Source organism: Bufo bufo, chromosome 5 (assembly GCF_905171765.1).
Source record: "Bufo bufo chromosome 5, aBufBuf1.1, whole genome shotgun sequence".
Lineage (NCBI taxonomy): Eukaryota > Metazoa > Chordata > Amphibia > Anura > Bufonidae > Bufo > Bufo bufo.
This window is the reverse complement of record NC_053393.1, coordinates 452,612,404-452,684,492: the sequence shown is the minus strand read 5'-3', so window position 1 is coordinate 452,684,492 and position 72,089 is coordinate 452,612,404. Positions and strand designations below refer to the sequence as shown.

At 45.0% G+C, this 72,089-nt stretch overlaps 1 protein-coding gene and 1 long non-coding RNA gene across 2 annotated transcripts; one reads left to right on the top strand and one right to left on the bottom strand.

Moving 5' to 3' along the window:
* Positions 1-10,254: 10,254 nt before the first annotated feature.
* On the top strand, positions 10,255-16,492 carry LOC121002281. Its single transcript, XR_005779270.1, has 5 exons — positions 10,255-10,385; positions 12,509-12,600; positions 14,455-14,498; positions 15,489-15,578; positions 16,195-16,492. It is a non-coding gene; the product is annotated as an uncharacterized LOC121002281 (long non-coding RNA).
* A 12,711-nt stretch (positions 16,493-29,203) lies between these two features.
* LOC121002567 (solute carrier family 40 member 1-like) lies at positions 29,204-68,741 on the bottom strand. Its single transcript, XM_040434010.1, has 7 exons — positions 68,688-68,741; positions 67,000-67,159; positions 63,426-63,541; positions 50,985-51,111; positions 46,257-46,504; positions 42,268-42,907; positions 29,204-29,475 (listed from the first exon to the last, which is right to left on the bottom strand). The coding sequence occupies exons 1-7, from the start codon at positions 68,739-68,741 to the stop codon at positions 29,204-29,206; spliced, it is 1,617 nt and encodes a 538-aa protein (XP_040289944.1).
* Between the last annotated feature and the right edge of the window lie 3,348 nt (positions 68,742-72,089).

Sequence of the window (72,089 nt, the reverse complement as noted above, 5' to 3'; positions counted from 1 at the left end):
TAGACATCCTACACAAGATAACAAGTGCGGATGTCATAATTAATATAACAATATAACAAAACAATAACAAGGACAGGTGCACTCTGCAGTCTCACTAGACCCTCAAACTGATTTTAAAATTGAGAGATTAGTCAACATGTCCTACGGTGTAGAACATGTCTAAGCCCGGACACCACGCCAAGGTTTCTCAAGTAGCCCGGGACCTAACACTCTCCTACCTGAGCCGTATGGGCGATACCAGGAGCCAGTGGGCAAATTACAGGAGCATAAGGCCAACTCACAAACAGCTCACCAGTTACCTCCAGCATGTAGCCATGCTTCCAATGGGAGGAGGGAGGAGTCTGCGAGTCCCACTCAAGACTGGCTGATATGTCCCAGGCCTCACAGGTGCACCTAAATGTGGCCTGTAGATGGAAAACAGGCACATTTAAATTGGAGTTTATACACCTCCAGAAATCTATATATACAAACTAAGAAGACAGGTTGGCATTAGCAGGAGGTGCTCAAACCCACATGCAGTTGTGCATATATATATAGGGGAGCAAATCCTGCACTTGTGGCCCGTTGCTAATGGCAATCCCCAGCAAAATGCATACAATGGAGGATGCCCGCGGCGAACCACAAGTACCACAATAGACATCCTACACAAGATAACAAGTGCGGATGTCATAATTAATATAACAATATAACAAAACAATAACAAGGACAGGTGCACTCTGCCTTATGCTCCTGTAATTTGCCCACTGACTCCTGGTATCGCCCATACGGCTCAGGTAGGAGAGTGTTAGGTCCCGGGCTACTTGAGAAACCTTGGCGTGGTGTCCGGGCTTAGACATGTTCTACACCGTAGGACATGTTGACTAATCTCTCAATTTTAAAATCAGTTTGAGGGTCTAGTGAGACTGCAGAGTGCACCTGTCCTTGTTATTGTTTTGTTATATTTTTATATTAATTATGACATCCGCACTTGTTATCTTGTGTAGGATGTCTATTGTGGTACTTGTGGTTCGCCGCGGGCATCCTCCATTGTATGCATTTTGCTGGGGATTGCCATTAGCAACGGGCCACAAGTGCAGGATTTGCTCCCCTATATATATGCACAACTGCATGTGGGTTTGAGCACCTCCTGCTAATGCCAACCTGTCTTCTTAGTTTGTATATATAGATTTCTGGAGGTGTATAAACTCCAATTTAAATGTGCCTGTTTTCCATCTACAGGCCACATTTAGGTGCACCTGTGTGGCCTGGGACATATCAGCCAGTCTTGAGTGGGACTCGCAGACTCCTCCCTCCTCCCATTGGAAGCATGGCTACATGCTGGAGGTAACTGGTGAGCTGTTTGTGAGTCGGCCTTATGCTCCTGTAATTTGCCCACTGGCTCCTGGTATCGTCCATACGGCTCAGGTAGGAGAGTGTTAGGTCCCGGGCTACTTGAGAAACCTTGGCGTGGTGTCCGGGCTTAGACATGTTCTACACCGTAGGACATGTTGACTAATCTCTCAATTTTAAAATCAGTTTGAGGGTCTAGTGAGACTGCAGAGTGCACCTGTCCTTGTTATTGTTTTGTTATATTGCTCCTGTAAACAAGGCAGACATAGCAGAGCTGGAGAGGGTCCAGAGGAAGGCAACAAAAGTAATAACTGAAATGGGGCAACTACAGTACCCTGAAAGATTATCAAAATTAGGATTATTCACTTTAGAAAAAAGACGACTGAAGGGAGATTTAATTAATATGTATAAATATATCAGGGGTCAGTACAGAGATCTATCCCATCATCTATTGACTGTGACGAGGGGACATCCTCTGCGTCTGGAGGAAAGAAGGTTTGTACACAAGCATAGAAGAGGATTCTTTACGGTAAGAGCAGTGAGACTATGGAACTCTCTGCCTGAGGAGGTGGTGATGGTGAGTACAATAAAGGAATTCAAGAGGGGCCTGGATGTATTTCTGGAGTGTAATAATATTACAGGCTATAGCTACTAGAGAGGGGTCATTGATCCAGGGAGTTATCTGATTGCCTGATTGATAGTGTACCTGGACGATATACTGATCTACTCTCCAGATTTGACCACTCACCTGAAGCATGTACGTTTAGTTTTACAGCAGTTGAGAATGAATCGATTTTATGCCAAACTCGAGAAAGGCATTCTTGAAAAATCGACTGTACCATTCCTTGGATACATCATCTCGGATGCCGGGTTGCAGATGGATCCTAAAAAATTGAACGCAGTAATGGACTGGCCCCATCCGCAGGGACTTCGTGCTTTACCGCGCTTTCTGGATTCACTAATTTCTACCGTCAGTTCATCCCAAATTTTTCATCCCTTACTTCCCCGATCTCCGCTCTTATTAAGAAAGGGGTGAATGCCAAAGACTGGACTCCTGAGGCAGAGGCCACCTTCGTCCAATTAAAAAGGTCCTTTGCATCCCTTGCATGTCTCCCGACAATTCTTTTTAGAAGTGGACGCCTCATCCATAGGAGTCGGTGCTGTTTTGCTACAGAACGGTTCCAAGGGCAAGATGTTTACATGTGGATTCTCCTCCAAGCTCTTCTCCCCTGCTGAGAGGAATTACTGTATAGGAGACAGAGAACCTCTGGCTATAAAACTTGCCTTGGAGGAGTGGCGTTGTCTATTAGAGGGGGCCCAACATCCAGTGATAATCTTCACCGATCACAAGAACCTCACATATCTGCAGACTGCCCAGCGTCTAAACCCTCGTCAAGCCAGATGGGCTCTCTTCTCCCGTTTTGATTTTGAGCTGCACTTTCGCCCAGCTGAGAAGAACATCAAGGCAGATGCGCTGTCTAGGTCATTTGACTTCTCTGACCAGCAGGAGGAGCCTCAGTACATCGTGGATCCTGCCTGATTGATCACAGTGGCTCCTGCCTTGATAAAAGACATCCCTCCCGGGAAGACATTCGTGCCATCTGCCAAGAGGAGACGTATTTTAGCTTGGGGGCACAACTCCAAACTGGCCGCTCACCCAGGGATCCGCAGAACCACAGAACTTGTGTCTCGCCACTACTACATTGTCCAAGGATGTGCGTGATTATGTCTCTGCCTGCACCATCTGTGCTCTAAATAAAGTCTCCAGGATCAAACCACTCAGGCAGTTGCTACCTCTACCCGTTCCTGATGCTCCTTGGCAACACATTGCCATGGACTTCATTACAGCTCTGCCCTCTTCTGCCGGATGCACAGCTATTTGGGTGGTCGCTGACCGCTTCTCTAAGATGGAGCACTTCGTTCCCTTGACTGGATTGCCCTCGGCTGAGGAACTTGCTGAACTGTTAATGAAACATATATTCCGTTTGCATGGTTTACCTGGACATATTGTTTCTGACCGCGGAGTCCAGTTTACCTCTAAGCTCTGGAGAGCCCTCTGCTGACTGCTAGAGATCAACCTGGACTTCACTTCCGGGTAATCATCCCCAGACCAACGGGCAGGTTGAGCGGATCAATCAGATATTGGAGAACTATCCCTGGCATTTTATGTCAGCTCAACACGACAACTGGGTACAATTACTACCTTGGGCAAAGTTCTCCTATAATAATCACACTAGTGAGTCTACTGGATCTTCTGCTTTCTTTGTCGTTTTTGGACAACATCCTCGTACGCCTCTTCCTGGTCCTATATCTTCTGGGGTACCAGTGGCGGATTCTTCTTTTAGGGATTTTTTTGAAGATTTGTCGTGATACCAAGGTCTGCTTCAGTAAAGCGGTGACCCACGTGAAAATGAATGCAGACATGAAAAGAAGAAAACTGCTTCAGTACTTGTCTGGAGATAAGGTATGGCTATCCTCCAAAAACATCCATTTAAGGGTTCCTAGTTTCAAGTTTGCCCCTAGGTTCCTATCACGGTCGGCGTGACTATCACATACGTGACACAGAGGGAGGGAACAAGGAAGGCCCTGCCCAAGTGAGAGGGAAGGTGGTGACCCCTGACTCACCTAGCGGCTGGCACCTGGCTGCCCTGACGTCCCTAGACGGGTTCCTCACCCGTACGCCGATCACGTGCCTAAAGCCCTGGCTTTCCCTAAGCTGAGCCCTAGATAGTGAACAGGGCGGTGGGAACACTAGTCCGCACCACTAGCTCTAAAGGAAAACACCAAGGGAAGGACAGACAATACAAACTCAACATATAATCCCAGATGGGCGACAACAGGAGACAACAAGAAGCCCAACAGGGATCCGGAGGGTAGCACTCTGGAACGACAACCAGGATTCACAACTCCAGTGGGTCAGTATAGATGTCCAGGCAGGAAGCTCTATAACTGGCAACTAGAGAAGAGTGAGGGGAGAATATAAGGAGGTTGGGAGTGGCAGACAAGAAACAGCTGAGGAGGAGAAGCTACGGATCCCTGATTGAGACAAAAAGGATAGCAAGGCAAACACAGAAAACAATCACTAAGAAACAACATGATCTTTAGATATAGCGCTCGCAGCCACCCGCTGCGACCTCCTGACCCCAGGTATAACGGAGTCAGACGTGGCTCTTGATACCCTCGTGACAGTACCCCCCCTTTCACGAGGGGCCTCCGGACACTCAGGACCAGGTCTCTCCGGATGAGAGGCATGGAAAGCCTGAATTAACCTGTTGGCGTTTACCTCTGACGCTGGAACCCACATTCTTTCCTCGGGACCGTAACCCCTCCAATGCACCAGATACTGAAGAGAGCGGCGGACCCGACGAGAATCAACAATTCTGGCTATCTGAAACTCCAGATTACCATCCACAATAACAGGAGGAGGTGGCAGCGGTGATGGTTCTAGAGGTGGAACATACTTCTTGAGTAACGATTTATGGAAGACGTTATGGATCTTAAAAGTCTGAGGTAGCTCCAGGCGAAAAGCCACAGGGTTAATGACGGCTACTATTTTATAAGGACCAATGAACCTAGGGCCCAGTTTCCAAGAGGGAACCTTCAACTTAATATTCCTAGTAGACAACCACACAGTCATTCACCCCTAGGTCCGGACCTGGCGACCGTTTCTTATCGGCCATGCATTTATATTTACCACTCATCTTTTTCAAGTTAACTTGCACCTTCTGCCATACCGAAGAGAGAGATGAAGAAAACCTTTCCTCTTCGGGAACCCCAGAAGACCCCCCCTCTTTGAAAGTACAAAATTGGGGATGAAAACCGTATGCACCAAGGAATGGTGACTTGCCAGTGGACTCCTGATAATGATTATTTATGGCAAACTCAGCTAACGGTAAATATGATGACCACAACTCTTGGTTTTCAGACACAAAACACCTTAAATATGTTTCTAGGTTTTGGTTGGTACGCTCAGTCTGTCCATTCGACTGAGGATGGAAAGCTGAGGAAAAGGACAAGTGTACCCCCAAACGGGAACAAAAAGCTTTCCAAAACTTAGAAATAAACTGGGTTCCCCGATCCGAAACCACATCGGAAGGGACCCCGTGAAGCTTCACGATTTCACTGATAAACACCTGAGCAAGAGTTTTAGCATTAGGAAGTGCGGGTAGCGCAATAAAGTGTACCATTTTGCTAAACCTGTCTACTACTACCAAAATAACTGTTTTACCCGCCGACAACGGTAAGTCAGTGATGAAATCCATTGACAGATGTGTCCATGGCCTATTGGGGATAAAAAGAGGCAATAAAGACCCTGCTGGACGTGTATGAGAGACTTTCGCGCGTGCACAAGTAGAGCAAGTAGACACGAAATCCATTACATCCTGACGCAACCTTGGCCACCAAAAACGACGAGATAATAGCTCCAAGGTTGCTTTACTACCCGGGTGCCCAGCAAGTGCCGAATTATGATATTCTTTTAATAATTCAAGACGCAGGTTTAACGGTACAAACAATTTCTCTGAGGGGCAAGAGGCCGGGGCGTCCCCCTGGGCCTCTAACACCTTTCCCTCTAGAACAGAGTGTACAGCAGAGACAACCACTCCTCTTTGTAAAATAGGTACCGGATCACTAGCATTACCCCCTCCAGGGAAACTACGAGATAACGCGTCTGCCTTGGTATTTTTTGCCCCAGGACGATAGGTGATTACAAAGTTAAATCTGGTAAAGAATAGCGACCACCTAGCTTGTCTAGGGGTGAGACGCTTAGCCGATTCTAGGTACAGAAGGTTTTTGTGATCCGTAATCACCGTGACGGGGTGGATTGCTCCCTCTAAGAAGTGACGCCACTCTTCAAGCGCCAGCTTAATCGCCAACAGTTCCCTATTTCCAACATCATAGTTCTTCTCTGCAGAAGATAATTTTTTGGAAAAGAAAGCGCAAGGGCACCATTTGCCAGGAGACGGACCCTGAGACAATACAGCCCCCACTCCCACCTCTGACGCATCTACCTCAACAATAAAAGGCTGGGAGACATCAGGTTGAATTAGAACAGGTGCCGAGGTAAACCTCTCTTTTAGAGAGGAAAATGCATTTTTAGCGGCGTCAGACCATTTAGAAAAATCAGTCCCCTTCCTAGTCATGTCGGTAAGGGGTTTAACGATCACTGAATAATTTTTAATGAACTTTCTATAGAAATTTGCGAAACCCAAAAACCGTTGTAGGGCTTTAAGGTTCTCAGGAAGATCCCAATCTAAAATTGCCTGGACCTTCCCAGGATCCATACGGAAACCTGAAGCAGATAATAGATATCCCAGTAACTGTATTTCCTGAACGGCGAAGACACATTTTTCAATTTTCGCATATAATTTATTCGTCCGTAGGACCTGCAGTACTTGCCTGACATGCACCTCATGTGTTTTCAGATCAGCCGAATAAATTAAGATATCATCTAGGTATATGACTACAAACCTGCCGATGAGATGACTAAAAATATCATTAACGAAATGTTGGAAGACAGCGGGGGCATTGGTCAGACCGAAAGGCATAACTAGATTTTCATAATGCCCCTCAGGGGTGTTAAAAGCTGTCTTCCACTCATCCCCTTCCCTGATACGAATCAGATTGTAGGCCCCCCTAAGATCAAGTTTGGAGAACCACCTAGCACCCGCAATCTGATTAAAAAGGTCAGGAATGAGAGGAAGAGGGTATGGGTCTCGGATGGTTATCTGGTTTAGCTCACGGAAATCTAGGCAAGGACGCAGGCCCCCATCTTTCTTTTTAACAAAGAAAAACCCTGCAGCCACGGGTAAAGAAGAGGGTCTGATGTGTCCCTTAGCCAGACTCTCGGAGATATAATCTTTCATGGCTTGTCTCTCGGGACCCGAAAGATTATACAACCTGGACTTGGGTAATTTTGCACCGGGAATCAGGTTAACCGGGCAATCATAAGGACGATGAGGTGGTAGCTTCTGACAACCCTTTTCAGAAAAAACGTCCTCAAAGTCCGAAATAAATGTAGGAAGGGAAGCTATGGAGGCGATTAAGCAATTGTTATTTAAGCAATTCTCTCTGCAATGCTCACTCCAATATCTCCCTGGCCTGCCAATCCACCACTGGATTGTGCGCTACCAACCAGGGAAGACCCAATACCACAGGAGAGGGAAGGCCCTCCAGAACGTAACATGAAAGACACTCATTATGGTGGTCCCCTACCCGAAGGTGTAAATTATGAACAACGTGGGTGAGGTTTCTCTGAGACAGAGGAGCCGAATCTATAGCGAATACGGGAATAGGTCTCTGCAGCGTACAGAGAGACAAACCCATAGTGCGGGCAAAATGGGCATCTATCAAATTTACCCCTGCTCCACTGTGTAGAAAAAAAGAAATAGACTCCGTCTTAACACCAAAAACAATAACCGCTGGTAACACAAATTGAGATGTTCGTATTGTGGAAACTCTATACCCCCCGGCTGACATCCTCCGCACAGCCTGGGGTTAGTAGGGGGTCTCATACAGCGCCAGTGCATCCTTAACCCTTTCAGATAACCCAGAGCAGAACTGACTCCTGAGAGCCGGGTCGTTCCACTGAGTATCCGTAGCCCACCTACGGAACTCTGAGCAATATTCCTCTGCTGACCGATCTCCCTGTAGGAGTCTCCGTAACTTCGACTCAGCCAGGGCGACTCGGTCAGGGTCATCATATATGAGACCCAAAGCCCCAAAAAATCCCTCCACTGACCGGAGAGCCTGGGAACCAGGGGGTAACGAGAACGCCCAGGATTGTGGGTCCCCCTGAAGCAGGGAAATGACAATCCCAACCCGCTGTTCTTCATTACCTGAGGAGTAAGGGCGCAACTTAAAGTATAATTTGCAGGCCTCACGGAACGTCGCAAATTTGTCCCTTCCCCCAGAAAATCTGTCAGGAAGAACAACCTTGGGTTCTGTAACAACCTGGTTACCCATAGCAACCGCTGGGGGTGCGGTCTGCTGCATTTGCTGCTGTTGGAGGACAGACGCCTTTAATCCTGCCACCTCCAAAGTCAGGCCTTGAAGCTGTTTTGCCAAGGCAGCAATAGGATCCATATTGGATTCTAAGTAGAGAAAAAAAAACAACAAAAAGAAAATTTATTTTTTTTTTTTCTCAAAAAGTAATGGCCAGTTATAATATCACGGTCGGCGTGACTATCACATACGTGACACAGAGGGAGGGAACAAGGAAGGCCCTGCCCAAGTGAGAGGGAAGGTGGTGACCCCTGACTCACCTAGCGGCTGGCACCTGGCTGCCCTGATGTCCCTAGACGGGTTCCTCACCCGTACGCCGATCACGTGCCTAAAGCCCTGGCTTTCCCTAAGCTGAGCCCTAGATAGTGAACAGGGCGGTGGGAACACTAGTCCGCACCACTAGCTCTAAAGGAAAACACCAAGGGAAGGACAGACAATACAAACTCAACATATAATCCCAGGTGGGCGACAACAGGAGACAACAAGAAGCCCAACAGGGATCCGGAGGGTAGCACTCTGGAACAACAACCAGGATTCACAACTCCAGTGGGTCAGTATAGATGTCCAGGCAGGAAGCTCTATAACTGGCAACTAGAGAAGAGTGAGGGGAGAATATAAGGAGGTTGGGAGTGGCAGACAAGAAACAGCTGAGGAGGAGAAGCTACGGATCCCTGATTGAGACAAAAAGGATAGCAAGGCAAACACAGAAAACAATCACTAAGAAACAACGTGATCTTTAGATATAGAGCGCGCAGCCACCCGCTGCGACCTCCTGACCCCGGGTATAACGGAGTCAGACGTGGCTCTTGATACCCTCGTGACAGTTCCTTGGACCCTTTGTAGTTTTGATGAGGATCAATGAAATGACTTATAAGTTACGGCTACCGCTCTCTACGTATCCCTAATGCCTTCCACGTGTCCCTGCCTGAACCTGTAGTCCTTAACCGCTTCTCGACGGCTCCGTCCACTCCGATTACGATATCTGAAGATTCGTAGGGGACATTCGAGGTCAAGGACATCTTGGACTTCAAGAAGAGGGGCAAAAAGACCTACTATCTGTTGGACTGGAAGGGTTTTGGTCCTGAAGAGAGGTCTTGGCAGCCAGAAGAGAATATCTATGCGCCGGACTTGTTAAAGAGGTTTTTGTCCCGTCGTGGACTCAAGAAGAGTGGAGGGGGAAGTACTGTAACAGCGGCTGCTGTACGCCGATGATCCCCCGCTTACCGCCATGGTCCTAGAATGTATTGGCTCAGATGAGCCAAAGTTATTACTTTGCGAAGTCTCACGAGACTTTGTGTAATAACTGTGAATTATTAATACTGTAAAAAAAACTTGATACTTGAAGCATCCGAAGTAGATTTGCTCATCCCTATCTATAATAATAAACTGGGGAGTTTCTTAATAATAATAATAATCTATATGAACATAGGCTGGTGGAGGTGCTGTACACAGAATGTATGTAGTGCAGTAAGTCTCCTGTGTTATGTGTCACTTATGTGTCACTTGTGCAGGGAGTGGGAGACTAGGGGCCCACCTTGCTCAGGGGCCCACCAGGGGATTCACCTGTACCCCTGTGGGCCAGTCCAAGCCTGATTACCATGAAGCGTGAGGAAATTTGGATTCGTGTTGAATGTCATTTTTCCTAAACTTGATTTGATTCGCTCAGCACATACCATAAAAATAGTACAGCATTCATTTAATAACATTATAAACAGAGGAGTCGATCTTCTTTCTCTATACAAGCAGATGGGAAGCGGCAGCTCTCAGTACATTGTATTACTAATGCACTAGCGACCTCTGCTGGACACGAGCAGAAGAACAGCCACTGGACAACGTGACAAAAACTTTTCCAAGTTTCTTTAGACGCGACTTTTTCTCCAAGACGCGATGTTGTGAGTCGCATGGTGTGGATAATAAGTCGCCGGTGGAGTGTTTCTAAGTGATTACAAGCTTCCGGATATTGACCGACAGCCCCTGCGGGTGGGTGGGCCTATGGCTTCTAGGAGCCTTCTGGGGCTACACCCTGCCTCAGTCGGCGTGGTGACTATGGAGAGGTAGGTGCTGCGTGCGATTACCGGGTCATGTAATACTACAGAATGTAGATCTCGTGCTGTGTAATAATACAGAATGTAGAAGTAGTCATCTGTACCTACCGCTACTTCTGCCTTGTGCTGAGGGTTCCACTTCACCGCCAGTGACCACGTGTTGGGCCCAGTCATGGTGGTGGACTCTGCTATATCTCACGTGTCTAATGCTGTATTATATGGGGGGAGGGGCAGTAGATGGAATGCTAGAATATAGAGTACGTTTAGATAGAATGCTATGATGTGTGTGTGTTTTTATATATATATATAATTCTGATCAAATGCTATAATATGGGGGTTTTCTGTAATAAACAGCATAAGGGTATGTTCACATCTGCCACATTCTGAAGCCTCCACGGTTTCTGATGTGGTTTTTCACTTTGCCTCAGTCCTGCTCACAGCTCCACTGAATGGCGTAAACTGTGAACCAATCCTCTGCAGCTTCCGATGGTGTCTGTCTGGGCACCGCACCAAGAATGGCTTTAAACCGTCAAAATGAATTCCTTTGGCAAAATCCTGTGTGAACATACCCTAAAGGCTACTTTTACACCTGCGTTAGGCGCGGATCCGTCTGTCATCTGCACAGATGGATATGCAAACGCTTGTATCTGTTCAGAACGGATCCGTTTGCATTACCATGAACAAAAAAAAAATTTGTTCATGATAATGCAAACGGATCTGTTTTGACTTACACTGAAAGTCAATGGGAGGTGAATCCATTTTCAATTGCACCATATTGTGTCAGTGAAAACGGATTAGTCCCCATTGACTTACATTGTAAGTCAGGACGGATCTGTTTGGCTCTGCATCGGCAGGCGGACATCAAAACGCTGCAAGCAGCCTCCAGAGCAGAATGGAGGCTGAACGGAGGCAAACTGACATTCTGAGCGGATCCTTAGCCCCAATGCATTCTGAGTGGCTAAACTGATCTGTTTTGGGCCACTTGTGAGAGCCTTGAAACGGATCTCACAAGCGGACCTTGAAACGGCAGTGTGAAAGTAGCCTTGTTTTTTTTTTTTTTTGTCTTTTAGTAATGTCTCTAGAAAAACAAGTCGTTGCCCCCAAAAAAATAATGAAAAAAAAAACTTAGCCCAAAAATTTCTGCATAAAATAAAGCGCACCAGAACCACCCGGGTTGGCAGAGTTTGCATTGTAAAAGCCATGCAGCTGAAAACCAGGTGACTGGAAAATCGGGTGCAGGTTTGTGGGGTTTTTATTAGACCTTTTTCAACAAAAAGCCCATGTGAATTGCACCTTTATGCTAAAATATTGCCTCCGTGAAGTGGAAGAGATTTCAGAAATCTCATCCATCGGCTGCTGATGAACCTGCAGCTGACCCACCACGTTTGGCTGGACCCTTAAAGGGGTTTTCCATGATTTTCATAAAATCCCAGCATCTTCTATCCTGCATAAGAAAGACTTGTGAACATATCCGGTTAGGACTGAGCGGAGGTGCCTGCAGACCGGTGTGGTAAGTACTGATCAGACTATTTTTCCTACACAGGATAGAAGATGCCTGGGTTTTATTAAGAACCCGGAGAACCCTTTTAATGTTTCTTTTCTACTGCATACCAGTAGTATACTCCATAACCACTGACCTGCTGGGATCCCCACCAGTCGCTAAAGGTGACCATATCCATCATGGCCGAGGGAACCACATGTGGGTTTCCTTTAATTGGTAAGGTGAAAGCACAGCAAGTGCAGGGAATTAGTGCTGATCCGTGTGCAATTATCGCAGTTAGGCAGCATTTGTGGGCGCCCTCCAAAGAGGCGGCTTTAATTTTTAATGTATTGTCCAACTTGCTTTCAGCAAAGAACTGAGTGGTTTTCTTTTATGAAGCTCTGGTCCCGTGTTACCCTAAGTGCAGAAATGCAAAGATCTGAGTGGCTGATGGCTGCCACTAGAGGGGGCTTTTCTGTATTCATCTTCTATTGATTACAGTGGCAGTATTTCATAACCTGACATAGAGCATGTGTGTGATGTATTGCTAGGATGTATTCAGAGATTTTCATACCCTGCATAATTTTCATGACTTGTATTAGGTTTCCAGATCAGCATCCATATGTCTCATTCTGTATTTTTATTCTTTCAGCTTCCCAAACATGCCCGTTTCTCACCCATTCTCAGTGCTGCACGCTGGTACACGGACACTCTGGTCACCTCCTGAAGGTACCTGATGTGGAGGTAAAATAATCTATCAAGTGCAAACGTAAATGCAGATTGACCAAAACTTATGAAGTCTTGAATCGCGTTGGCACCACATACAGACTGCCCATATATTAGTAAGGCCTCTTTCATACCCCAATGAATCACTGACATGTGCTGTCTGGACTCCATGGAAAGCACATGTACCCATTGGCATTGTGTGTATTCACACATCAGTGGTCTTCTATGGACTATGGGTCTATGGTGACCACGCGGAAGCACACTCTATTTTGTCCATGATTACAGATCAATACGCCGTAATGAGAAAGTGAAAACAATGTTCAGAATTTGGGGATTTTCTTCCCTGTAGATCTCCTCAAGCTCTGTCAAGTTGGATGGGGACTCTTGGTGGATAGCAATTTTCAGGTTTCTCCAGAGATTATCTGTGGGGTTAAACCTAAATGGGCCACTCAAGGTCATTCAGAGTTGTCCCTAAGCCACTCCTGAGTTGTCTTGGCTGTGTACTTAGTGTCATTGTCTTGTTGGAAGGTACACCTTCAGCCTAGTCTGAGGTCCAGAACATTCTGGAGTAGGTTTTCATTAAGAATATCTCTGTACCTTGCTCGATTTAGCTTTCCTTCAACCATGACCAGTATCCCTGTCCCAGTCACCAGCATGCTTCGCTGTAGGGATGAGTGAATCGACTTCGATCCAAAGTCGATTTGCATAAAACTTCATTTGAATACTGTACGCTCTGTACTAGAATGTATTGGCTCAGATGAGCCGAAGTTATTTATTTGTTAAGTCTCACGAGACTTCGGGTAATTTTAAAAATTTTATTTCTACTGTTAAAAACCCTTTCCTGGAACCGAAACAGACTTTGGGAAAAGTCTTTTATTTTTTTGGTGGGGTGGGCAGCTCTAAGAAAAAGTTCTTCCATTTAAGAATTGTGGCAGCTACTGCGCTCTTGGTATAAATTTGCAAAAATTTCTGAAACCTTCTTTTTCACTTTCTCGTTATGGGGTATTGAGTGCAGAATGATGAGCAACATGACAAAAAGTGAAAGGGTCTGAAGACTTTCCGAATGCCTTTATATTGGCCAATCCTGAACAGGCAATCAGTATTGAACTCCAAGAAAATCCCTTTTGTTTCCAGTTATGTTTCACCTACACACAGATATAAGGCTTTTTCAGTTTTGTAGCGGGAGCAGCCCGATTGGAAGTGGTTGCATTTCTTGGTGTCCCTTTACAATATAACAGAAAAAAATCCAATATCTGTGTAAATAGAACTATCGGACTTTGGGTGGACTTCCTCAAAGGGGTTGTCCCATGACAACCTACTTGTTCCTTATCCACAGGATAGGAGAGGTGTCTGATCACTAGAATGGGGGCTTGTGTTCCCCTGGTTGAACCGCTCCGGCAGATGCACGTGTTCAATGCTCTATTCAACTCTATGGGGCCGCCAGAGATGGGAGAGTATGAGTCCAATACAGTGGACATGCGAGGGAACACAAGCCTCCATTCTAGTGATCGACGGGAGCCCTGCCAATCGGACACTGTGGGTAGGGGATATATTTTTGTCATGGGACAACCCCTTTAAGAAATAACTGAATGATGTTCCCTATAGACCAGTGAGAATTATTGTAGGATGCCCGTTTGTAGATGTGCGTAGTCGATGATGAGAGCTGTACTCCCTGATCATACTGTCCTTGATGTTCAAAAGGATTTACCTGAGACTATGCACATCACCTGAACGCCATGTTCACTGGGCAGATGGCGTTCTACTTGTAATATATTATACTTGATATTGTTAGAGCTTTTCCAGCACATGGTAAAGGGCAATGCGTTAGAAATATGCTCATGTGTTTTTTTTTTCTTTTTTCCACCACTCCAGTCCCCCATCAGGAATTGTGGGAAGCAATGACCACAAGAAGAAAGGTAAGTTACCCCTACACACATTTAAATCTAATTCTGCAGAGTGAACATGTAGCCAATGATGAGCCTTGTACTCCTGAATGGAAATTCTGTAACTGATGCGTTAAAGGATTTACCTGAGGCTACATAAAGGGATAAGGGTAACATTAAAGGGAAATGTCCTCACAAAATCAAGTCAAACATATTTTAAGAATCTTTGATCTTATTTTTAAAATTCAATTTCCTTTATGTATCGTTCAAAAGACCCTAAAGTTCAGCAGTTTTCACACTGGCCGCCGAACCTAGTCATATGCTGCCACTTCCTGTTCTGTAGAGATCAGTTCTTGGCAGTCAACTCATTATCGCAAATGGGATACAATAATGATGATGCCTCTGTATGGATAACACAGGATCCAACTTTCACAATAGGTGATGTTCACATTTTATCTACTCCCCATCCCTGTACAATGACCTCTGCACAGGTTGCAGAGCATGTCCAAAATCCTCTTCCATAGAAGTCATATCCTTTCTATTGTGGCCTGTGTTCCACGTGTCTGCTGTCCCCATAATGATGTACAGAAAAGTGCAAAAAATCTACGATCGGAAAATAAAAACATGTTACAAAAAAGAAATGTGGGTCACTATCTGGTTTTAATTGGGTGTTACATTCCCTAGAATTGAAACTCTGCGTCTCCAGAGTACCAGTGGATCCTCCGGTGTTCTCAGTTTTTGATACTATAGGGGGCCCCATAGGTCCAGGAGAAAAACAAATCGGGCGCTGCCTTTCAAGCCAATAACTTACACACTAGGGTCTATCTATATATTTTTTAACTCAAAATCTATTAGACTTTATTGATATAGGGTTGGGCCCAAGGAACCCCAGCCCGACCTTGCGCCTCAACAATAACACCTGGGGCATGAGTTGCCACATGTTCAGGATGGGGGTGGGGACACTTGTCGTATTTTTTTTTTTTTTTTTTTTTAATCTGTTTTAATTGTGTTTTTGTTTTTCAGCACATTATGCTCACTGCTAAAGTTTGATCTGGACCTGGCATAGGCTTAACATTGGCGTCCTGTATGAATACGTCCAAGTGTTTAATACCGGTAAGACTGCTGTGTAGTGCATGCTGTTACTCTGATGGCGAAGCAATAAATAAGTGGTCATTTTATGCTTGTTGTACTCCTGACAGGAGGAAATCTCCGGTTGATACGTTAAAGCAGGCATGCTCAACCTGCGGCCCTCCAACTGCAACTCCCATCATTCCCTGACATCTTACAGCTATCATCCTACAGAAGGGCATCGTGGGAGTTGTAGTTTTACAACAGCTGGAGGGCTGCAGGTTGGTCATCCCTGCGTTAAAGGATTCATCTGAGGCTAAATATATACTGTAGTGCAGGGATCAGCAGCCTTCAGCTGCTGTGAAACTACAACTCCCAGCATGCAAACATGCTCAGCTGTTCTCATAACTCCCATAGAAGTGAATGGAGCATTCTGGGAGTTGCCAGAGGTTGCCGATCCCTGCTATAGTGTTTCCTTGTGGGGAGAAGTCATGCAAAAAAATCAGTGGTTCCCTGTGACTTTATCCTCCACAGGTGAACATTAAGGACACGACTCTGACTTTACCAGATCAAGTCTTATTCCTACTAATATTACACAGAGTAATAATTACTAACCATATACAACAGACTATTTACTGTGGTTATTTTATTTTTTTGGTAGGCTGATCAGGAGAGGTCAAGGAAGTGGATGACCGCAGCATAATGGTCTGCCAGCCGCCTAGCTGTCCTGAAGCAGAATGATACTTAAGCTCTAATGTTTCAATTGTTTTTTGCCTTTTAAGAAATTATTGATTAAGAGCAGAAAATTTGTAGTCATTTTATGTTCAGCTAACATGGAATGGCTCCAGGTGCAGGACCACGACTTCTGCTTTTGGCTCTGGACGACAATGGGTATCGACTAAAATGATGGATGACCGTTGATTTCAAAGTTGACTGTGAAGTGATTTGTATATTGCAAGCCGCTGGAGCAAAAACGGATCTTTATAACTGTTCTAATAAACCTTATAAAACAAAATCCATATTTAGTATTGTTTTATTTCCCATATTAGTATTGTGTTTTGTATTTCATTTTAGAACCATTAAAAAAATTAAATTACATATCTGTGTAATGAGTGTTTGTTTCCATAATATGTTACCTGAATCTATCATTGGGAACAATTATGGACTTTAAAAAGGGAAAATCCTAAATAAATTACCTTAATAGTATTGGCCAGTTTCCTATATTGATGACCTACCCTCAGAATAGGTCATCAATATCAGATCGGCACCCCACCAATCAGCTGTTTGAAGAAAACACAGTGCTGTGCATCCTTTTCACGGTTTACCTGCTCAACATTGCAGTGGCAAGCAGATGTAATTACAGCCCCTCTGTCCCCATACACTCCATCTGCTCCTTCTCATCGAAGTGAATGGGACGGAAGCTATAATTACACCTGCTGATGGCGAGAAGGTAAACGGTGGGGAGAATGCAGTGCTTGCACGAGTGCTGAATTCTTCAAACAGCTGATCAGCCCCAATCTGATGTTGATGACCTACCCTGAGTATAGGTCATCAATATAAAAAACTGGCCAACCCCTTTAAACAGCAACTCTGGTCAAAATGCATCTCCAGCGTCAAGACTGGCCCACCAGAGTTACCAGTGGATCCTCCAGTGAGCTCAGGTTCTAATACTATAGGGGCACCAAAGGTCCAGGGGGAAAAAAGCCTAAATACACCAGTTAAAATAAAATGTGTAGCCCGTTTCATATTTCCCATAGACTTTCAGCTTACATCTGGAACTAGTGCTTTCCATTCCATCCACTGCCGGCCACAATGAGGGATGACCCTTGACCTCTGTAGGGGCAGGAATATATAGAGTTTAAATTGCCCTCACCCCTCCTCCCTCTGTTTTTTCCCTTCCCTATGGGGTTAGCATGCAGAGAATCCTCCCTGTGGGGAGGTGAAGATTAGCAGAAATTTAAGACTGGTCAGCAGGGGCAACGTGGACGCTCGTTACGGCTTATGCTGGGGTCTGTGCTCCTTTAGCGGTCTTCCTTCCATGAATGTAGGAAGCAGACCGCCGGGCCCATGTGGGATGTGCGCGTGGACTGTGTAGCGCACTGCCTCTTTGATTCTATGGGGTGGCGGAGGTGGAGCCACGTCTCATCAGGAAGGTGCTCCTGTATGATGTCAGACTCCAGGAGCAACTTGAAAAGTGGCGCTCATGTGGCTCTGGGCATAGCATCTCTGCCACTGTCGGCATCTGAAGGCTCCAGCATCCCGTCAGGAGGGCTCTGATCCCACTCCGGCTGCACCTCCCGTGAGTTCCCCTATGTGTGTCGTTAAAAGATATAGACAGTATCCACAATAACTGACCTCCACAGTACCCCATTTCCTTAACAGTGATTTCCACAACACCCCATCCCCTTAACAGTGGCTTCTACAGCAATCTGCCACTTAACACTGACCTCCACAGCAACCTGCCCCTAGGGTGGCCAAAGGTCCGGTTTTAGGCAGGACAGTCCAGCTTTCAGACTCCCTGGACGGACACAGGGATGTTCTTTTTAACAGCTCACTCTCAGACAGCAGCACTGTGCTGCGTGAGCTACAGGGAGAAAATCTCCCTTCCTCCAACCCCTGCAGCTGACAAAAGTAGATTTTTACCTTCATTTGTTCAATCCCCGTCGGCTGTGGAGTGGGAGGGTGTGTGGCCTAAATGGATCAGGGCGTGGCTTAGTTGGAATCTGGGGGCGGAGTTTTTAAGTTCGTCTTTTGAGGGTGGTCTGAATAGCCACCCTACCTGCCCTGCCACTCCACTTCCTTAACGGTGTCATCCATAGCGCCCTGCCCCTTTAAAGCTGACCCTACAGCAGTGAAGAAAAATGGCTGGGTTGTTATGGAAACCTGGAGTAAAACTGTGTGTGAAGACTAAGGCCCGCTAGCTTCTATTGGCTGATAAAGGACATGTGACCATGTGTATGGCAGTTGGGATATGAAGAGAGACTTGCAGGCTTGTATTGGCTAATGCAGGTAATTTTTTGGGAATATCTCAGGAACAGTGTCCCCTAGAGAGCTGTGACCCCCCCCCCCCCCCACCAAAATTTCTTTCCAGGTAGCAAGGGATGTGTATACCAAGTTTCGTTGAAATCTATGGTTGCGTTTTTGAGTGATTGCGGAACATGCACACATATATATTTTATATGTCCTTTATATATATATATAGTATACTAGCAGAAGAACCCAGCTTCGCACGGGTATATTTCATCTACTTAACGTTTGTGTGTGTCAAAAGATATCGACCGTACCCCCCCCCATAACGGTGAACTCCACAGCCGCCCCCCCCCCACCCCTTAACGCTGACCCCCGCCCCCACAGTGCCCAGCCTGCTTAAAATGGGACTTCCACAGCAGCACATTCCTTAACTTTGACCTTCACAGCAGCCCACCCCTTTAACATTGAGTTTCACAGCATCCCACTCCCTTGACAGTGACCTCCTCAGGGGCCCGCCACCTTCACAGTGCCTGCCCCTTTAACAGTGACCTCCACAGTGCCCGCCCCTTTAACAGTGACCTCCACAGCAGCTGCCCCTTCAATAGTGGCCCCTGCCCCATTAAGTGTCCTCCACAGCGCCCTGCTCCTTTAATAGTGGCCCCTGACCCCTTAACAGTGACTTTCACAGCGCCCTGCCCCTTTAAGGCTAGGGCTACATGACTACATGTGTTGTGCGACATTTTGTCGTACCAATGTCGCACAACAATTTTTATAATGATAGGCTATGGTGTCGCACTGCGACATGCTGCGACTGACACGACAGTCGCAAAAAATCCATCAAAGATGGATGTATGTAGCAGTGTAGTTGTGCCCTATGTGTCGTGCAGCCCTAGCCTAAAGCTGACCTACAGCAGTGAGGAAAAATGGCTGAGTTGTTATGGAAACCTGGAGTAAAGCTGTGTGTATGTGGAGACTAAGGGCCTACGAGCTTCTATTGGCTGATAAGGGACATGTGACCGTGTGTATGGCAGTTGCGAAATGAAGAGAGTGATCGCGGAACATACATACATACATACATATGTCCTCCTATATTTATAAAGGACGTATTTATGTATATATGTTCCGCGATCACTCAAAAACACAACCATCGATTTCAACGAAACTTGGTATACACATCCCTTGTTACCTGGAAAGAAATGTTGTGGGGGTCTCAGCTCTCTAGGACGTACCGTTACTGATATATTCCCAAAAAAATTACCTGCAATAGCCAATACAAGCCTGCAAGTCTTTCTCTTCATATCGCAACTGCCATACACACGGTCACATGTCCCTTATCAGCCAATCTATCAGCCAATCTATCCCTCCTACTAAGAAACCTAGACCATCCATTCAATCCTCCTCGGAGCCAGAGGACATTAATGAGGATTCCTCTACCTCTAGACGGGTGTTTGAGGAAGACCTTCTCTCAGAAGGAGAAAATGTAGAGGATGATAAAAAATCCTTTTTTGCCTTGGAAGAAATGGAAGAGTTACTTAAAGCAGTAAGATCAACCATGGGTATTGAGGATACCCCTAAGCAGGGCTGGGACAAGGCCATTTGGTGCCCAGGGCGAAGATGGCAAACTGCGCCCCCCCCCCGTAGGCTGCGCGAGTCCTCCCTCTCTCACCTCACACCTCGCCTCCGGCGTGAGCCGCGTGACGTCACACGGCGCACGCCGGTGGTATCAACCAAATGAATCATCCTCCATGGGGGGGGGGGGGGCGAGGAAACGCAGAGGAGGAAAGGGAGCCCGAGCCAGGAGCGCAGTCGGCACAAAATTCATAGGGGGAGAGAAGGAGCAGCGCTGACATGGCTGGTGTGGACGGTGTAGGCGGGTGCAGGAGCGCACTCAGCACAGCAAGCACAGCAAGTGGCGCTTGGCTAATGTGGTACAGTGAAGCTGTACACTGCTGCAGGGCCGATCCTAGGGTCACAGGCGCCTGGGTGCAGAAATATTTCTGGCGCCCCCACATGGGCGTGGTTATCTTACTAACTCCTCCCCTTTACAATGTTTCTATGGCAACAACTTCAGCCCCACGAATCGGCGGCTCGGCTGCTCGGCTTAAAAAAAAAAAAAAGTCAAAAAAAAAAAAGTCCCGGCGGCTCGCTCGGCCAGGGCCGGACTGGGGATAAAAACCAGCCCTGGAAAAAGTTGCACACCAGCCCCACAGCATTGCGTCATTATTTACTTGTTTATAATAGGAGAAAGCATTCATTTTAAAACAAGTGTGTAAACACGAATATGAACTTTGCCCCACGATAGCTCTTTTGTAGAACCCCCATAAAAACTTACAGTTACTTGACTTGGCCCTTGGGGATCTCGGACGCCACTTCAACACTTTGGCCGGGGGCTCGGCGGAGCTGATGTTGTGCTTTAACCTAATGAGAAAGATTTCATAATAAGGATTTGGAGAAAGGGCAGAGGGATAGCAGAGCAGGGAGAGGCTGGTGCTGCTACTAGGGGGTCATACCATGGGGGAGTAATAAAGCCCACCATAATGCCCCCCCAGTAGTAATAATTCTCCTTATAATATGCAAAACATTTGTAATGCCCCCAGTTGAGCTAATGTTCCCATAATGTGCCAATATAAAATACCCCTTCTCAGTGCCCCCGTAGATGACCCCCATAGTGCCCCCCCCTTCCCCATAGTACCCACCATAATGTGTCCCAGTATAAAATGCCCCTATACAGAGCCCCCATATAAAATATCTTCTTTTTTAGCCTCAGTAGATGCCCCTATAGTGCCCCCCAATAATCTGCAGTAAGATGTGCCCCCATAGATGCCCCCAATCATGTGCCAGTAATAAGAGCCCCCCCACCATCATGTGCCAGTAGCCAGAGCCCCCCCATATCATGTCAGTAGCCAGAGCCCCCCATATCATGTGCCAGTAGCCAGAGTGCCCCCAATCATGTGCCAGAAATAAGAGCCCCCCCACCATCATGTGCCAGTAGCCAGAGCCCCCCATATCATATGCCAGTAGCCAGAGCCCCCCCATATCATGTGCCAGTAGCCCCCCTTATGTGCCAGTAGCCCCCCTATGTGCCAGTAGCCCTCCTTATCATGTGCCAGTAGCCCCCCTTATCATGTGCCAGTAGCCCCCTTATCATGTGCCAGTAGCCCCCCTTATCATGTGCCAGTAGCCCCCCATATCATGTGCCAGTAGCCAGAGCCCCCCCCCATATCATGTGCCAGTAGCCAGAGCCCCCCCCCCCACCATCATGTGCCAGTAGCCAGAGCCCCCCCATATCAAGTGTCAGTAGCCAGAGCCCCCCCATATCATGTGTCAGTAGCCAGAGCCCCCCATATCATGTGCCAGTAGCCAGAGTGCCCCCAATCATGTGCCAGAAATAAGAGCCCCCCCCCACCATCATGTGCCAGTAGCCAGAGCCCCCCCATATCATGTGCCAGTAGCCAGAGCCCCCCATATCATGTGCCAGTAGCCCCCCTTATGTGCCAGTAGCCCCCCTATGTGCCAGTAGCCCCCCTTATCATGTGCCAGTAGACCCCCTTATCATGTGCCAGTAGCCCCCTTATCATGTGCCAGTAGCCCCCCTTATCATGTGCCAGTAGCCCCCCATATCATGTGCCAGTAGCCAGAGCCCCCCCCCTTATCATGTGCCAGTAGCCAGAGCCCCCCCCCATATCATGTGCCAGTAGCCAGATCCCCCCCATTATCATGTGCCAGTAGCCAGAGTGCCCCCATATCATGTGCCAGTAGCCAGAGTGCCCCCATATCATGTGCCAGTAGCCAGAGTGCCCCCATATCATGTGCCAGTAGCCCCCCATATCATGTGCCAGTAGCCCCCCTTATCATGTGCCAGCCCAGTAGTCCCCCCTTATCATGTGCCAGCCCAGTAGCCCCCCTTATCATGTGCCAGCCCAGCCCAGTAGTCCCCCCTTATGTGCCAGCCCAGTAGCCCCCCTTATCATGTGCCAGCCCAGTATTGTACCTATATAAAAAAATTAAAAAAAATAATACACTTATACTTACCTCCAGCAATGCGATGCGATGCAGGCCGCCTCTTCCGTCTGTGTCCCTCGCTATACGGCTCAGGCGACGCGATGACGTCATCGCGCCATCACCGGCCTCTGATAGGCTGCCAGCACTAAGCCGGCAGCCTATCAGAGGAACAGGAGGGGACACACCTCTCCCTCCTCTGCCGCAGCACAGACAGGCATCTGTTAAGGGGGCAGGGGCCACAATTAAAAGGGGCAGCTGCTGTGGAGGTCACTGTTAAAGGGGCGGGCACTGTGGTGTTTACTGTTAAGGGGGCGTTCACTGTGGAGGTCACTGTTAAGGAGGCGGCCGCTGTGGAGGTCATTGTTAAAGGGGCAGGCACTGTGGAGGTCACTGTTAATGGGGCGGCCGCTGTGGATGTCATTGTTAAAGGGGCAGGCACTGTGGAAGTCACCGTTAAAGGGGCGTTCACTGTGTAGGTCACCAATAAAGGGGCGGGCACTGTGGAGGTCACTGTTAAAGGGCATTCACTGTAGAGGTCACATAAGGGGGCGGCCACTGTGGAGGTCACTATTAAAGGGGTGGGCACTGTGGAGGTCATTTTTAAGGGGGCGGGCCCCTGAGGAGGTCACTGTCAAGGGAGTGGGGTGCTGTGAAACTCACTGTTAAAGGGGCGGGCTGCTGTGAAGGTCAAGGTTAAGGGGATGGGCTGCTGTGGAGGTCCCATTCCAAAATCTGATATTTGGTTGCTCTTCTCTGTTCCTTAGGGAGCAAGGGACACAAAAACAAAATCAAGATCTCTAAAGTGGGCTACTTGTGCCAAGAGACTTCCTGATAACTATAAAAAGAAACTGTGCAAAGTCTGCATTTCTGACGTCTTAAAGAAGGAGCAACCATCTATCCTCTCTGAAATGAAGTATTTTATCCAAGAGGAGAGTAAGTCTTCCCTGGCCTCCCTGACAACCACTAGTCCATCTATCCCGCCTACTAAGAAACCTAGACTATCCATTCAATCCTCCTCGGAGCCAGAGGACATTGATAAGGATACCTCTACCTCTAGACGGGTGTTTGAGAAAGACCTTCTCTCAGAAGGAGAAATTGTAGAGGATGATAAAAAATCTGTTTTCTCCTTGGACGAAATGGAAGAGTTACTTAAAGCAGTAAGGTCAACCATGGGTATTGAGGATACTCCTAAGCCTTGTACGGTACAGGATGAGATGTTTGGGGGATTACGTACTAAAAGAACCAAAGTATTCCCCATTAATGAGAATATCAGGGATATGATCCTGGACGAGTGGATAGAACCCCAGAAAGGCTAGGGGTATCTAAGGAGTTCAGAAACAGATTACGATTTGATCAAGCTGAATGTAAAATTTTTTATGACATCCCCAAAATCGATATTCAAGTGGCAAAGGTAGTAAAAAAGATGGCCTTACCATTTGAAGATTCTTCACATTTAAGTGATCCGATGGAACGCAAAACAGACTCCCTTTTAAGGAAAGCCTGGGAAGCGGCTATGTTTGGTGTCAAAACCAACATTGCAGCAACATTTGTTGCCAGAGCAATGTATTTCTAGTTATCAGAATTAGATGATCATTTAAAGAACAAGACCCCCAGGGAAGATATCATAAATTCTATACCACTATTAAAATCTGTAACAGCCTTCTTGGCGGATGTTTCTGCTGAGTCTGTACGCTTTGCCGCTAAAGATGCAGCCCTTTCTAATGCGGCCAGGAGAGCTTTATGAATGAAAGCTTGGTCAGGTTACAATGCTTCCAAGGCCATGCTGTGTTCTATTGGCTTCTCGGGCGAGTTTGTTTTTGGTCCAGTGTTAGATAAGACACTGGAGAAAGCAGCCGACAAAAAAAAAGGAGTTTCCGGAAGAGAAAGAAACAAAAAAGAGACCCTTTCGACAGTTCCCGTCACAATCTAAACCCTACAGAGGGAAGGGTAAGATGGCGCCGTTGGAGCTACCCAAAGGGCGGAAGAGGTAGAGGATTCATCCTTAATCCCCAGAACAGGCAAGGCAACAAACAATGACACCAGAGTGGGAGGCAGGTTGAAGAATTTTCTAAACCAGTGGAATCTAGTTACGTCAAATCTATGGGCTCTAAAAATCATAGCCTAGGAATACAGAATAGAATTTTCTTCAACAACTCCAGAAAAATTTATAGTTACAACCCACAACACGGGAATACAAGCAAAGATCTGGCAGGGGAATCAAGACTTAATCAGATCAGGGGTAATCATAGACGTACCAAACTCCAAAAAAGGAAAGGGGTTTTACTTAAGTCTCTTTTTAGTCCAAAAACCCGACAACACCTTCCGCACAATAATAAATCTAAAACCTTTAAACAGATCTATTGTGTACAAGAGGTTCAAAATGGAGTCAATTGCCTTACATTTCCGCTGATTCCAAAAGATGCCTTTATGACGTCAGTAGATCTAAAGGACGCCTACTATCACATACCGATTCATCAGGCCTCCCAGAAATATTTAAGAAACCCCAGGGGATTCCTCCACCTCTTTCAGTATGTAGCTCTCTCCTTCAGTATCTCATCGGCCCCAAGAACATTCACCAAGTTAGTGGTGGCGATGATCGCTTTCCTACGCAAGAAAGGAAACCATATCATTCCATATCTGGATGACTTCCTAATAATTGGCTGCTCAAGAGAAAAAACCTCCTGGGCCAAGTCTGGGATGGGTAATAAATCAAAAAAAATCCACACTCACCCCATCTACAAAAATAAGGTTCCTAGGCGTAGAGTAAGATTCTGTATCCCAGAGAACCTATCTACCCCAGGACAAAGTAAAGGCACTCAGAGACAAGATAGGATGCTTTCAGAACACCCACAGGTGTTCCATTCGGAAGGCAATGAGTCTGTTAGGGAACTTAACCTCCTGCATAAATTCAGTTCCATGGAGTCAGACCCACACAAGAGTCATGCAGGCATGGATCTTTAAAAAATGGAACAGAAAACAGTCATCCCTAGACAGGATAATACAGGTTCCCCTTGCAGTCAGAATAGACCTAGACTGGTGGAGAGAAGGAAAATATCTGCTTCAGGGTATAGAATGGCTCAGATCGTAACCGACACCAGCGCTTCAGGTTGGGGTGCAAAGATAGGTAGCCAGTTTTTCCAGGGAGACTGGTCAGACAGCATGAAGGAAAGATCTTTAAATTACAGAGAACTATATGCAGTCCTTATGACTCTCACAAACACTCAGGAGGACCTATTAAAAAACAAACATCTGAAAGTCCTTCAATATCACAACGGTGGCAGACCTGAAACATCAGGGCGGCACATGATCCAACCTGCTGGTGGAAGTAGCAAGAATAATTTTTTCCTGGGCAGAAGAGAACATTCTCTCCTTAACGTCGGTCCACCTAAAGGGGTCAGAAAACCTAGAGGCGGACTTCTTAAGCCGAAGGACATTATATCCAGGAGAATGGATATTAAACCGAGAAATATTTCAGGAAATCGTCTCCAGGTGGGGATTACCAGAAATAGACCTGTTTGCCTTCATGAAAAATGCTCAGGTCCATCAATTCTGTTCGCTAAATCCGAGGGACAGACCATGGACCGTGGATGCCCTGTCAATAAGATTGAATTGGGGCCTGGTCTACGCATATCCACCTTTTCCGCCGATTCCTCGTGAAATACATAAAATACAGAATGAAACAGCAACAGTAATTTTAGTAGCTCCTCACTGGCCGAAGAGAAGCTGGTTCTCAGTCCTGAGACAGCTGGCATTGGAAGAACCTTGGAGAATACCCCTCCGGGAAGACATCCTTTCTCAGGGGCCAATAAGTCATCCAAATCCTCAGATCTACAATCTGGCTGTCTGGATCCTGAGAGCGAATCACTCAGAAAACAAGGTCTTTCAGACAGAGTAATTCTTACTCTTAAAGCAAGTAGAAAAAGAGTCACATCAGCCATTTATCTTAAAGTCTGGAAGAAATTCTGCAGCTGGCTAGGAGAAGAACATCCAGACACCTCTTCTCCTCCCATTAATAGAATACTAGATTTTTTGCAAAATGGGTTAGAACTGGGTCTGAGGCCTAGCACCCTTAAGGTCCAAATATCGGCTTTGAGCACCTTTTATAATACAAGTCTTGCAGAACACAGGTGGATAAGGAGATTCATTAGGGCTGCCTCTAGACTAAGACTGACCTTGAGGTCTAGGATTCCTCAGTGGGATATTATTAGAAGAGTTAACTAGACCCCCCTTTTTCTCCTTATCCGAAATCTCTATCAAACACCTGTCCTTCAAAACTGCCTTCTTGATAGCAAACACTTCTGCCAGACGGTTAAGTGAAATTACCAGCTCCCCAGAGGACGAGTTCAAAGGGAAGATACAGCTCCTAGATGTAAGGAACACCATCTTACAATATTTAGAAGCATCTAAGGATTTCAGGAAGCTTTCAAAGACATCGATAGCTCGAGGGATCAGATCCACCATTGAGTGCTGCTACTCCCTTCAGAACATACCCTGTCCAGGGGGTATAAAAGCTCATTCTAACAGGGCTACGGCCTCTTCTTGGGCAGAAAGAGCTGGTTTTTCATTGTACCAAATTTGCAAAGCTGCTACGTGGTCCAGTCTCAACACATTTGTAAAACACTATTTCCTTAATCTTTCCGCCTCCGCAGATTTAGCTTTTGGCCAAAAAGTACTGCAGGCGGTTTCCCACTCTATTTGAATATTTGTTAGTTCTCATTGTGGCCGTAATGGTGGATGGAATGGAAAGCCGTAATTAGACTTACCAGTAATTCCGTTTCTTTGAATCCACTCTGATGGTCCATATATATTCCCTTCCCCACAAAAAAAATTAAAGAATAGTGATGGGTGCAGTAAAGTCCCGGGGAAGCATGAAAAAGGGGTGTTGTTTGCACCAGGAGCATGTCACCAAGGGGCCCAGCCTTGGTGAAGTAAAGGCCCTAGGTATAGGTGGCCACCAAGTTAGTTGGTGGACACCAAGATAGTTAGCTTAGCTGGCTCCAGCTAGTCCTGGGCGGGCTTTTACTGGGAACAGGCAATGTGTTGGGTGGGTGCCTGCTCCCCATGCTCCAGTCCGGGATTTTGGAATATGCCCATGTCCAGGGATGCTATTTAATCCTGTTGCTGGACTTGGGTGTGGCTCCCAGTCTGGGAAAGGAGCAGGCTGTGTCGAGGCCCGTGGGAGCCGGCACCCTCTAACCCTGTGTGTGGGGTAAGCACTGGTGATGTGTTTTGGGGAGCTGGGTAGTAGACCCAGATCCCGATAGAGAGGGAAAGACTGTTTAGTCAGTGGCCAGACGGCTGAGGATTTATGTTTATGATTTATGTTTTGGTTGCTGTTTTGTGCTTGGAAAATAAAGCATTGTTTGGACTTCAATCTGGTGTCCGTAGCGAAGTCTGTGAGAATGACCCCCGGATAAGAGCCAACCCCCACAATATATATACTTAAATTTGTATACGTCTCTATATCTTTTATATGGGTATGAAGTAATACTCAAGGGACACACACAATTGCTCACCTTCCTTGGTAATTTGTTAAAGCACTGAGAGGGAGGAGGGGTGGGAGCAATTTAAACTATTTCTGTATATTCCTGCCCCTACAGAGTTCAAGGGTCATCTCTCATTGTGGCCTTCATGGTGGATTCAAGGAAACTGAATTACCGGTAAGGCTACTTTCACACTTGCGTTCAGGACGGGTCCGTCTGATGTCTGCACAGACGGATCCGCTCCTATAATGCAGACGTTTAGATCCGTTCAGAACGGATCCGTCTGCATTATAGTTTAAAAAAAATTCTAAGTGTGAAAGTAGTTCAGACGGATCCGTCCAGACTTTACATTGAAAGTCAATGGGGGACGGATCCGTTTGAAAATTGAGACATACTGTGTCAACTTCAAACGGATCCGTCCCCATTGACTTACATTGTAAGTCTGGACGGATCCGCTTGCCTCCGCACGGCCAGGCGGACACCCGAACGCTGCAAGCAGCATTCAGGTGTCCGCTTGCGGAGCGGAGGCTGAACGCTGCCAGACTGATGCATTCTGAGCGGATCCGCGTCCACTCAGAATGCATTAGGGCAGTACGGATGCGTTCGGGGCCGCTTGTGAGCCCCTTCAAACGGAGCTCACAAGCGGAGCCCCGAACGCAAGTGTGAAAGTAGCCTAAGTCTAATTATGGTTTTTGTCACAAAAAATGTACCCAACACCGTAGGTGCAGAAAACACCACTAAAACTGCACAAAAAGGCCACTAACGACCTATGTGTGAACCCATGTTAATAGAAAGTGAACCCGGACAACCCCTTTAATGGGGTTATTTCTGCCACAAGTGATGGTGGGAGTTATAGCTGCCTAGGCCAGAAGCCTTACTGAAATAAAGAAAAAAAAAACTGTCTATAATTGTAGTTTGGCAGATCTAACTTTCATGGTCCACCTCAACAGACCAACCATATGTTCAGATAGAATTACAACAATCATCATAGACATGAGCATAGATTGTATTAGTAGTGTATTTTGTTTATTTCCAGTGAAGTGAATAGAATTTATATATGGAATATGGTGGTTCATGTACAAAATAAAAATATAAAAAGAAATGGAACAGATTAGGTGAACATTGGACAGGTCTGCTAGAGTTATCCAACACTTCATGGTAAAACTCATACTACAAAGAGCACTAGCTATTTAAAAATTGTTCCTCACAAGACTATCAGGCAGGAGTATTTAGTGATTCCCTCTCTTTGCTTTTATATTTTTTGGTATAAAAAAAATACATGGTGTGTCCAGCGATCACAAACAGAATCGAGATGATAACCAGGAGCCCAAACTGTTGAGGCTGCGGAGCAAGAATGACCATGATGAAATGTACCAGATCCATCAGGTAATTCATCGAGCTTTGCACTCCATTGACTACTCCACGTTCTGATTCTGGGATGTTCTCCTGGAGAAGCTGAGTCACAGTTAAATCAAAGGACCAGAGACCTACAGGAGATAAAAATATATTATTACAGTCAACATAAGTGAAAAAAGTAAAATAAGTTTACTGTAAACGGCTTAGACCAGTGTCAGACGAGAGATAGGAAACTAGACCATGTTCTAATCGGAAAAATAGATCAGTTTTTAATGGACCACGCATGGATGGAGTCTGTAGGTGGTCTGTTTGTCCCGCAGACCCATTTATTTGATCCATTGATTGTATTGAGTTTTGTGGGAAAATCGGAGAAAGATTTTTTTCTGCAGGGACTGATTGCAGAAAAACATTAATGTGAACATACTCATTTCTGGGTCGAGTCTGGGTGCTATACGATCTTAGAATGGGCAGTGAACACTGAAGGGAACAGCCTGACACCCACACACACAACCGTATTTTTGGTCTGCATTTAAAACCCATTTTTTGAACATCGGGTGCAAACCCGTTTCATTTGAATGGGGGCCGCAAAAAGTGTGAACAGCACACCGTGTGCTATCTGCCTATGGATGTCCATTCGGCCGCCCCGCAAACAAAATAGAACATGTCCTATTCTTGTCCGTTTTGGGGCATTTTTAACATAGAGCGGGACGTACAGAATGGAAACTGCGAAATGCACACGGCTGGTATCTGTGTTTTGCAGATCAGCAATTTGCGGATACGGTAGTGTGCATGATACCTTAGGCTTTCCATTGGAAGTATATATCTGAATACCTGAAAGAGGTATTCAAATGTATACAGCAATGGGTATGTTCACACTATTCTGACTGAAAAAGCTGGGGGCAAGCAGAAAGCAGGTCAAACGGAGTCCTAAGATGAATGTGCAGCGTCCCACTCAGGACACGTTGGAACTGCAAAATCACTGTAAAACTGAATTATCACATTGCATGTCATTTTGTATTACAACACCTGTTGTATCCCTGTTCATAGGCTGGTCTGGTGTAATTTATACATTCCACCACTAGATGGGGATAATACTTAGGTCATATAAATACCTAGGTCAGGCCTAGTGAGACAGATTAGTTGAGTTCAGTCTGTTGTTGAGTTTGAGAGAGTGCAGATCTAGCACTTCTGCTCAGATAAAAGTCTAGTCCAGAAAGGGACAAAAGAAAAAAAAGACTAAAAAAACAAAGGATAAAAGCCACTATCCAGGCATCAAAGACCTTTGGGAATCCAGGTGAAGGATACTAGAGCCACAGGCAACCTCACCAAATTACTCTGGTTTACAAGGGACCTGAAGCAAAGTCACCTACCAGAAATACTTATACAGAACCTTCAAGCTAAGCTAAACCCAGCCAAACCTATTAACAGTGGATCAACAGAATTCCTCTAAATTGCAAAAGACTGTATTCTGTCTGGATGTATATGCCGCAACTGGAACCAACATCAGTTAAAGTTGTGAGTTGTATCCTACCACTGTCTACTTCATTCTTACCACTGGTTGTACCACCATTAACGGTACTGGTGTCACGACAAATACCACCAAGGGACCCAGCCGCCACAAGCACCCTAAACACCACTACCATCAAGGGCACCTCAACCTCCATCTAGGCTGGTGCTTCCCTACCACAGAGCGTGCCCCGGAGGATTTCGTGCTGTCCTCCTCAACACTGTGCTGCCGGCCAAGGGAGGCTATCTGCTAACCGTGAGTAAACCGATGAACTGTATTATTATTTGGCCCCTCATCGGCCCACTGTGTACCTCACGTGTCGCCCCTGCGGTTCTGGCTGGCTGCAAATGCTTTGGACTCCATATGTCTCATCAAGGTGAAGGTATCCATCACAGTATACATTTGAATACCACATTTATTTCTTCACACGTATACCACCAACAAAAATCTCAGTAAGAAGGGGGGGGGGGGTGAACGTGAACCCAGCCTTACATTGTCAATCCTCATATACAGTCAGGTCCATAAATATTGGGACATCAACACAATTCTAACATTTTTGGCTCTATACACAACCACAATGGATTTGAAATGAAACGAAAAAGATGTGCTTTAACTGCAGACTGTCAGCTTTAATTTGAGTTTTTTTTTTATCCAAATCAGGTGAACGGTGTAGAAATTACAACAGTTTGCATATGTGCCTCCCATTTGTTAAGGAACCAAAAGTAATGGGACAGTATAATAATCATAAATCGAACCTTCAATTTTTAATACTTGGTTGCAAATCCTTTGCAGTCAATTACAGCCTGAAGTCTGGAACGCATAGACATCACCAGACGCTGGGTTTCATCCCTGGTGATGCTCTGCCAGGCCTCTACTGCAACTGTCTTCAGTTCCTGCTTGTTCTTGGGGCATTTTCCCTTCAGTTTTGTCTTCAGCAAGTGAAATGCATGCTCAATCCGATTCAGGTCAGGTGATTGACTTGGCCATTGCATAACATTCCACTTCTTTCCCTTAAAAAACTCTTTGGTTGCTTTTGCAGTATGTTATGGGTCATTGTCCATCTGCACTGTGAAGTGCCGTCCAATGAGTTCTGAAGCATTTGGCTGAATATGAGCAGATAATATTGCCCGAAAAACTTCAGAATTCATCCTGCTGCTTTTGTCAGCACTCACATCATCAATAAATACAAGAGAACCAGTACCATTGGCAGCCATACATGCCCACGCCATGACATTACCACCACCATGCTTTACTGATGAGGTGGTATGCTTAGGATCATGAGCAGTTCCTTTCCTTCTCCATACTCTACTCTTCCCATCACTCTGGTACAAGTTGATCTTGGTCTCATCTGTCCATAGGATGGTGTTCCAGAACTGTGAAGGCTTTTTTAGATGTCGTTTGGCAAACTCTAATCTGGCCTTCCTGTTTTTGAGGCTCACCAATGGTTTACATCTTGTGGTGAACCCTTTGTATTCACTCTGGTGAAGTCTTCTCTTGATTGTTGACTTTGACACACATTCACCTACCTCCTGGAGAGTGTTCTTGACCTGGCCAACTTTTGTGAAGTGTGTTTTCTTTACCAGGGAAAAATTCTTCGATCATCCACCACAGTTGTTTTCTGTGGTCTTCCGGGTCTTTTGGTGTTGCTGAGCTCACCGATGTGTTCCTTCTTCTTAAGAATGTTCCAAACAGTTGTTTTGACCACACCTAATGTTTTTGCTATCTCTCTGATGGGTTTCAGTGGCGTAGGGATCACCATAGCAACCATAGCAGTGGCTATGGGGCCCTACGCCACTAGGGGGCCCGTCCGACCGCATTCAAATTTTTTATATTTTTTTTTATTAACACACACAGACACTACACACAGGCAGCCAGGAGGTGGCGTAACTACCGGGGAAGCAGCTGCTTCGGGGCCGACAGTTTATTTTCAAGTTAGTTAAATATCGATGTCTTACTGTTCAGGGCCCCTTCACAGCAGCGGTCTTAATGTTCAGGCCCCCTCACTAATGTGCTCTAATCTTACTGTATTCTAAAGTCTCCTGATGTGTCTGGAGACTGGGCTAAGTGTACATCTATACACATGACAGCTGCCCCAACACACCCATCACTGCTATATCTCTATGTGACAGCTATCCCAGCACACTCAGCTCTGCTATATCTCTATATATGAGCAGCTGTCATGTGTATAGATGTACACTTAGCCAGCTATAACAGTAGAAGTCTCATAATTTTTCAGTCAGCAGCAAGGCAGCTGTTATGGTCTTGAGGTTAGGTGCTCTGCCTCTGATACAGAAGGTCGTGGGTTCGAATCCCAGCAGAAACCTTTTCTGAAATACAAGCAGTGACTCCATATATGGACATACAGGGCGGGACACAATACAGACCGGGACACAGGAAGAGGCTGCATCGCATCGCTGACATGGAGAAGTGAGAAGTGTTTATTTTATTTTTTTTAATACCCGACTGTTACTGCCATGGGGGGAGCGGGGGGCACTTGATACTGGCACATGGGGGGAGGGGGGTTGGCACCTGACCTGATACACCTGTGGATGGCACTATTTAGGGGAGGGGGATCTGTGGATGGCACTATTTAGGGGAGGGGGATCTGTGGATGGCACTATTTAGGGGAGGGGGATCTGTGGATGGCACTATTTAGGGGAGGGGGGATCTGTGGATGGCACTATTTAGGGGAGGGGGGATCTGTGGATGGCACTATTTAGGGGAGGGGGATCTGTGGATGGCACTATTTAGGGGAGGGGGATCTGTGGATGGCACTATTTAGGGGAGGGGGATCTGTGTATGGCACTATTTAGGGGAGGGGGATCTGTTGATGGCACTATTTAGGGGAGGGGGATCTGTGGATGGCACTATTTAGGGGAGGGGGATCTGTGGATGGCACAGGGGGGGGGGGCCCATAATTTTTTTTTGCTATGGGGCCCATGCATTTCTAGCTACGCCCCTGATGGGTTTGTTTTGTTTTTTCAGCCTAATGATGGCTTTCTTCACTGATAGTGACAGCTCTTTGGATCTCATCTTGAGAGTTGACAGCAACAGATTCCAAATGCAAATAGCACACTTGAAATTAACTCTGGACCTTTTATCTGCTCATTGTAATTGGGATAATGAGGGAATAATACAAATCTGGCCATGGAACAGCTGAGAAGCCAATTGTCCCATTACTTTTGGTTCCTTAACAAGTGGGAGGCACATATGCAAACTGTTGTAATCCCTACACCGTTCACCTGATTTGGATGTAAATTCCCTCAAATTAAAGCTGACAGTCTGCAGTTAAAGCACATCTTGTTTGTTTCCTTTCAAATCCATTGTGATGGTGTATAGAGCCAAAAATGTTAAAATTGTGTCGATGTCCCAATATTTATGGACCTGACTGTATATTGTGAGCTCAGCCCTGCTTTAAAGAGGACCTTTCACCTGTATAAACTATGGTAACTGAGTATGCTGACATGTAGAGCGGCGCCCGGGGATCTCACTGCACTTACTATTATCCCCGGGCGCCGCTCCGTTCTCCCGTTATAGGCTCCGGTACCTTTGCTTCTTAAGTTATAGTAGGCGGTGTCTTCCCTTGTCCTGTGGGCGTCTCCTTCTCCTAGGCTGCAGCGCTGGCCAATCGCAGCGCACAGCTCACAGCCTGGGAGGTTTTTTTCTCCCAGGCTGTGAGCTGTGCGCTGCGATTGGCCAGCGCTGCAGCCTAGGAGAAGGAGACGCCCACAGGACAAGGGAAGACACCGCCTACTATAACTTAAGAAGCAAAGGTACCGGAGCCTATAACGGGAGAACGGAGCGGCGCCCGGGGATAATAGTAAGTGCAGTGAGATCCCCGGGCGCCGCTCTACATGTCAGCATACTCAGTTACCATAGTTTATACAGGTGAAAGGTCCTCTTTAAGTAACTGACAGATAGATGGGGAAAGCATATTCATTTCCTGATATACAAGATATGAGAACATATATATTTAGAGCCCTCAGCCTATTCCCTATGTTGCTCTCTCACAGGGAAACATACGACTACTGACAACTCTGCACTGCCAGGCCTGGCGGTATGGATATGGACACCAGCAGGGGTGGACTGGCCATAGACCCTACAGGGAAATTTCTGGTGGGCTGATGCTCAGAGGGGCCTCCTGAGCCCTCCTCACGTCTGTCGGCCAGGTACATAACCATCTGAAGATCTCATTCTTTTTTAATGCTCGGAGCATCAGGTACTTATGCACCTGGCCAGCGGCCCTCCTGATTTCCACTGTATGGCGGTCTTCAGGTCAGTGACACAGTTTAATACTGCAGCGGGAGCGGTAGTATTTTGTGCTGCACTGTGCTATTTGATTCTGCAGGGGCGGTATTTTGAGCTGCAATAAGATACTGCTGGCCCTGCCTACCTCTTGGTGTTCCCACCTACTTGTGTTGCTCGCCTAACATGGGGCCACTTTTAGTTTTTTTCCAGGGCTACTTTAAGGGTACATGCACACGACGTACGATGTACATTTTTTTAACGGCCATCACATGTCTGTTTTAAGACCAATGGTAGTCTATGGGGTTATTCACACGGCAGTTTTTTTGACTTTCAGTGTAAAACGGTCGTAAAAAAACAGAACATGTTCTATCTTGTCCGTTTTTCGCTGACAGACTGCCCCAATACTATTGAATGGGTCCGTTTCTCAGAAAGGCATCAGTGAAATAAGCGTCCGTTAAAAATGTCTGTTTTTAACAAATGTTTATTTTCACTGTCGTGCGCATGTAGCCTAAGTTCACAGTCCGCCCCTGGACAGCAGAGTGTCGGATACTGCATTGAAAGGGCAGAGCAGTAGCTTCATTTACTGCAATAGTATCATAAACCTAGGGTTTCAGGAAACAAATAAAATCACTTTCCAAGTACAGGATGACCTAAAGCTGCCCATATAGTCAATAGCTGTAGGCCGAACAAGCATCCCTATGAAAATGCATGCTCAGATCCTCCAAGTGTGCATTGGTATTAGGTACTGGGCACTTCAATAACATTAATGGCCTGGCGTATATGAAGATATGCCAATGCAATATTTATTAAAGGGAGACTGTCAGCACTTTTGAACATGCTAAATCGCTGACAGCACTAGGTAGGAGCAGGGGAGAGCAGAAGAAACATGCACTGTGTGGAGCTTTTACCATCAGGAATAGTGTGAATATGAACTCTTATTCTGCCCAATTCTGCTCCTCAAGTGCAATGGGGGGGCGGAGCTTCACTTTAAAGTTCTCTCTGCCGTGAACTACTTCACAGCCCCTCCCCTCTGCTCTGAGTGACAGTTGTAACATCCAACCAGGAGATCACTAGAACTGTCACTCAGAGCAGAGGGGAGGGGCTGTAAAGTAGTTCACTACAGTGATGCTCCACCTCCAGTGCACTCAAAGGGGTTGGCCAGTTTCCCATATTGATGCCCTATTCTCGGGATAGGTCATCAATATCAGATCGGCGGGATTCCGACTCCGGTGGTACCCCCACCAATCATCTGTCGTCTGAGCGCTGTATTCTCTCTACTGTTTACCTGCTCGCCATAGACACAGCGACGAGCAGGTGTTATTGCAGCTCCTCTGTCGCATTCACTTCAATGGGAAGGTGCAGTTACAACCTGATTGTACCTTCCCATTGAAGTGAATGGGGACGGAGGAGCTGTAACTACACCTGCTCGCCGCTGCAATTTCGATGGTGAACAGGTAAACAGTTAAGAGAATACAGGTCTGCGTTCTCTTCCAACAGCTGATGGGTGGGGGTGCTGGGAGTTGAACCCATGCCAATCTAATATTGATGACCTATCCTGAGGATCGGTCACCGATATAGGCCAACTCCTTTAAGAATCAGGGATAAAAGTTAATATTCTAACTACTACTGATAATAAAAACTCCACAAAGACCGCTTTCACATGAGCGTTTTGAAATCCGTCTGTATTCTGGCTCCGGATTAGGTATGGATTCCATCAGTATTGTCATCAGTCTGGCTTCAGTATTTCATCAGGGTTTACACGAGTCTTCCTTCCTCCCTGCATTCTTGATGCACTCCCATAGACTGTAATGGGTGTATTTGTAAACACGTACTCACAAAACCCGGATATTCTGCGGATTTCAAATATTGAAGGAAATTAAATGCCCATGTGAATAGACCTATTCATTAACATTAGCAGCGGATTCCAGGACATAAAATCTGGATTGCAAATACGCTCATGTGAGTAGTAGTATATTTAGGTGATATCTTTCATTGTAATTCTGACATGATAATGACATGACTGCTTAAAAAGTGAAATCCTAAAAAAAATCTGTTCAACGTAAAAATAATTAAAAAAATAGGTAATTTTATGATGCACTTTTCCTTTGCAATGGGGTTTAAGAGTTGTCCATAGCCACCAGGCAGGCCGCTGCTTGAATTTGCCAAAGGGCCTTAGAAAAGTGAAAGCTGAAATCGAATTGTTTGCTATGGGAACAGTTCCGCTTTTCCATTGCAGTAGCCCAACAAAATGGGATAAATAAAAATAAAATGCATCAGTAATGCTCGTTAGCGATGATCTTGCGGTGTAAATGCACCACCGATTACCCGGATAATTGGATCTTTTGTGCATCACAAAAGATCATTGTTTCCCAGAGGCAGATTGTGCTGTTTAAAACAGTATGGGGACGAGCGATGGCATTAGTGATGATCGCTCTTCCCTATACTCTGGAGGAGATCGCTGCATGTAAATGCACTGGTCTCCTCTGCTAGCGATCAACAGATTGTTCCTTCTAGACAATCTGCTAGATCATCGTCCCGTGTTAAGGGACCTTTAGACAGGCCGTCTAGACCTGCACCATATCTATCACAGGGGCTCACGCTGGATGATAAATCTGGTGCAGGGACAGACACTATACTAGCTATTGGTTGGCGTACTTTGAGATAGAATTTAAGCCAGAATTGTGGCGCAATTTTGGTGCACAATGTTGAATTGTACACCCCTTTTTGTAAGCCAAACCCCTCTCAGACTAAGTGCAGATAATTTCTGTAAACCTAGATGCGCCAAATTGCACCACATTTTGGCACAACTTATGCCAAAAATCTAGATGCACTTGCATTGGCAAATGTGGGTCAATGTGCACCACAAGAAAGACGTGCCAATTGCAACCTTGTTCTGCTACTTCTGTGTCAGATCTTTAAGCAATTCACAGTGCTTGAGCATTATCTCACTAGTGCCACCTTGTGGAAGTTGCTCCCAAGCTCCCAAGTCAAATATTCATCAGATACCTCTTCGCATATTGTTTTCCATTGGAGCACTGCCAATAAATCTCCATACCATGGAACACTTCCAGTAAGTCTCCATAGAAAGCTGGTCTCTTTAAGGAGAGCCAGAAACCTATGTAAACAGTGGTTGAGCGAAATTTATCATGGATAAGACGAGATGTACGGATAAGATGTATGCAGTAAGATTTGTTCTCCATGTAAAGTGCTCACTTATTTTTGGAAGTCCCATAGAAGTGAATGGAGTGAGCCGTGCATGCGTGGCCATCTCTCCATTTCCAGTGACGCGAGAAGGGGCCTGGGTCTGAGTGGTGGGACCAGGGGAGTACATAGAAATCATGGGGCCACCCCCCATAAAAAATACATGCAGATTTTGTCATTGGTAGCATGTGTGTGTGTGTGTGTATATATATATATATATTATATATATACATATACAAACCGGATTCCAAAAAAGTTGGGACACTATACAAATCGTGAATAAAAACTGAATGCAATGATGTGGAGGTGCCAACTTCTAATATTTTATTCAGAATAGAACATAAATCACGGAACAAAAGTTTAAACTGAGAAAATGTACCATTTTAAGGGAAAAATATGTTAAATCAGAATTTCATGGTGTCAACAAATCCCCAAAAAGTTGGGACAAGGCCATTTTCACCACTGTGTGGCATCTCCCCTTCTTCTTACAACACTCAACAGACGTCTGGGGACCGAGGAGACCAGTTTCTCAAGTTTAGAAATAGGAATGCTCTCCCATTCTTGTGTAATACAGGCCTCTAACTGTTCAATCGTCTTGGGCCTTCTTTGTTGCACCTTCCTCTTTATGATGTGCCAAATGTTCTCTATAGGTGAAAGATCTGGACTGCAGACTGGCCATTTCAGTACACGGATCCTTCTCCTACGCAGCCATGATGTTGTGATTGATGCAGAATGTGGTCTGGCATTATCTTGTTAAAAAATGCAGGGTCTTCCCTGAAAGAGATGACGTCTGGATGGGAGCATATGTTGTTCTAGAACCTGAATATATTTTTCTGCATTGATGGTGCCTTTCCAGACATGCAAGCTGCCCATGCCACACGCACTCATGCAACCCCATACCATCAGAGATGCAGGCTTCTGAACTGAGCGTTGATAACAACTTAGGTTGTCCTTGTCCTCTTTGGTCCGGATGACATGGCGTCCCAGATATCCAAAAAGAACTTCGAATCGTGACTCGTCTGACCACAGAACAGTCTTCCATTTTGCCACACTCCATTTTAAATGATCCCTGGCCCAGTGAAAACGCCTGAGCTTGTGGATCTTGCTTAGAAATGGCTTCTTCTTTGCACTGTAGAGTTTCAGCTGGCAACGGCGGATGGCACGGTGGATTGTGTTCACTGATAATGGTTTCTGGAAGTATTCCTGAGCCCATTCTGTGATTTCCTTTACAGTAGCATTCCTGTTTGTGGTGCAGTGTCGTTTAAGGGCCCGGATATCACGGGCATCCAGTATGGTTTTACGGCCTTGACCCTTACGCACAGAGATTGTTCCAGATTCTCCGAATCTTCGGATGATGTTATGCACAGTTGATGATGATAGATGCAAAGTCTTTGCAATTTTTCGCTGGGTAACACCTTTCTGATATTGCTCCACTATCTTTCTGCGCAACATTGTGGGAATTGGTGATCCTCTACCCATCTTGGCTTCTGAGAGACACTGCCACTCTGAGAAGCTCTTTTTATACCCAATCATGTTGCCAATTGACCTAATTAGTGTTAATTGGTCTTCCAGCTCTTCGTTATGCTCAAATTTACTTTTTCCAGCCTCTTATTGCTACTTGTCCCAACTTTTTTGGGATTTGTTGACACCGTGAAAATTGGAATCAACGTATTTTTCCTTTAAAATTATACATTTACTCGGATTAAATGTTTGATCTGTCATCTACGTTCTATTAGAAATAAAATATTGACATTTGCCATCTCCACATCATTGCATTCAGTTTTTATTCACAAATTGTTTAGTGTCCCAACTTTTTTGGAATCCGGTTTGTATATATATATATATATACAGTACAGACCAAAAGTTTGGACACACCTTCTCATTCAAAGAGTTTTCTTTATTTTCATGACTATGAAAATTGTAGATTCACACTGAAGGCATCAAAACTATGAATTAACACATGTGGAATTATATACATAACAAACAAGTGTGAAACAACTGAAAATATGTCATATTCTAGGTTCTTCAAAGTAGCCACCTTTTGCTTTGATTACTGCTTTGCACACTCTTGGCATTCTCTTGATAAGCTTCAAGAGGTAGTCCGCTGAAATGGTTTTCACTTCACAGGTGTGCCCTGTCAGGTTTAATAAGTGGGATTTCTTGCCCTATAAATGGGGTTGGGACCATAAGTTGCGTTGAGGAGAAGTCAGGTGGATACACAGCTGATAGTCCTACTGAATAGACTGTTAGAATTTGTATTATGGCAAGAAAAAAGCAGCTAAGTAAAGAAAAATGAGTGGCCATCATTACTTTAAGAAATGAAGGTCAGTCAGTCAGCCGAAAAATTGGGAAAACTTTAATAGTAAGGGCTATTTGACCATGAAGAAGAGTGATGGGGTGCTGCGCCAGATGACCTGGCCTCCACAGTCACCGGACCTGAACCCAATCGAGATGGTTTGGGGTGAGCTGGACCGCAGAGTGAAGGCAAAAGGGCCAATAAGTGCTAAGTATCTCTGGGAAAGCCTTCAAGACTGTTGGAAGACCATTTCAGGGGACTACCTCTTGAAGCTCATCAAGAGAATGCCAAGAGTGTGCAAAGCAGTAATCAAAGCAAAAGGTGGCTACTTCGAAGAACCTAGAATATGACATATTTTCAGTTGTTTCACACTTGTTTGTTATGTATATAATTCCACATGTGTTAATTCATAGTTTTGATGCCTTCATAGTCATGAAAATAAAGAAAACTCTTTGAATGAGAAGGTGTGTCCAAACTTTTGGTCTGTACTGTATATATATATATATATATATACACACACATAATAATTAGGGACGACTGTATGAAGTATATAATAAAACAGAAGTTGCGGGAACCGCGCTCTAAATCAACAGTTTATGCCAGTTATTTAAATTGAATCCTATAAAGACGGGAAACTGAAATCTTATCCAGCTATCAGAGGTAATAGTCACAAATACGTAATGTTCTTACGAAAAAAGATGTAATCCACCTCCTGCTGAAATCTTATCCAGCTAGCAGAGGCAATAATCGCAAATATGTATTGTTCATACAAAAAGGATGTAATCCCCCTCCTGCTGGTCCGCAGATCTCGTCATGAGTCACCAACCACTGATTCCAAACACCGAATCCGAATACCTTCAGGAAGGAACAGAAAAGATGGTGCAATACCCTCGATATCCTTAAGGTAAGGGGTTTATTATACTCACAATTATAAAGTTGTAAATATGCACATAGAATTGCCCGACCCGAGTTTCGCTATTAGCTTCTTCAGGGGCTGCGGCTTGGATTCGGTGTTTGGAATCAGTGGTTGGTGACTCATGACGAGATCTGCGGACCAGCAGGAGGTGGATTACATCCTTTTTGTATGAACAATACATATTTGCGATTATTGCCTCTGCTAGCTGGATAAGATTTCAGCAGGAGGTGGATTACATCTTTTTTCGTAAGAACATTACGTATTTGTGACTATTACCTCTGATAGCTGGATAAGATTTCAGTTTTCCGTCTTTATAGGATTCAATTTAAATAACTGGCATAAACTGTTGATTTAGAGCGCGGTTCCCGCAACTTCTGTTTTATTTTGATATTTAGGAGACTGAACCTACTCCCTTAAGGGTACCGCTGCTGTTAGTCCAATTTTTCATACCAGATAACGTTTATATATTTTCTCCTCCTTGTATGAAGTATATGTCTATGTATTATTATTAGTGTTGAGAAAACTTCTGTTTTGAAGTTCGGCATACAAGGTTCAGGTTATCTAATAAGTCCCTTATGGATCACTCTACCACGTGTGGTAGCGGAATCCATAACAGACTTACTAGATAACCCGAACCTTGTACGCCGAACTTCAAAACACAAGTTCGCTCAACACTACTTAGAACCCTATTCAGAAATGCGCCCCTATTGTAAATTTGGGAAGAACTATGGGCTTTCCAGCCAGAGTGAACTTACCCACTCTCGCCAATATTACTCCTGAAAACAGCAGTATGATTGAGATGTAGGAGTCCGGAAGATCACCGGCACGGACGCTCTCAAACAACACAGTATTGTTAGTCCAGTGGATTGAGGAGCGGTCGGAGAGGATGGGCTGGTTGATATTCCCTTGAGATGGATAAATATGGAGTTGGTTCTGATGCAGTTTCTCGGTGTTTGAAGAAGAATTCATACCGATAATGACAGAGAAAATGCCCAAGTCGAATGGGCTTCCAGGGGCGAAGACTGAAAATACGCAAAGCATTAAACAACTAACATGGAGGCAGCTGGATATAATTCCTGTGACCACCAAGCCATAATGTCTTCTGAGCTTGGTAAACAGAAACGTGCCCATTAACCCTGAGATGGCAGACACGGCCATGAGTATGCTGAGCAGAGAGCCACTTATCCCCTGAGTGTAGGCATAACCTGTAGTAATACAATCAAAGCCCAGTACTGTGGTGTACAAGAAGGCCAATCCTAAACCTGCTAAAAAGACAGATTGTCTGTAGTAGGATTTCCAGCCGTCTGTACAGGTGCGTAGCATCCTGCGGACATCTTGGAAGCAACCTGGAAGTGCCGAAGTGCCCTCTGCTGTGGGCTCTGGAGTCCGGGGCTCCTCTTTATCTGATACACTAGGAATTGTTGGAGTGCTAATGAAGTCACCTATGACTGCGCAGATTGGCAGGTCACCTGTGGAAATAAAAGGTACTTATGAGTAAACAGTTAGAAGATCACGTAAGTTGCTGCAGACAGAATGTATATAAGAACGGAATTTCCCGTGCCCCACCGCAGCGTTCTGAGGTCGGTGATACAGTTGAATATAGAGAGACGAAGCACTTATTGCCCACAGCCCTGCGGATGCCCCCAGGTTTGTGCCTCCTGAGGCAATCACCTCACCTTGCCTAATTGGTGGTGCACCCCTGTGGACACCACATGGTACAGGTTTCCTTTATGGCCGATGTGTGCCATTCTATGACTATACAGTTGTATATATGGTATATGTCACAGCCTTATGTCAGAGATATACTTGAGAAAATCCTTCCACTGCATATATTGGGAGGATTATATGTATTCAAAGAAAGGCATATGTTAAAGTGGTTGTCCCATGAAAAATATTCAACATTTTTCAGACCGGCACTTGGATCTGAATACTTTTATAATTGCATGTAATTAAAAAATGTGTGTAGCCACTGAGTTATTCACTGAAATCTATCAGTATAGCGCCACCTGTTGTTTGCTCTCTTTCTAATTTCTCTGTTCTGCTCACTGAGATGGAAGCACATGCTCAGTTCCATCCTTCAACTGCCGCCATCTGCAGCAGAAAGGACGTGCCCCCTAAATAACTGTAGCAGAACAATTGGAGCAATTAACTCCTTTCCGACCGCCTAACGCACGGATGCGTCCTGGCGGCGGTCGATTCATTCCTCCTGGACGCATCCGTGCGTCATCTCGCGAGACGTGAGATTTCCTGTGAACGCGCGCACACAGGCGCGCGCGTTCACAGGAACCGGAGGTAAACTAGCTGATTTGCAGCCTGCCAGCGGTGATCGTTCGCTGGCAGGCTGTAGATGCGATTTTTTTTAACCCCTAAAAGGTATATTAGACGCTGTTTTGATAACAGCGTCTAATATACCTGCTACCTAGTCCTCTGGTGGTCCCATTTGCTTGGATCGACCACCAGAGGACACAGGCAGCTCTGTAATAAGTAGCACCAAGCACCACACTACACTACACTCCCCCCTGTCACTTATTAACCCCTTATTAACCCCTGATCACCCCATATAGACTCCCTGATCACCCCCCTGTCATTGATCACCCCCCTGTAAGGCTCCATTCATATGTCCGTATGTGTTTTACGGATCCACGGATACATGGATCGGATCCGCAAAACACATACGGACGTCTGAATGGAGCCTTACAGGGGGGTGATCAATGACAGGGGGGTGATCACCCCATATAGACTCCCTGATCACCCCCCTGTCATTGATCACCCCCCTGTAAGGCTCCATTCAGACATTTTTTTGGCACAAGTTAGTGGAAATTGATTTTTTTATTTTTTTTTCTTACAAAGTCTCATATTCCACTAACTTGTGACAAAAAATAAAATCTCACATGAACTCACCATACCCCTCACGGAATCCAAATGTGTAAAACAAAAATAAATCAATTTCCGCAAACTTGTGCCAAATTTTTTTTTTTTCTATGAACTCGCCATGCCCCTCATTGAATACCTGGGGGTGTCTTCTTTCCAAAATGGGGTCACATGTGGGGTATTTATACTGCCCTGGCATTTTAGGGGCCCTAAAGCGTGAGAAGAAGTCTGGGATCCAAATGTCTAAAAATGCCCTCCTAAAAGGAATTTGGGCCCCTTTGCGCATCTAGGCTGCAAAAAAGTGTCACACATCTGGTATCGCCGTACTCAGGAGAAGTTGGGCAATGTGTTTTGGGGTGTCATTTTACATATACCCATGCTGAGTGAGATAAATATCCCGGCAAAAGACAACTTTTCCCATTTTTTTATACAAAGTTGGCATTTGACCAAGATATTTATCTCACCCAGCATAGGTATATGTAAAATGACACCCCAAAACACATTGCCCAACTTCTCCTGAGTACGGCGATACCACATGTGTGACACTTTTTTGCAGCCTAGGTGGGCAAAAAGGCCCAAATTCCAAAGAGCACCTTTCGGATTTAACAGGGCATTTTTTACACATTTTGATTTCAAACTACTTCTCACGCATTCGGGCCCCTAAAATGCCAGGGCAGTATAACTACCCCACAAGTGACCCCATTTTGGAAAGAAGACACCTCCCAAATATTCCGTGAGGGGCATAGTGAGTTCATGGAAATTTTTATTTTTTGTCACGTTAGTGGAATATGAGACTTTGTAAGGAAAAAATAAAATAAATAAATAAATAATAAAATCATCATTTTCCTAAATTGGTCAAAAGGGTCAGAAAAACACATGGCTACTTGGCTGGCCTGAGTGTGTAAGTGTATTGGGGGGTGGGGGGAGGAATAGCTGATAACTATCTAAAGTGCCTAGTCACATTTAGGCCTCATGCACACAACCGCGTCTGTTTTGCAGTCTGCAAATTGACGTCCATAATACAAATGCCTATTCTTGTCCGCAAAATGGACAAGAATAGGACAAGTTCTATTTTTTTGAGGCCTTTGTCATAGCGAACAAATAAGAGCAAGAAAGAAAAAAACGTGTACAGCTAATACTACAGTAGGTTTGCCACCAGAAGAATGCATCACCACCATATTCAGGATCCATGTGTGCATGAGCCCTTAGGGCTTGTTCACACGAACGTAAGGGCTCCGTGCCCGTGCTGAGGACCGCAAATTGCAGTCTGCAACACACGGGCACAGACCGTGGGGCAGCCGCATGCGGATCGCAGACCCATTCACTTGAATAGGGTCTGCGATCCATCCGTTCCGCAAAAAGATAGAACAAGTTCTATCTTTTTGCGGAATGGAAGCACGGAACGGAACACCATAGAAGCAGTGCTTCCGTGGGGTTCCGTTCTGTGCTTCGGTTCTGTTCCGCACCGCATCTCCGGATTTGCAGACACATTCAAGTGAATGGGTCTGCATCCGTAATGCGGAATGCACACAGTTGGTGACGGTGTATTGCAGAACTGCCGTATGCGGCCCGCAGAACGAGAACGGGCATGGAGCCCTTACGTTCGTGTAAACAAGCCCTTAGGGGGCGATTTATCAAAACTGGTGTAAAGGAAAACTGTCTGAGTTGCCCATAGCAACCAATCAGATTCCACCTTAAATTTTTCAAAGGAGCTCTGAAGAATGAAAGGTGGAATCTGATTGGTTGATATGGGAAACGAAGCCATTTTTCCTTTACACTAGTGTTGATAATTCTCTGCCCTTTTTTATTATGTCATACAAGTTATTATAAAACTGTGTTAAACCTTGTTTCAATAACATATCGCACCTTGCACATTTATAAGCTCCAGCTGGCGCTCGATGTAATGCCCTCCGATGGATTGCTGTGGTTTTACAGCCAGCTCAGGAACCATTTTATAAACTCTGGAGAGGAAAATAAATTCCACGAGCAGCGAAACCAGATTCCAACCAAGAATGAAACCGCAGCCAACCACATTGGAGGCCCAAGTCATGACCTGACCCACAGATAATGGGGCAAAGATATTAATTACTTGATCCATCCTTCTCACAGTCGCATTCATCCCTAGAATTCAGAGAGAGATCATAAATAAAAAATTATGAAATTATTTACATATAGTTACCATTGTAAGGTTGGGGTTCCACCGCAACATGGCACTGCCCACGCTGACCACATTCCAACTTCAATGTTTTATTATGGGGGAAAAAAGTCACAAGTGATCATGCTGGATTTTTTGCAATGGTGAGGGTCGGACTGGGAACTTAAAGTGGCCCTGGAAAAAACCTAAAAGTGGCCCTATGTTGTAGGTGGGTCAAAACTGATAGAACGCGGGACAACAGAAGTGGGTGTGGGTGGCCAGCAATACCGTAGTGCAGAACAAAATACCTACCCAGCAGAACCAAATATCACAATGCAGCACAATATACTGCCCCAGCAGAACCAGATGCTACAGTGCAGCACAAAATACTGCCACCCGCGCCAAAGTATAAAACTGTATCATCGTCAATGCAGTTGAATTCAGGAGGGCAGCTGTGGCCACTGGCCAGGTGCATAAGTGCCTGATGCTCCTACATTAATTAAAGGGGTTATCCAATACTATAAACTGCCCCCCCCATACGCCGGGCCACTCAGAGGGAATATACTTACCCCGTTCCCTGCGCCGCTCCTGGTCCCCGCACCTCCACTGATGCTTCTCCCCATGTGCCAATGAAAACATCTGGTCGGGGGGGGGGAGCAGCCAATGGCAGGCGGGGATGGGGACGAGCCTCCCTAGCATGCTGAGACCATCAGATCTTTATGTATCTGTCTAGCGGCCAAGAGGAGGGCTTGGGTGTCCTATTCTTGACTGCAAAAATGGACCACAGACCCACTGAAGTCAATGGGTCTGCAGAAAAATCTGATGCAACATGGACATCACACGTATGTCATCCATATTTTGCGGATCTGCGTATTGCAGACCACAAAAATACATATTGTTGTGTAAATGTAGCTTCAAGAAGAGAAGAGGTTTTGTGTCAATCACACATAAAACAGTAAGGGTCCATTCACACGTCCGCAAATGGGTCCGCATCCGTTCCGCAATTTTGCGGAACGGGTGCGGACCCATTCATTTTCTATGGGGACGGAATGTATGCGGACAGCACACAGAGGTCCGCAGCTCCGCAAAAGATAGAACATGTCCTATTCTTGTCCGCAGCTGCGGAGAAGAATAGGCATTTCTATATGGGTGCCGGGCGGGTGTGTTGCGGATCCGCAATTTGCGGGTACGCAACACACCACGGACGTGTGAATGGTGCCTAAGGCTACTTTCACATGGTCAGTATTTGGTCAGTATTTTTCATCAGTATTTGATCTCATGCACACGACTGTTCTGTTTTTTGCGGTCCGCAAACCGCGGATCCACTAAAAACAGAAGCCATCCGTGTATCTTCCGCAATTTGCAGAACGGAACGGGCGGCCTATTGTAGAAATGCCTATTCTTGTCCGCAAAACGGACAAGAATAGGACATGTTATTTTTTTTTTGCAGGGCTACCGAACGGAGCAACGGATGCGGACAGCACACGGAGTGCTGTCCGCATCTTTTGCGGCCCCATTGAATTGAATGGGTCCGCATCCGAGCCGCAAAAACTGCGGCTCGGATGCGGCCCCGAAAAACGGTTGTGTGCATGAGGACTTTGTAAGTCAAAACCGGTGGGTAAAAACACAGAAGAGGTGCAATCCTTTCCATTATACTTTTTTCTGCGGGTTCCACCAGATGGTAGCTGAAGATCCATGGAAAATATGAAATGACGTATAAGAGCTTTTTTGTACTGGTGTTTTTGTTAATTTAGTCTTTATGGATACTTTTAAAAAAACATAGCATGCTGTAGCTTTTGCCAGTTTTCTAAGGATTTTCAGATCACCTTCTCTATAGGAGAAAAAGGCCATGAAAAAAAACCCTAGTGGGCAAACACAGTTTATAAAAAAATACACCCCAGAAATGCCACAGAAAATGGCAAAAAGCGCAGGTGGCCAAAAAAATCCAAGTGATTGTTCTGGCAGCAGTACATTGTATATTGTATATGTTCTAATGTCAGAAGGTAGTGATTATACAGATACATACATATACGTAAATATCCACAGTACAGGAAAAATAATAGGTGAACCCATGACACTATAAATCTGTAGATCCATTGTTAGCAGCAATCACCTCCACCAAACATTTCCTGTATCTGCAAAGAAGATTTACAAAATGTTGAGGAAACCAAATGTTTTTGGACAATCCTGCAACTTAGTTTCGGTTCCTCAGTATTTCTGGGATGTGTTGCGTTCACCACCCTCATCCGGTCATGCCACAGCACATCAATAGGGATAAGATCAGGAAATAAATCTTCAGACCACAATTTATGAATATTAAAATGCCAAAATTCTGGCAATTCCAAAGGGTTCACTTACTTTTTTTCTTGCAACTGTATGCTCATTAATAGAAGCTTTCCACTGCCATGCATTATGCGGTGATTAAAGCTTTGTATGCAGTGAATTATTTTTCATATACTTGGTGTCTGTACAAAGAACTATTAAATTACTAAAAGACCAAGAAAACTCACGTCTAAGGCTATACTAATTAAAAAAGCTCAAAGGAAACAAAATCCTCCACATTCATACGTCCTGCAGCATGGCGGATGCATCAAAGCGAACGTAACAAAAGCAAGAACAAATGAATAATGCTGTTTCAGTGTTTTAGTAATAAATGTGATAAATTCTTTCCCCAGACATTTAGATGACATCGATGCTCCGCACACGAGTTTTCTCCAGTTGTCACTGTAGTGCGGGGGACAGCAGACGGGTGGCTCTCCAGTTGTTTTAAACTACAACCGTTTCTATCCTATACCATTGAGGGCTTATGCACATAACCGTATGTATTTTGGTGGTCTGCAAATCGTGGATCCACAAAATACAGATTCCGTCCGTGTTGCATCCGCATTTTCTGAAGAACCCAAAAATGCAAGCCCAAGTCAATGGGGGAGATTTATCAAAATTGGTGTACAGGAAAACTAAATTTGTTGCCCATAGCCACCAATCAGAGTCCACGTTTTATTTTTCAGAGCTCCTTTTGAAAATGAAAAGTAGAATCTGATTGGTTGCCATGGGCAACTGAGCCAGTTTTCCTGTACACCAGTTTTGATTAATCTCCCCCCATGGGTCTGTAAAAAATGCAGATGCAACACTGACGTGTCCGTATTTTGCGGATCCGCGATTTGCGTGTGCATGAGCCCTTACACTGGATCTGAACACTGCTATTTAATATTTGTGTTGTTACTGTGTGATGGTTTATGCAGCATCAATATATACTCAGTTTGGGCCATTGAGCGCTGTCCGTGCCTCATATGACGGATCCAGCACTCCTGTCATTTTCATTGTTCTGCTCCTATGACACAGTAAAGTTGATGCATAGTGGCCCTCACTTTCTGATCAGCCAGTAACATGTAGCTTCCATAGCGTATCACAATTAAAGGGGTTTGCTAAGACTTGATGATAGCCTATCGCCGGGATGGCCAACCTGTGGCTCTCCAGCTGTTGCAAAACTACAACTACAGCTATCAGCCTACAGCAGGGCATGGTGGGAATTGTATTTTTTTAACAGCTGGAGAGCCACAGGTTGGCCATCCTTGGCCTATCATAAGGACAGTAAGCTTCTAACCTCTGGGTCCTCCAACAATCTGCACAATAACGGCAGTCTTGCCATGTTGTTTGCATCATTTGCACAGACCTAATGACTTGTCCATTCTGGTGGTTGTGCCTGGTGCTACAAGTAATGGGAAGAGCTGCAATACCAGGCACAGTTATCTATACAGATGAGCCAATGTGCCTGGGCAAACAAGGAAGGGGATGCAGCTCTACCAGGAGGGCCACAATCTTATCATTGTATTGATCAACAGCGGTCCCAGAGATTTGACTCCTCCGACCAAACATTGAGGTACTATACTGAGGATAGACCTTCAATGTTTAAAGGGAATCTCTGGGAATTATTTAAAATGGCCGTCAGCATCCAGTCCTAGAATGTGAGGAGGACTGGTTGCCACCACTTGCAGAGCTGTCTAGAGGGGTGAGCGGACGTGGCCTCACTACACTGCTCTACGATAGTAGATAATAATTACCATGATGTGATCCTGCCTACGATATGCCATCATGTCTGAGCAGCCTGACAGGAAAACTCGCTAATATCTAGTATGTGTAAGAGCCAGAGAATAATGTGTAGTGAGATCTCGACCCATCCCTCTAGGCATCCCTCAGTCCTGCTGCCATTCTAGGACAGATTGCTGGCGTCCATTTCAAACCATTCCTGGAGAACCCCTTTATGTTCTGAAAAACCTCTTTAACCCCTTAATGAACACCTATATGTGCTTTTGCAGCAGCTTTATTAAGAGGCTTTTTTGCAGCAGCACCATAGAAACATAAAACTACTGTGTACACGGTAGAGAAGGCGGAAATGTTTTTTTTTTCTCAATGTTACAGTCCTGAAGAAACACTGAATTCTTGAATGCTGTATAATACAAGTCTCACCAGCCAGTTGGCTTCTGTTATCTCCTGTAATAACTACGATCCAATCTTTCTGAATGGTTATGGTTAGCGCAGTGCTTGCAAGATTTGCCAGATCTGCTAAAATAATAACCACTCCATAGCAGAATATCTGTGAAGAGAAAATTAACAGTAGGATTACAGAAATGTTTAAATTGCATTGCTCACGCAGGACCCCTAAATCACAGCACCACACACAATGAAGTAACCAACGCTAAAGATTTGAGAAATCGGCGCTTTTTGCACCCTTATATTTTGCTGTCTTATGAAATCTTAAAATCCAAGGTTTGGTTGGATTTGTTCTGGCAACCAGAAAGCCATGTGCTAATTAAAGTGAATGTCTACCTTTGAACTCCGTTTTGTTTCGGGAGGCTGTCCTATCTGGAGATTTATAGCATATCCATAGAATAATAGCAGTGGGTCTCACCTCTGGTACCCGTTCCTCATCTCGTGCCACTAGGATGGAAAGGTAGCTACCCATGCACAGCTCTAGGAGGCTTAATTGCTCACTTATTTTTGGAAGTCCCATAGAAGTGAATGGAGTGAGCCGTGCATGCGTGGCCATCTCTGCATTTCCAGTGACGCGAGAAGGGGCCTGGTTCTGAGTGGTGGGACCAGGGGCGTACATAGAAATCATGGAGCCCCAAAGCAAAACTCAGAATACACCCCCCCCCCCCCCATAAAAAGTAAATGCAGATTTTGTCATTGGTAGTATGTGTGCGTGTATATACAGTTGCAAGAAAAAGTATGTGAACCCTTTGGAATGATATGGATTTCTGCACAAATTGGTCATAAAATGTGATCTGATCTTCATCTAAGTCACAACAATAGACAATCACAGTCTGCTTAAACCAATAACACACAAAGAATTAAATGTTACCATGTTTTTATTGAACACACCATGTAAACATTCACAGTGCAGGTGGAAAAAGTATGTGAAACCCCTAGACTAATGACATCTCCAAGAGCTAATTGGAGCGAGGTGTCAGCCAACTGGAGTCCAATCAATGAGATGAGATTGGAGGTGTTGGTTACAGCTGCCCTGCCTTATAAAAAAAACACACACCAGTTCTGGGTTTGCTTTTCACAAGAAGCATTGCCTGATGTGAATGATGCCTCGCACAAAAGAGCTTTTTTAGAAGACCTATGATTAAGAATTATTGACTTGCATAAAGCTGGAAAGGGTTATAAAAGTATCTCCAAAAGCCTTGCTGTTTATCAGTCCACGGTAAGACAAATTGTCTATGAATGGAGAAAGTTCAGCACTGCTGCTACTCTCCCTAGGAGTGGCCGTCCTGTAAAGATGACTGCAAGAGCACAGCGCAGACTGCTCAATGAGGTGAAGAAGAATCCTAGAGTGTCAGCTAAAGACTTACAAAAGTCTCTGACATATGCTAACATCCCTGTAGCGAATCTACAATACGTAAAACACTAAACAAGAATGGATTTCATAGGAGGACACCACAGAGGAAGCCACTGCTGTCCAAAAAAAGCATTGCTGCACGTTTACTGTTTGCACAATAGCACCTGTATGTTCCACAGCAGTACTGGCAAAATATTATGTGGACAGATGAAACCAAAGTTGAGTTGTTTGGAAGAAACACACAACACTATGTGTGGAGAAAAAGAGGCACACCACACCAAGATCAAAACCTCATCCCAACTGTGAAGTATGGTGGTGGGGGCATCAAGGTTTCGGGCTGCTTTGCTGCGTCAGGGCCTGGATGGATTGCTATCATAGAAGGAAAAATGAATTCCCAAGTTTATCAAGACATTTTGCAGGAGAACTTAAGGCCATCTGTCCACCAGCTGAAGCTCAACAGAAGATGGGTGTTGCAACAGGACAACGACCCAAAGCATAGAAGTAAATCAACAACAGAATGGCTTAAACAGAAGAAAATACGCCTTCTGGAGTGGCCCAGTCAGAGTCCTGACCTCAACCCGATTGAGATGCTGTGGCATGACCTCAAGAAAGCGATTCACACCAGACATCCCAAGAATATTGCTGAACTGAAACAGTTCTGTAAAGAGGAATGGTCAAGAATTACTCCTGACCGTTCTGCACGTCTGATCTTCAACTACAGGAAACATTTGGTTAAAGTTATTGCTGCCAAAGGAGGTTCAACCAGTTATTAAATCCAAGGGTTCACATACTTTTTCCACCTGCACTGTGAATGTTTACATGGTGTGTTCAATAAAAACATGGTAACATTTAATTCTTTGTGTGTTATTAGTTTAAGCAGACTGGGATTGTCTATTGTTGTGACTTAGATGAAGATCAGATCACATTTTATGACCAATTTGTGCAGAAATCCATATCATTCCAAAGGGTTCACATACTTTTTCTTGCAACTGTATATATATATATTTACACACACCAGCACAACCTCTAACTCCCTGTCTCCTACATCACACACATAGTGTCCCCCTCCCTCCTGCAGCTCAGAGTGTGAGCGACTACATACCTGTCATACAGAATGTGCTCCCTGCCGTTTGTGTTGCTGTGGGATGTGGGAGTCCCAACAGTTCATGGAGTTCATACACTACCTTGCAGGGGGTTCTCCCGGTCAGGAGGTTAGAAAGAGCAGTGAAGGGCTGCTAACCTTGCCGGGCCAGCTCTCACACAGTGCTCTGCTGCTGTAATGTCTCTAGGCAGGTGAAGCAGCAGAGCACAGCGGATGTAAGGTTTTGTCAGGTGGCTGCAGGGGCAAGGAGCAAGGCAGACGTTGTACTTTGAGTGGAAAGTGGACGGGGCCAATCTGCCTGCCCAGGCCCCATAGCAAGTGCTTGGTCTGCCGCTGTGGGACCTTCTCCTATCAAACATTTATGGTATATCCTGTCCAGATGGGACAAACGTTTTAATTCATCTCTGAATAGTGTACATCATTATAGTGGTTAGAGTCCAGTTTATGATACTTAGCTCCAAATTTCCTGCATACACTAATGCTTAAACTTCATGGGCACAAAATGACATGCGATTTACACATACATTTCTGTGCAAATTCAATGTTTTTCTATGGGAAACAAAGTTGAAACTTGCCAAACCTTTTTTTTTTTTTTTTCAAGGGAATGTGTCAATAGAAAATGACATTGTTTAGATTAGAGATGAGCGAATCGAAGCTGACGAAGTTGAATTTGTTTCGAATTTCAGGAAAAATTTGATTCTGAACAAATACGAATCGCAATTTTTCCTAACATGGCGGCTATTTTCACGCACGGTTGCTAGGTGACGATCGGGATGGGGACCCGATCATTATTATTTCCCCTTATAACATGGTTATAAGGGAAAATAATAGCATTCTGAATACAGAATGCATAGTACAATAGGGCTGGAGGGGTTAAAAAAAAATAATAATAATTTAACTCACTTTAATCCACTTGTTCGCGCAGCCGGCATCTCTTCTGTCTTTATCTGTGAGCAATAGGACCTTTGATGATGTCACTACGCACATCACATGATCCATCACCATGGTGATGGACCATGTGATGAGCGCAGTGACGTCATCAAAGGTACTATTGCTCACAGATGAAGACAGAAGATATGCCGGCTGCGCGAACAAGTGGATTAAGGTGAGTTAAATGATTTTAGATTTTTTTTTTTTAACCCCTCCCTATTGTACTATGCATTCTGTATTCAGAATGCTATTATTTTCCCTTATAACCATGTTATAAGGGGAAATAATACAATCTACACTACAACTAACCCAAACCTGAACTTCTGTAAAGAAGTTCGGGTCTGGGTACCACAGTCGGTTTTTTATCACGCGCGTGCAATACACATTGCACCTGCTTGATAAAAATTGAACATCGGAACGCAATCGCAATTGCGTTCCTACTCGCACGGGTTTGCCGCAATGCACCGGGACGCATCCGGACACACCCGTGTGAAAGAGGCCTAATTGTAAAAAACAAAATGGAAAGAAGCGATTTACTAGTGAGAGGAATCATTTCACAGTCAGGGAGAGACGTGTGCAGATGCTAGTGGGGAGAGTCATAGGAAAATCCTCATTGTGAAAACAATCGATTTACAAGTGCAGGGAAACATTACTTGGGGATCCAGATACTATCATAATACAGCTCTGTCATTCCAGCAATTAGTTATTGGGGTGCAAGTGCTATGTTGAATAGCCTTTAGTGACTTTTATCTGTGGAAAAAGATAAATATATATGCAGGTCACTTTTGCTGTTACTTGCGCTGATATCATTTAGTGCCCTATTTCAATACAGTACGAGAAATATTTACGCAGGTCACTTTTGTTATTTGCGCTAAAAGCGTTTATTGCCATATTTCTAGAGAAAAAGAGAAAAATAGACGCATTTCACATTTGGTGTTATTTGCGCTAAAAGCGTTTCTTGTCATATTTCAATACAATACGAGAAAAATAGACGCAGTTCACATTTGGTGTTATTTGCGCTAAAAACATTTATTGCCCTATTTCTAGAAAAAAGAGAAAAACAGACTTAGTTCATATTTGGTGTTATTTGCACTAAAAGCTTTCCTGGCATATTTCACTCCAATATGAGAAAAATAGACGCATTTCACATTTGGTGTTATTTGCGCTAAAAGCGTTTCTTGTCATATTTCACTCCAATACGAGAAAAATAGACGCAGTTCACATTTGGTGTTATTTGCGCTAAAAGCGTTTGTTGTCATATTTCTAGAGAAAAAGAAAAATATTTGCAGTTCACTTATTCTGTTATATACTTAGAAATCGTTTAGCGGTCTATTTTATTCCAATACGAGAAATATATATGCAGTTCACTTTTGCTGTTATTTACGCTGAAATCGTTTCGTTGCCAATTTCAAATCCTTTAGTTGCCTATCTTAGTAAAAAAATTAATATATATTTGGCGCTTTTAGGGGTATTTTAATTTGCTTTTAATTTATTTAGTTCAGCTAAAAGTATGTCAGACAGAGAAGTGCCAGGCCCTGCACAGGGGAGTGTCAGAGGCATAAATGATTCTGGCGCAGGCACAGGTCGCAGCAGAGTAAGGGGGTGTGGCAGCATGTGTTTCTTCCTGAGGCCTCAGGTCCACATGTCAGCTAGCGGTCGTGTCTTGACCAGCAACCCAGTGGTTCTTAATTGGTTGACTGGACAGCAGCACCAGCAGCCTGAGTCTAGAGTCGCTGATGAACAGCTTTCTTCACCAGCAGCAGCAGGTAGACCTGGAGCAGGACCTGAAGCAGCAGGTGGTGGCATACTTTGACAGCACCCTGCCAGCCGTCATAGAAGATCCGCTGGACTACTGGGCAGCCAAACTGGATTTGTGGCCGCAACTGGCCAAGTTTGCCCTGGAAAAGCTGTCCTGCCCGGCCAGTAGTGTGGCATCAGAGCAGGTGTTTAGTGCGGTGGGGGCCATATTTACCCCAAGAAGAACTCGCCTGTCCACCCAAAATGTGTAGAGACTTACTTTTGTCAAGATGAATCAGGCGTGGATCAGCCAGGATTTCCACCCACCAATGCCTGATGCATCAGATTAGATCATCCATATCCACACTATGTCACCGTGCCACTCTGTGGTATCATGCTGCTTTTGCTGCCATGTCCACACTATGTCACCAAGCCACTCTGTGGCCTCCTGATGCTGCCATCTCCACACTATGTCACTGTGTCACTTTGTGGCCTCCTGATGCTGCCATGTCCACACTATGTCACCTTGCCACTCTGTGGTATCATGCTGCTGCTGTTGCTGCAATCTCCACACTATGTCACATTGCCACTTTGTAGCCTCCTGATGCTGCCTTGTCCACACTATGTCGCCTTGCCACTCTGTGGTACATGCTGCTGCTGTTGCTGCCATCTCCACACTATGTCACCGTGCCACTCTGTAGCCTCCTGATGCTGCTATGTCCACGCTATGTCACCATGCCACTCTGTGGTATCATGCTGCTGTTGCTGCCATCTCCACACTATGTCACCTTGCCACTCTGTGGCCTCCTGATGCAGACATGTCCACACTATGTCACCATGCCACTCTGTGGTATCATGCTGCTGCTGTTGCTGCCATCTCCACACTATGTCACCGTGCCACTTTGTGGCCTAATCATACTGCTGCTGTCACCTCCACACTTTGTCATTGTGCCACTCTGTGGCCTCCTGATGCTGCCGCCACCTCCAGACTTTGTCATTGTGCCACTTGGTGGTCTCCTCATGCTGCTTCCACCTCACCACTATGTCATAGGGCCACTCTGTAGACTTCTCATGCTGTTACCAACCTCCCCACTCTATGACGGGGTCGTTATTGTCCTTGTTTGGCCTTCTTGAAATCACCATTTATTTAAACTTTCTTCTGATCGGTCAGAAGAATGGAAAAATGAGACGCACAACAGATGCCAGTATCTATATTGAAAAAAACAATCATAAAATCCTTCAATTTTTACATTAGCCATTAGGCCAAAAGTATGTCAAGACTTCCTGCTCTTTGAGAGCAGCTACATGAGCCATAGACACAATGGACAGGAGGGACCCTATTAACTTATACGGGAGAGCTTTCTAGGCATGCTCTGTGACCTGTACAAAAGTCAGGAGGGAGCAGATAAGCTGTTATATCGCCTATTGTGAATGGTGGATTCTGTCTTAGGCTAGATTCACACATGTATCAAAGGAATCCGGCAGAGAACAGCCTGCCAGGTTTCTCTTGATTCAGCATAGCCGGATAGTGCTGCATGCCTGCCGGACCCCATTGACTATAATAGGATGTGGCGGGGATACGGCCCCTCCCTAGTATATATGCCAGGATTCGGCAAGACAAAAACCACTGCATGCAGCAATTTTTGGCTGGCTGAACCCCAGGTGATATACTGGGGAACAGCTGGATCCCCGACACATCCTATCATAGTCAATGGGGTCCAGCGGGCACACAACACTATCCAGGTACACCGGATAAGGAGGACTCTGGAAGGTTTATATTAGCTGGAACAGCCTGCTGGATTTTTTTGACAAATGTTTGAACGTAGTCTTATCTGTACAGAGGTGTTACTTGTCATTGTAATTATGCTTGTGGTGTTAATCATAATGGCTAGTGATGAGCGGGAGGTGCCATATTCAATTACGCGATATTTCGCGAATATTCGATTGAATATTCGTCTTATATTCGTCGAAATCGAATATTCGTCATTATGCTATTTATCACGAATAATATGCGATTTAACTAATCGCGTATTGCGATTTTGTGTATTTTACGAATATTCGCCATATTGCTATATATTCTTGTTTTAGAATATGACGAATATGACGAATATTCTAAAAAAAAAGTTATAGCAATATAGCGAATATTCGTAAAATACACATATAGACTGAAATTTCACTAATGTAGTGCTATAATCAATTTTTTTTGTCAAATTTTGTTTGTCTCTTTCTGAATCAGAAAGAGACAAAAAAAATTTGAAAAAAAAAAGATTCTAGCACTACATTAGTGAAATTTCAGTCTATATGTGTAATTTACGAATATTCGCTATGTTGCTAAATATTCTTGTCTTACAATATGACGAATATTCTAAAAAACAAATATATAGCACTATATCACATATATTCGTTTTTTAGAATATTCTTTTTTCCCCCCCAATTAGTACAGTTATTGCCCTCCTCCCCGACAAGCGTCCCCGTCACCATGGGAACGCCTGGTGGTTAGAATATACCATCGGATCTGAGTTAGATCGTGAAAACTCAGATCCAATGGTATATTCTAACCTCCAGGCGTTCCCATGGTGACAGGGACTCTTGTCGGGGAGGAGTATGCCGAAGGGCAATAATTGTACTAATTGGGGAAAAAAAAAGAATATTGGCCCACAAGCATTTTAAGCAGGAAGGAATCATGTGTTCAGATGGAGAAAATGACGAATATTCGATATAACAATATAGCACTATATTCGCAATATTCGCGAAATATCGAAGTTGCGATATTCGCGATTAATATTCGCTATGCGAATATTCGCGCTCAACACTAATAAAAATGTACCTGTACAGCATAGGAAATCATGACCTATTATTAGATCTAGTGGCCAGTGTGAAAATTGCAGGATTATATACCATTTTTTTAAAATATAGATAATGACACGGGAATTTGAAAAACAAAACCTTGCCTAAAATTCTTTAAAAATATGTTTAAAATAAAAATGTGATTTAAACAATAGACCATTTTCTGATAACACATTCCCTTTTAGTCATCAAAACCCATTCCCACAGGGAAACACTGAAGCAAAGTAATGCCAGGGGCGTAGCTATAGGGGTAGCAGAGGAAGCAGCTGCTTTGGGGCCGACCTTAGAAGGGGCCCACCCAGGAGGACGACTAAAGGATTTCAATGTCAGGGCCCCTCAACAGTATTGTACAATGACATTATATACAGTAACAGTATATACAGTGAAATGACAAAGTATATATGTGTAGGAAATGGACGGAGCAGCTGCCAGGCCTGATCTGAGAGAGTGATCTTGAATAGTCACGGAAATTGGGGTTGCATGGGAAGAGGGGGGTGCAAAGAAGTTGCTGGGGGGCATTCAAAAATTTGCTGTGTGGCCCAGTCATTTCTAGATACGCCACTGAGTAATGCTATGAGTTTTCTGCAAATCAAAGGTGTCAGCCTAGCCATGGCAATAAAGAGGTATGCGACCATTTATTCTTGATTCTCTCTTCTTCCTAGTTATTATCAACGCTCAGGAAATAACCAAAACTGGGGTCAGTGATCTGATGAGCAATCATTTGCTTTGTATCAATGGAGATTAGGAGGAGAAACCGGCAGGAGACCAGGAAGCAATGGAACGGGAGCAGAGAGTGATTGGTAAGTATTGGCTTCATTTTATTATTTGACACAGCGGTGAGCCTTTAAAGAAATCATAGGATTTAATCCTGCAGTCATTGATCAAGAATCAATGAATACAATTTATAAATTGAAATAAAAAATGTATGCATTGAGCTACTCCTAGCACTTCCTCCTCTATTCTTTAATTCTATGAGTGTAGAGCGCTCTGTGTCGCAAAAACGGGGCTTCAACTTTTATATGGATATATTAAAAGTGATGTTGAACCTAAAAACACATACCGTACTTTAAAAGGTAGACATTCACAGAAATTAAAGGGAATTTCCTGGCTGCCCTTTTCTAAAAACCATGCCACATTTGTCCATAGGCATTCTTCCAACTCAGGACACAGATACAGTAGAAATTTGGACAAGCCACAACCGCCCCAGGACTGCGGCACGGCCGCCAGATCCAGGTCGGTTGGAAGGTATGCACAGGTTGTGTGTGGTACTGCATCTCAGCTCCATTTACTACACTGGAGCTACGGCCAGGTTCACATTACCATTTAGCTTTCCGATCTCTTTGGTCTGTCAGAAGAACAGAAAAAAAAAATCCTTTATTTTGAACATCAGTTATGCGCAGTAAGTATCAGTTTGCACTTACAATAACAGATTCACTTTTTTTTTGAGCATCACTTATGATCAGATTGCATCAGTTTCATCAGAGATCAGTTTTTTTTGACGGGATAAAAAGTCCTACATGCACACTCCGTGTCCGTACCGTTTTTTTCATGGTCCACAAAAAAATGGAAATGAATCTGTGTGCATTCCGTTTCCATATTTCCGCAAGGCCGTTCCGTAAAAAAAGATAGAACATGTCCTATTCTTATCCATTTACAATGGCTCTGCAAAAAAAAAAACGGATGCAATACGGACGTCACACTGACCTCATCCATGTTTTGTGGACCGCAAAATACAAACGTTCGTGTGAATGAGCCCTTAGCCGCAGACCCAACCTATGGACAGTTGTGGCACTAAGAAAGCCGCTGTATTTTTCTAATCTTGAAAATCCCTTAAGGCTACCTGCACATGTTGCATATTTGTATGCAGAAAATCTGCATGAAATCCGCACCAAAACCATATAAAACACACACATAAATCCACACTATTTATCACAGTTTTGGTGTGTTTTCTGTTCATTTTTATTTGTTTTGGATTTTCCTTTTTTTTTACACCCCAATTGAAGTCTATGTGGAAAATCACTATATACGGTATAAGGTGCATAATCGCACAAACAGTTGACATGCTGCAGACCTTAAAATCCGCACGGCAAGTCAATTTCCACACATAAAAAATGCCCAAAATAAACATGAGATTTGGCAGATCTCATTCACTTTGCTGGTACTGTATTAGGCCTCTTTCACACTACCGTATGGCTATTTCAGTGTTTTGCGGTCCATTTTTCACGGATCCGTTGTTCCGTTTTTTTTGTTTCCGTTGTGCTTCCGTTCCGTTTTTCCGTATGGCGTATACAGTAATTACATAGAAAAAATTGGGCTGGGCATAACATTTTCAATAGATGGTTCCGCAAAAACGGAACGGATTCGGAAGACATATGGATGTATTTCCGTATGTGTTCCGTTTTTTTTGTGGACCCATTATCTTGAATGGAGCCACGGGACGTGATTTGCGGGCAATAATAGGACATGTTCTATCTTTCAACAGAACAGAGAAACGGAAATACGGAAACGGAATGCATACGGAGTACATTCCGTTTTTTTGCGGAACCATTTAAATGAATGGTTCCGTATACGGACCATATACGGAACGCAAAAAATGGCCCGCAAAACGAAAAAAAAAAAAAACGGTACTGTGAAAAAGGCCTTATGCTGTGGTTTTTCTGCATGAAACTCAGCGTAGAAAAGAAACTAACCTAATCTGCATTGGGTGCAGGCAGGGCCGGTACAAGGCAGGGGCCGAAGGAGCGGGTGCCCTGGGCGCTACCATTTGCGGACAGGAGGGGGGCGCAGGCAGGGCCGCTGATAGGCCAGTACAGCTGGCCCAGTTGTACCGGGCCCGGCTGGCAGGGGGGCCCGGGCTGCCGACTCCCGAGCCATTTTAATTTTTTTGCTGCGCGCTTCTAAAGGTTAAAGGGGCGGGGACTGAGTCAGTGACGTCACGGGGGAAGCCTCTCTGGGCGGCGCTGTAATCGGCTGGTGCGCTGGAGGCCGGGGAGATCCTCCTGCTGCAGTGTTGTTGTGCCGAACGAGCGCTCAGGCTGGTGCTCCGGGGGTAGCGCAAGTTGGAAACGGCAGATCAAAGGGGGTGGATCAGGCTGATGTGCTGATATCGTAGTGGCGATCTCCAGTAACAGCAGGCAGTGTGGGGGCGGCGCTCACTCACTGACGTCACACGCTTCTCCTCCCACTAGGCGGCGCAGGCGCGTGACGTCAGTGAGTGAGCGCTGCCGCCCGCACTTGTTACTGGAGGGTGGAGGGAGGAGGCAGGAGCTGAATGTAAGGTCGGTATGTGTCATCCACAGATCCCCCTCTATAACAGTGCCATCCACAGATCCCCCCATAACAGTGCCATCCACAGATCCCCTCCATAACAGTGCCAGATCCACAGATCCTCTCCATAACAGTGCCATCCACAGATCCCCTCCATAACAGTGCCATCCACAGATCCCCTCCATAACAGTGCCATCCACAGATCCCCTCCATAACAGTGCCATCCACAGATCCCCTCCATAACAGTGCCATCCACAGATCCCCTCCATAACAGTGCCATCCACAGATCCCCTCCATAACAGTGCCATCCACAGATCCCCTCCATAAAAGTGCCATTCACAGATCCCCTCCATAACAGTGCCATTCACAGATCCCCTCCATAACAGCGCCATTCACAGACGACCCCCCAGCGCCATAAATATCACTTGTAGACAAATCTGCATGTTGTTTCAAGGCGGCGTCTGGGGAGGGGCCAAGGGCGGGGCCAGGGGTGTGGCTGAAGGAGGGATCAGGGGGTGGAGCTGAAGGGGGCCCCGTCATGTATGCTGTACGGGGCCCCATGATTTCTATCAGCGGCCCTGGGCGCAGGTGAAGTGCCAGCAGTGTACAGCTTCACTGTACCACATTAGCCAAGCGCCACTTGCTGTACTTGCTGTGCTTGCTGTGCTGAGTGCGCTCCTGCACCCGCCTACACCGTCCACACCAGCCATGTCAGCGCTGCTCCTTCTCTCCCCCTATGAATTTTGTGCCGACTGCGCTCCTGGCTCGGGCTCCCTTTCCTCCTCTGCGTTTCCTCGCCCCCCCCCCCCCATGGAGGATTCATTTGGTTGATACCACCGGCGTGCGCCGTGCGACGTCACGCGGCTCACGCCGGAGGCGAGGTGTGAGGTGAGAGAGGGAGGACTCGCGCAGCCTACAGGGAGATGTGTCGGCGCGTGAAGAACAAGCCACGAGGAGCCTGCCTTCACTAGCTGCTACTCACACACAGACTGTAAATAGTAAGAAAATAATGTAATACAAATAGCAAACTAATTTTTTTCTTAAAAACGGGGGGGGGGGGGGGGGGGGGCGCAGTTTGCCATCTTCGCCCTGGGCACCAAATGGCCTTGTCCCAGCCCTGGGTGCAGGTATCCCTAGACTGTAAATTAAGGCTGGAAAATCACACACCATCCAGACTTACTGTAAGCCAGCCATGCCATATTTGTTCTATTTCATTTTTATAGGAGAATACCAACATCAGGACTATACAGCAAGCGGTGACAGACGAATTCTGAATGAATAGTGATGCATGAGCAACTGAAAAAGCAAAAAGGTGTCATTAACATAAAACTTGCACTAAGAGGATTTACAAGTGCACCTTCATAGTCAGAAGAGAAAATGGTATCCTGCTGAAATTATATTAGAGGTACAGCTTATTTTAGAGCTGTGTCATGTTGCTTTATAGGTTACATTTAGCATGAGCTCCAACACTTATACACTTGCAGAGAGGACCAGTTCTTTTTACAAGTAGCTTTTAACCATCGCAAATTGTTCATTTGAGAAAGTAGATTTCTCTTTCCAAATCTCAGAGGAAAAGCAGGGAATTCTAGTGGTGATATATAACCAGTCCTCACCTTTCCTGTCATTATAGTATAAACTAGTATTGGGGCTCCTCTGGACTTTAGCAATCTAGTGAGCGTGTGGACACGAGGCGCATATCACAACCAGATGTTTAGTACAATCAGATTCATTGTAGGACAACGTGTTTCGGGGTTCAAAGGACCCCTTTTTCAAGTCTGAAGCGCTGCAGCAGGAGAATAAGCTGGAGCACTGCCGCCTGGTCCCTGCACGTGGCGCGTACGATCGGCGGTGTGGTCGATCACACCACACCGCCGATCATACGCGCCATGTGCAGGGACCAGGCGGCAGCGCTCCACCTTATTCTCCTGCTGCAGCGCTTTAGACTTGAAAAAGGGGTCCTTTGAACCCCGAAACGCGTTGTCCTACAATAAATCTGATTGTGCTAAACATCTGGTTGTGATATGCGCCTCGTGTCCACACGCTCACTAGACCGATAAAGTCCAGGGGAGCCCCAATACTAGTTCCAGTGTTCACCTTAACGGCGGCTTGGTCCCCGCCTAAGGTGTTGTCTCGCACACACTCGGCGGCACCAACAAGAAACTTGCTGTTTCCCCAGTTTGCCTTCATTGCGGTTGCACCCAATCCATTGCAACCCAAACAGGTGAGCATAATTTACTCACCTTTATTTGAAGGACACTGTTTTGCTCCTACACACTCACCCTATGAGCGCCTTTCTCTTATTTTGGCCATTTCTTATTATAGTATAAACACTGATAAGCAGGGGGTTCTAGTGGTGATAGACAATCAGTTCTCACCTCTCCTGTCCTTATACTATAAACACTGATAAGCAGGGGGTTCTAGTGGTGATAGACAATCAGTTCTCACCTCTCCTGTCCTTATACTATAAACACTGATAAGCAGGGGGTTCTAGTGGTGATAGACAATCAGTTCTCACCTCTCCTGTCCTTATACTATAAATAGTGATAAGCCGGGGGTTCTAGTGGTGATAAAAAATCAGTTCTCACCTCTTCTGTCCTTATACTATAGTCAGTGATAAGCAGGGGGTTCTAGTGGTGATCGACAATCAGTTCTCACCTCTCCTATCCCTTATACTAGGTATCTTCATGCTGCTCCAAGTCCCTTAGTTACAATGCCTGAATCTGTGCAGCACATGCTCAGTGGTGAAGACCAGAGGAGAAAGCTCACTACTGGTCATGCTTGCAGCCATCTGAGAAGACAGCATTAAAGGGGTTGTTTGGGAATAAGTAACTTTTCGAAAGTACCCACAGCCTGCCTCTGCTATGGAAAGAATCATATTTACCCACTCCCTCTGCTCTGGTCCTGCATGCTAGCTCCCATGTGTCTATCTATCGGTCCGTTGCTTGTTTAACTTGTCCCCAGCACAGGCATGATCATCTGCTCCTCTGCAGCTAATAACTGGCTTCAGCGGAGATGTGTTTCTTGTGGACACGTCACCACTGAATCCATTTATTGGCTGCTGTGAAGCAGATGGTCATTCCCATTCCGGAGAGGGAGTAAATTAATTACGGTAGACACACGGGAGCCAACGAGCAGGACCGGAGCTGTGGATAGCAGGTAGTTATGAATATTTCATGGCAGCACCTGTCAAAATTATTCCCCGACAAATTTTTTATGGCAGAATATAGCAGCTGCATTTTTTTCATGTTTCTTTTATTCCCATTTACACTTGCACATGGTTCTATGCACAGTTTTGCTGAGGACAAATTCATTGATTTCTTAAAATGATAAAGTGTATGAGTGGTTCCTGTTGTTAACTCCTTCCCAACATCCACTGTATATGTATGCCAGATGTCGGATCTTTAAAAATGGCGCCTGCTCTGGGGGCGGAGCAGGCACCATAGCTGCTGGGTGCCTGCTATTTCACACAGAAGACACCCAGGGCTAATGTCTGTGATAGACGTTAATGCCAATCACAAACATTTAACCCCAATTGTAACCATGGCATCTCAGGCGGGTTACAGAAAGGTTTCCCCATATGGCGATCGGGGATGCCGTTATTTCTAATACCCTGGGTCTCTCTGAAGAAACCAATGGTATTAGAGCTGAAGACTGAATTAATCATAATCTACCATGTAAAATCTCAGTAGAATATAAGAAATGCAATCTAAAGATTGCATGTTCAAGACCCCTAAGGTCTAAAAGGTTTAGAAAAAAATAAAAAATAAATAAAAAAAAATTAAAATTCGAATTTTCCCATGATAAAAATAAACAATAATAATAAAAAATATAACGCTTAAATATAAACATATTTTTCCCTTGAGCGCTGTAACGAAAAAAAAAAATTAAATGGCCAATTTGCCATTTTTGGTTGCTATACCTCCCAATTTTTTTTTAATAAGAAGTGATCAAAAAGTCATAACACTTCAAAATGGTATCAATAAAAACTACAGATCACCCCACAAAAAAATGTGCCCTCACACAGCTCCATACACGTAAATATATGTTATAAGTATGTTATAAATATAAGTTATGGGGGTTAGAATATGGCGATGCAAAGAATAAATCATTTTTTTTCTATCAAACTGTCATTCCCCTATCAAAATATCATTGCTATTTCTAAACCATAAAAAATGTCGCCAGGCCAGAATCTCCACATTTTGTAGATTTTTACCCTTGACACATAAGAGCAATGTGCCTGAAGGTGGCGCTGGACGACTTAAAATCATAACTTACTGTCACAGCTTTGTACCTGCTTCGTATGAAAATGTATCCAGTTATCTTACGCACTTATATAGCGCTGACATATTCCGCAACGGAATGTCTGTGGAGTGTGGGAGGAAACCCAGGCAAACACGGGAAGAACATACAAACTCCATACAGATGTTACATAGTTACATAGTTAATACGGTAAAAAAGACATAGGTTCATCAAGTTCAAGCAAGGGATAGGTGAGGACGTGAATCCAAGAAAGTTTTCCTTGGATAGATTAGAACCTAGGACCCCAGTGCTAACCACTGAGCCACCGTGCAGTTTTGTAATTGAAATTTTTTCAATTTATATTAATGCAAATGTAGAAAGAATGCTACAGGTGTTCGTAGCTCTCGTAGTAGTCAGAGTGTCGATGACCACTCTGGGGCTGCGTTCATTGCTTGCATGTAAAATTCATATAAGAACTATAAAAACAGGAATCAAATAAAAAGCATAAAACACACCTTTATTTCTGGGTTTCCTGTCAATCCAGTCACCAATGATGGCTCCGAACACCAGTACAGAACCGGCTACCACTAAGCCAAAAACAGCCGTTAGCAGCAGGTTGTGCCCATAGAGTTCAATGAGGAATACAGAAATGGCAAAATGCCACATGCGGTCCCCCTGAAAAGAATAATGAGGACGCATTCAGTAATAATACATATAGAGGCAGATTTATCAAAGAATTGACTTCATTTTTATGGCATAAAAAAGTGGCAAACTATATCATAAGCCAATTTGCGCTATCATTTGAGAATTTTCTCATCACTTCAAAAAAAGGGCAGAGCTTGGCAGGAAGGGCGGACACAGAACACAACAAATTTACAAAGATATATGGCAGAAACACTCGGTCTGCTCCTTCACAGTGAAGTGAATGGGACGGAGGAGCTGCAATTACTCATGGTCGCTGATGACATTGCACGCACGCTGCATTCTCTTCAAAGAGCTGATCAGCGGAAATGTCGGGTGTCTGACCCCTGCCGATATGATATTGATGACCAATCCTGAGACTAGGCCATCAATATAGGAAACTGGTCAAGCCCTTTAATAAATTCAGCACATTCTTGAGACTCTTGAGACAAGATTGTCCTTGGTTCATCCGTGAATATGTCCGTGAAGAATTTGTGTTCGGTCCATGTGTTTATTTTTTGCCCTCCGTGTGTCATCCGTATTCCATGGACACTGCTCTTTTGAAAATTAATTTCAAGAGCATCTCCTAGCAATGATCTGTGAAACACAGGTGTGATCCATGATCTGACCGCATTTTATTACGGACCCATAGACAATAATAAGCGGGGTGGATCCATAAACACGGACAAAATAAGGCATGCTTCCGTAGTGTAACCCCGGAGCTCTGGACCATGGTAAATCATGGATGTGTGAATACACACATTAAAATCAATGGGTACATGTGCTGTCCTTGAAGAACACGGACAGCACACGTCTGCGAATCACTGACGTCTGAATAAGACCTAATAATGTCAGTGCTGGTAAATCTGCCCCACAGACTTTCTTATTAGTTTTTGCCAAATGAAAGAATCTGATCACAGATTTTATCCTATCATTAAAGTATCTCTTCTCAAAATCTGAAAATTCATCTGATTAAAATCCCACTCATCTATTATATCATTCTCATAGTGGTCTGCAGGGGCCGTCTAGGAGGAACGAGTGGAGGATGGGAGTAGTGGCTCTGGAAAGAATGTGTACACACGGAACACAGTGTCAATCCTTACCGATCCCCTCCTAGGGCCGTGCAGGGCACACCCTTTCTTCCCTCAGGGCAACCCCTGGTGTTAGGGCTCCTGTCTGGTGGTAGCTAAGGTGCCCTTGGTGTTAGGTGTTTTGGCAGGGTGCAAGGCAGAGCAGGACAGGAGTAGTACACCCAACAGTATCAAGACCGCAACATCAGTACACAGTGCAGTTCTTCCTCAATAGCAATGTTTGGGTAGCAGAAATGATGGGGGTTGTTGTACTCCTCTCTTTCTTTCTAAAGTCTCTTTCTCTGCAGAACCTTAGGATGGCAATGAGGTTCTTGGTAGATGTTCTGAAATTCCCAGACTGAGGGGTACAGAATTAAGTGCCAAAGAAGGGTGCGCTGGCAATATTCCCTCTCACAGCGGCAAGGCCTCTATCAGCCTAAAGCTGTCCATACATTTGAGATAATGATCAGCTGCATTGTGGCCGACCAGTCATCCATTGGGATCATTCGTACGAATGATCCCACCAACTAAACTGCCCGACCAGGGAGTCAGTTTTTTAATAAAAACAGACTCTCTGGTGCTTGAGCATAATGCCAAGTGATTGGCTGAAAACAGCCAATCATGCCAGTAACCTGCAGTTTCAGACGATGAACGGCAGAAGTTTTCCAGCACTGTGGATTGCATTTTCGGCAAACAAGAGTCTGCCGTTGGCGTTCGCACTATTTTTTTAAAACCTGATATCTGCCATTCCGGATGACTTTAATCTTATTTGTATGATCATCTTTAAATGTGCAAAGTACCTTACTGACTGACTCCACTGGATGGCCTTGCAGATTCTGGACCTTCTAATTTTCTCTCTCCCTCTCACTCTCTCTCTCTCTCTCTCTCTCTCTGGAGCACTTTGGATAGCTGTAACCTTCTCAAAGATGATGTTTCTCTAGGACTTAGGCCTAGTCCTGAGGAGCAAGCAGACATGTCCTCACAGTAGTACAGCTAGACTGGAACTCCCTCTAACCAGAGGTGGACCCAGGTCCATCTCCTGGCAACCTAAAAGGGGCTGACTCAAGATGTTTAACCCTGACCCATCCATACAATACTACTGAGTAGGCAAATATAGCAAATAAACACATTTCACTTAGCCTCCATTCAGACGTCCGCACTTTGGGTCCGGATCCGTTCCGCAATTATGCGAAACGGGTGCAGACCCATTCATTTTCAATAGGTACAGAAAAGAAGCACCCGCATTTCTAGTCTGCAGCCCCGAACTTCCGGTCCGCGGCTCCGCATAAAAAATAGAACATGTCCTATTCTTGTCTGCAGCTGCGGACAAGAATAGGCATTTCTATTGGGGTGCTGGCGGATCCGCAAAACACTGCGGACGTGTGAATGGACCCTAAACCAGATAATAATATAACAATTAACCATTTGTAGTTACCCTGTTCTGGGATAATGCAGGTCCAGGAATATACATACTAGCTGAAGGACCTGTCTTCGCTCGGGTATATTTAATCTATTTCATTTCATGTTTGCGTGTGTTGTTAAAAGAAATCAACAGTATCCACTATAACAGTGACATCTACAGCACCCCGCCCCCTTAACAGTGACCTCCACAGCCCCCCACCCTTTAACACTGCCCCCCGCCACAGTACCCTGTCCCTTAAAATTGGACCTCCACAGCAGCCCACCCCCCTTGACTTTGACCTTTACAGCAGCCTTCCCCTTTAACAGTGACTTTCACAGCATACCACCCCCATGACAGTGACCTGCACAGGGGCCCGCCCCCTTAACAGTGGCCTTTACAGCAATCTGCCCCTTAACACTGATCTCCATAGCGGACCATCCCCTTAAATGTGACCTCCACAGCAGTCTGCCCCTAGGGTGACCAGAGGTCCAGTTTTAGGCCGGACAGTCCGGCTGTCAGACTCCATGTCCTCCGTCTGGTGCAGGACCTGGACGGACACAGGAATGTCCTTTTGATCAGCTCACTCTCATAAAGCAGCACTGTGCTGTCTGAGTGTGAGCTGCAGGAAGAAAGTCACCCTCCCTCCCACCCCTGCAGCTGACAGAAGTTGTTTTTTAACTTCATTTTTTCAATCCCTGTCGGCTAAGAAGTGGGAGGGGACGTGACCAAACCAGAACAGGGCGTGGCTTAGTAGGACCTGGGGGCGTGTCTGGGCTCCTTCCTGTAAGAGTGACGCCCCTCTGGGCACCTTACTGTCTCATTTGCATACCAAATAAACTAGATTTTCAGAGGATAAAAACATCTATTACTGGAACAAAGGCACATCTTGAAATAAGGTACTAAGTGCTATTAGGCCATGGCTTTACTTCAATAGCGATTATACTGGTGACAGATTTCCTTTAAAGCTGACCTACAGCAGTGAAAATAAATGGCTGGGTTGTTATGGAAACCTGGTGTAAAACTGTATGTGGAGGATGGAGGACCTGGGAGCTTCTATTGACTGATAAGGGTCATGTGACCAAGCTTCTATTGGCTAATGCATTTTTTGGGAATATCTCAGGAACGGTAAAAGCTTCCCGGACACCTGATGTACCTGTGTGCCAAATTTCGTGATTGTAAATGCGTCGGTGCGGATTCCTTTAGCGGACATACATACACACACACATACACTCAGCTTTATATACAGGGAGTGCAGAATTATTAGGCAAGTTGTATTTTTGAGGATTAATTTTATTATTGAACAACAACCATGTTCTCAATGAACCCAAAAAACTCATTAATATCAAAGCTGAATATTTTTGGAAGTAGTTTTTAGTTTGTTTTTAGTTTTAGCTATTTTAGGGGGATATCTGTGTGTGCAGGTGACTATTACTGTGCATAATTATTAGGCAACTTAACAAAAAACAAATATATACCCATTTCAATTATTTATTTTTACCAGTGAAACCAATATAACATCTCAACATTCACAAATATACATTTCTGACATTCAAAAACAAAACAAAAACAAATCAGTGACCAATATAGCCACCTTTCTTTGCCTGGACACTCAAAAGCCTGCCATCCATGGATTCTGTCAGTGTTTTGATCTGTTCACCATCAACATTGCGTGCAGCAGCAACCACAGCCTCCCAGACACTGTTCAGAGAGGTGTACTGTTTTCCCTCCTTGTAAATCTCACATTTGATGATGGACCACAGGTTCTCAATGGGGTTCAGATCAGGTGAACAAGGAGGCCATGTCATTAGATTTTCTTCTTTTATACCCTTTCTTGCCAGCCACACTGTGGAGTACTTGGACGCATGTGATGGAGCATTGTCCTGCATGAAAATCATGTTTTTCTTGAAGGATGCAGACTTCTTCCTGTACCACTGCTTGGAGAAGGTGTCTTCCAGAAACTGGCAGTAGGACTGGGAGTTGAGCTTGACTCCATCCTCAACCCGAAAAGGCCCCACAAGCTCATCTTTGATGATACCAGCCCAAACCAGTGCTCCACCTCTACCTTGCTGGCGTCTGAGTCGTACTGGAGCTCTCTGCCCTTTACCAATCCAGCCACGGGCCCATCCATCTGGCCCATCAAGACTCACTCTCATTTCATCAGTCCATAAAACCTTAGAAAAATCAGTCTTGAGATATTTCTTGGCCCAGTCTTGACGTTTCAGCTTGTGTGTCTTGTTCAGTGGTGGTCGTCTTTCAGCCTTTCTTACCTTGGCCATGTCTCTGAGTATTGCACACCTTGTGCTTTTGGGCACTCCAGTGATGTTGCAGCTCTGAAATATGGCCAAACTGGTGGCAAGTGGCATCTTGGCAGCTGCACGCTTGACTTTTCTCAGTTCATGGGCAGTTATTTTGCGCCTTGGTTTTTCCACACGCTTCTTGCGACCCTGTTGAC

Bases quoted from the DNA above. Each gene is read 5' to 3' on its own strand.
- LOC121002567 (XM_040434010.1), bottom strand. From the start codon at position 68,741: ATGATCCCAATGGATGACTGGTCGGCCACAATGCAGCTGATCATTATC. The intron at 46,505-50,984 runs GTGAGACTTGTA...TCTGAATTCTAG, and splicing joins TAACAGAAGCCAACTGGCTG to GGATGAATGCGACTGTGAGA. The intron at 42,908-46,256 runs GTGCAAGGTGCG...TCAGATAAAGAG, and splicing joins GCCAGCTGGAGCTTATAAAT to GAGCCCCGGACTCCAGAGCC.